Here is a 63779-nt window from a genome sequence, read left to right as displayed (position 1 = left end):
TATTTTGACTCAACAGTTAGGGCACGTTTGGCTGCATCCATGTCCTCTCCTTATTGGTCCCTAATGTTAATTTTAAAATCACCCCCTCTTAAACAACTAGCGGCGTGTCATCATTGGAGCTTAATTTTTGGGTGCCATCACTTAACTTACAGGTTGTCCTTCATGCCTGGATGGATGCCCTTGCATTGCAAACCTGGATCCTTGCCAAAATAAAAGATTTCATCAGTAGCAATTTCGTTTAATTGTAGTTTTCTTCCAAACTAATGTCACTCTTGCTTTTCTCTTTTCTCCCATTAGGCCTTTAACAATACATATTTTTTCAACCATGTCACGGGGACATGCCATTTTTGGGTGTGCCCCTCTGATGACATGAGCGGACACGCCTGGACACAATGACACAAATGGCTATTATTTAATATTTTTAATAATATTTTAATACTTATTAATAGAAAACATTTTTACTATTAAATACAAAAGGAATAGTATTTTATTAAATAAAAAAAATCATGTCCTATTGACCTAGTTTTTTGAAAAGATTTCGAACTTGTGGGTCGACCCTGCGTCGTCACGTGTCCTACTGATCTTTGTGGCATAGTTTTCAGGTAGATCAGAATGGTTAGAGTTCAGCAGTCATCACACTCATGCATGTTTGGCCAAATTTTCTTTCTAAATTTTAGCCAATAATGGGTTGGATATATGGGCTGCTAGGATTAAGATTTGCTACAGTCGTTTGTATGTGCAAACCCCTTAGCAAATGGGCTCAAACCCATTATTTGGGGGTTTTCTCTAACACATGTGATCTATAGGAACGGGCTTTTGGATCCGACCCGTACATGGGTTTTTGCAAGATCTAAAAAGCAATGGCTATGAAGTCATCCATTTTTTCTTACTCATAAAAACATGTTTTTCATAAAAAAAAAAACATTATCCAAGAGTCTATTTCTATTAAATTGACCATGTTGAACACATCTATGCGATTAGCGATTAGATTGTGTTAAAAAACTCACATCATGAGATTCAAACTAGATTGCAGGTACAATCATTTATACCAAATATAAATACATACATACACATATTTGAATGTTACAAAACTATCAATCTATTTTGTTAGTCAAGTTGAACAATGAGAATATCATGATATTCTTCAAATATTATGAAATTTTTGTTTAAATGAAAACATCACATGTTATGAAATGCTTACATTTTTTACTTCTCACGTCAAATGAACAGCCATTGGGTCGTTGTTTATATTTGTTTCACTATGGTTGTGCCAATGCATTGTGTTAGACAAGTTCCAATTCAAATAATGAAAAATCCTTTTGTAAAGCCAACCGGGTTTGGACCGGCTTGAATCCAAACTCGATTTTGGCTTGAGGTCAAACCAACCGATAAGTTCTTGAATAAATCGTGTTAATTTGTAAGCAATAAACATGAGAGTCTTAAATTTAAATGAGGAAAAAATAGCAAGAATTACACACTGGTTTCTTAATAACCTGTATACTTCAATCTAGGGTTGTCAATGAATTGGGTGCCTGACCCTATCCAAATAACTACTTGCTGGGTTCGGGTTTGGCTGAGTCACAAAAATAAAATCTGAAAACCAGATCTGTATAATTTCATAAGTTTACATAGTTACCAGGAAGCGAAATGGATACGGGAAGCGATATATGAAGTGGAAGTGGTTAAGCGGGTGTTAAAAAGTAGCACGAAGTGTTAAGCGAAATTTGTTTTTAAAGTGATTGTGGAAGCGTGTGAGAAGCGGAAAAGGAAACATGAAGAAAATAAAGGGAAAACGAGTGAGAAGCAAGTAGAAAGCAAAAATAAATAATAACATAAAAAACAAGGGAGAAGCGATGAAGAAACACACAGGAAACAAAATGAAAGCGAGTGGGAGCGATTTGGAAAGCAAGAGTATGCTCCCCCAAATGGGAAGCGGGTTTCCCCCACGTTTCCAGAGACAGGCTTCCAGCAAAGCACACTTGCCTCTTTAGGTAGGCACTTTCGGTGCAATATGATTGCACAAATATTTGCGCATCAGCACCTGATCACTCTAGATCTTGGGAACAGATTTTGTGCAATCATATTGCACCCGATCCTCTCTCTCTCTCTCCGAAAAAGTCCATGCTGGAATTGTGGGCCCTAAAATTTCCCTCTTTTCATTGGAAAATCCCTTCACATTTCCTCCACGTGGAAGGTTTTTTATGGGAAAATCACACTTGTATCATTTCTTAAGAGATATTTGTTTCATTCCCATTCAAGGGAATGGGCTTTCATGAGAAAGGGCATGGATTTGTAAAAAGTTCTAGCTAGGGGAGAGGTAGGTAACGATTTGCACATGAAAAAAGACGGTGGGAAAAACTAGGGCTCACTTTACGCCAGCATGCTGTGGTGATGAGAAAGGGTGGGAATAAGGTGCCAAATCAGCATTTTCTTATGAAAATTGCATGAAATAAACATGCCTTTAAAAATCTATTCCCTTCCCTGAGAATAAAAGAAAAAGCCTGCCCAAGCATAATATTAGATAATCATAAAACACTTGATAATAAGTTCTGACATTTTCTCTTGGTCCAAAAGAATAAACTTTCTTTGAACTATTCTATAATATAACCAATTTTCCTCCTTTCTTAGATGCAAGACAAAAGAGTGCGTGTCAAAATACCTTGGCTCTGTTTGGGAACTGGGAATTGGAGGTAGCTTATGAAATTAGAAAACGAGATCCCTCCCATTCTTATAATCACAAGAATGGCTACTAGAGGCCTATTGTCGATGCTTCTTTTTGAGTGCAAACACAAAAGATGTTGCAACTATAGCCCAAACTCTTTTTTTTGTTTTGGTGGGCTTGGTTAGAATGCCCTTTCATAGGAAAGGCACGAGGTTTGAAAAACAACTTTCCTTTTTTTCAGCAGAAAAGGGCTTCCCCACCTTCCCCTAGTGGGAAAAAAGGACTTTCATGGAAAACATGTGTGTCACGTTAGCAAACGGGAGGCGCACCGCCTTTTCCACAAGTAGAGCTGGTAAACGATACGAATGAAGCGAACATATAGTGTTTTAGTTTGGCAAGCTTCGTGTTCGAGTCGAGCCGAATTTGAGCTTATGAAAGTGTTGAGCTAAACGAGTTGAACACGAGCTAGCTTGCTTACACTAAAATATTTTTTGGAGTTAAAAAGTATATAAAGCTGAGCTCAAAATAGTTTATTTATAAAATAAAAAATTATTTCAAACTTGTAAACTTATTCCTTGCAATCGTCTTCGCTCTATGATATAAAATATATGTTAAATATTTTTAATATTAATTAAGGAGCCTATATGAGCCGAGCCGAGCTGAACATTGGTTGTTCAAGCTCAAGTTTGCCGAGTCTATTTCAGAGAACATGAGCCGAGACATCAGCGGCTCAACTTGTTTTCCATCCCTACCCAGTTGTTTCATGTCTCGTGGGAATGTGGCGTATGGTGTTTGCGAGACAAGCTTCCCCAAATGTCTTGTCAATTTTAGCCTCTTCCACAACCATCCGGAGAGTAATTTGACCAAACCCTAACCTCAATTCCCAGCTTCTCAACTACCATTTTCCTAAGAAGAAATCAAATCCTTTCAACTATGAATGCCTGTAATCTGGGCATGTGGGGCCCATGCGACATTAGATCCCTCCAAACGAATGAAACTTGGATCAAGCATGTTCTGGACCGTATCCGATCCGTTCTCGGCCTTTGGAGCACATTTGAAAGAAGAAAAGAAGTAGGAAAAGTAATGCAAAATGAAAATTTTGTATAAAATTTTCAACTCTTCCAAACAAGAGACTTTTTCCCAATGAGAGTTTTTTTCTAAAAAGTACACTTTTTTTTATAGAAAACATTATTTGACAAGGAAGTGAAGAAAAAAAAAATATATTTTTACACTCACCACTTAGCTCACATCTCACCATCACCCACCATCTCACCACCATCCACCGCCCTCCTCTATCTCAAAATTTTCACATTTTGTCAGTCTATTTTTCTCATATTATAAGAGATTTTTTTAAAAAAAAAAAACTTTTTATATCAAAAACTCTCATAAGCAAAACTTTCCTATAAGAGTTTTTATCTCTTCCAAACATGATCTTAGAGTCAACTCAAGAGACCAAGAAATTCGGACGATCCAAAACTATCGGAACCCAGGCCAATCCAAAGCCAGATTTCACCAAAATTGGAATCCGCCAATCCTTCCATCACTCCCCCAGTGAGAGAAGAAAGGAAACTTTCTAAAAAAATAAAGCAAGCGAAAAAAAAAGGATCACCGTCCGACGAGAGATAAACCGTTTTCCGTCGAGGGCTTCACCTTAATATATAACACCGAACCCTAGCAATCCCTCTCTTATCTCTCCCCTCCCACCCTCTCTCTCTCTGTCTCTCTGGAGAGCGATGGCGTCGCGTAGGGTTCTTGCCTCCCTCCTCCGCTCCGGCCTCCGCCGCCACCCCTCGAAGCCCTCCTCCGGTACCTTCCTCCTCCCCTCCGCCGGCCGCTCTGGCACTCTCCGCCGCCCGTCCCCCGCCGGATACCTCCTCAACCGCGTGGTAAACTATGCCACCTCCGCCGCCGCTGCCGCCCCACCAATCCCTCCCTCTCCGGCCAAGGACGGCCGCTCCGGCAAGATCACCGATGAGTTCACCGGCGCCGGCGCGGTCGGCAAAGTCTGCCAGGTGATCGGTGCCGTCGTCGACGTCCGCTTCGATGAGGGCGGCCTCCCGCCGATCCTGACGGCGCTTGAGGTTCTCGACCACTCCATCCGGCTCGTCCTCGAGGTCGCGCAGCATCTCGGCGGAAACATGGTGCGGACCATCGCTATGGATGGTACGGAGGGGCTCGTCCGCGGGCAGCAGGTCCTCAACACCGGGTCCCCGATCACGGTAGGTGCCGAGTTTCTGAGTTTTAGCTCGTCTCCGATCGGTTCGTTTCTATGGATCTGTGGGAGGGTTTTGTTGATTCGTGTGTTTCTTTGTTTTGCAATGTTTTCGATTTTGAAATTTGGCTTTCCGTATGCAAATATCGTGAATTTTGCAGTTGAAATTTTAGTTTTGAAATGGAAATATTGTGTTAGTGTTGTTTTTGGTAGATCTGGGGGTGGATTGAGTGTATTAGGAGAATGTAGATGGAGGTGCGAATTGCATAGTCATCATCACCGTTATCATCTTCATTATCATCACTGCTACAAGCATTACTGCTCACGATAGCGTTTTCGATATACAGGTGCCTGTGGGTAGGGCAACTCTTGGTCGGATTATTAATGTGATTGGGGAACCCATTGACGAGAAGGGTGATTTAAGTAAGGATCGTTTTTTTTTCTTCTGTTAAGTTGCTTAGATTGTATATTTTCGGATTTAAGTTTTCTTCTTCTGTTTAGTTGGTCAATTGAATCTTTGTGGATATAATTTCTCTTTTGTACACAAAAACCTTTTTGATGATATTGATTTTATTGTTTCAACAGAGACCGATCACTTCCTGCCAATCCATCGTGAAGCTCCTGCTTTTGTAGAACAGGCCACCGAACAACAGATCCTTGTTACTGGCATCAAGGTTTTTGATCTGTTTCTCGATTGCGCTTGTTAGAATTGTTATTTGCACTATTTTTTTTATTGTTTTGATTGCTGCTGATCTGGTTGTTAGTATGCGTTCATTGAGTTATTGAATGAAGCCTTTTTTTTATTGTTTCCTAAATATTAGGTTGTTGATCTGTCTTGATCTATTTAAAATTGGTGTTACCTGTGTTTCCCAGGTTGTCGACTTACTTGCGCCATACCAGAGAGGTGGAAAGATTGGTCTTTTTGGTGGAGCTGGTGTCGGCAAAACTGTGCTGATTATGGAACTTATTAACAATGTCGCCAAGGCTCATGGTCAGTTATCAGGAAGAATATTTGCTTGGCATCAATCATATTGCTATTTTTCTCGTTTTGGAGATTGACTCTATTTTTGTGTCAGGTGGTTTCTCTGTGTTTGCTGGAGTCGGTGAACGTACACGTGAGGGCAATGACCTTTACAGGGAGATGATTGAGAGTGGTGTCATCAAGCTTGGAGATAAGCAGGTTCCCTTTTTTCATTTTGGGAGTTTGACTATTGACATTTCAGGAGATGTTAAGTTGTTGAATTCTTCCTCTTTTGGAGAATCGAAGAAGAGAAAGTTTAGGTTCTAATATAACCTTTATGTAATTCTGAATCACAGAGTGAGAGTAAATGCGCTCTTGTTTACGGACAAATGAATGAGCCACCTGGTGCTCGTGCCCGTGTTGGGCTTACTGGCCTGACTGTTGCTGAGCACTTCCGAGATGCTGAAGGACAAGATGTGCTTCTTTTCATTGACAACATTTTCCGTTTTACTCAAGTAAGTTTCTCCTTTGATTTTTTTTTGTGTTCATTTTGTGTGCACATGCATGTGTACAGTTATTCATGAATTGTTTTTTGAGCAACCTTCTTTCATGACTTCCCTTTAGGCTTTCCTATTGTTAAGTCTTCCTTTTGATGTTTAGAAATCATCATGGAACATGAAGGTGGAGATGTTATTGATGTCTTAACTCTTTAAGTGTGTTTGTGAGAAGTTGATTAATATGAGTTGAAACCTTACAGGCAAACTCTGAAGTGTCTGCTCTGCTCGGTCGAATTCCTTCTGCTGTCGGTTATCAGCCAACTTTGGCTACTGACTTGGGAGGACTGCAAGAGCGTATTACCACAACAAAGAAAGGTTCTATCACATCGGTGCAAGCTATTTATGTGCCTGCTGACGACTTGACTGATCCAGCTCCTGCTACCACCTTTGCCCATCTTGATGCCACCACTGTGTTGTCAAGACAGGTTTGTCCTTCTTGACTTGAAGGTTGCTGGGGGTTTTATTCACCTGCAAGAAGCTTGATTTGAAATGTTTCTAACCTTAGATTTTGAACAGATTTCTGAACTAGGTATTTATCCTGCCGTGGATCCACTTGATTCTACATCCCGTATGCTGTCTCCTCACATTTTGGGAGTGGATCACTACAACACTGCTAGAGGTGTACAGAAGGTTCTTCAGAACTACAAGAATCTTCAGGATATTATTGCTATTTTGGGAATGGATGAACTTAGTGAAGATGACAAGTTGACCGTAGCTCGTGCGAGGAAGATTCAACGGTTCCTAAGCCAACCTTTCCATGTTGCTGAGGTCTTCACGGGTGCTCCTGGAAAATATGTGGAATTGAAAGAGAGTATAAAAAGCTTCCAGGTTAGATATGCACTTCATAAATTTACTGAATTGGTTAGAGAATTTTATTTGTTGAGTACTTTTATCTGAAATCCTTGTTTTAGATGAATGGATGTCAAATGGTATTAGTTGTTGTAGACCCCCCCACCCCACCCCACGGTACCTTTTTGTTTTTCTTTATTGAAACAGCTTTTGTGCCCAATACCGTATACCTTGCTTGTTGGACCTGTAAGCTGGTTCCGTCAGGGCCCTAGACCTCAATTGTAGCTTGTTGGATGTTTAGATTAGTTTAATGATTAACTCTCAACTTATTCCCTGGGAGAACATGCGAGAGAGATTTTGTGGCAGTACATCTTATGAGTTTCATATACCTAAAGTTCTCTGAGTTGTGACATTCTCTGATCACTTCTATTAAGTAAAAGCTGAACGTGATATCGTGGGCCATAAATCTCCACCATACTGTCTGATCCCAATTGGTATTAGTGAGTTAATCAAGTAATTCACATTTCTAAAGTGAGATTAGTTGTGGAAAAAATAAAGCATAAGTATCCAATAAGAAACATCTTAACTTTGTGTGAGATTATATTGAATAACTTAGTCTATAATGTGGTATGCCGACAAGGACTGCACTCATCTGGTAGGGGTGATTCATGAAACTCACTGAGTTGAAGGGACACCATGAGTTCGTCCATCCGTTGCTAGAAGGCTGAAACTGGGTGTACTCCCTGGTGGACAAGGGGGACCTGGGTGAGTAAGGTGGTTTTTGCAAAAAAAAAGTCCCTTCAATAAAATAAAATAGTTTAAAGGCTGACTGCCATATTTTGGGCATGCATGCATTTTTTAAGTTTGATAGCGATTAAGCTTTAACCAGCTATCTGACAGCATGAGTTTATTTTAGTATGGTTCTCACTCATTTGATAGCATGTGATTGACTTATAACTTCAGCTGCTATATTTATATTTCGCTATGTCAGCATTATATTTCAAACAACTCTTAGCTATCATTAATTCATCCATGTTCTATCTCCTGTGTCACATAAACAATGGCAGGATTGGTACCTAGAACTTTGCAGAACTAGGACATGATCCCTATATATATATATGTATATATATAGATAGATAGATATATATAGAGAGAGAGGCGTAATAGTGGTTGCTCATGTTGGACAAAGGAGCACTGCTGATCACACTTACAATCAGCAAGGCAAAAAAAATTGCACAAGGCCCCTTTTTTTGACACAGCGCACACGATCAAGGGCATTCATGCGTCCGACGGAAGCACGTCCACTGTTATGCCCTTCCCTATATATATGATTATACATGTTAAGAATTCTTTATCTAGCAGTAAGAGCATGAATATCATCCTAAGTGCAAAGTGTTGGACAACAATTCTGAGCCATTATATTTAAAGAACATTATATAATAAATCCAACTTGAAAAGTATAGTGCAACATAGTCAACAAGAAAGTGAGTACACAATAAACAACCATATCCACAAAAGTACATGAAATTAGATACTTGATGCTGACTTAGGTTTGATTGAGTCCATGAAGTGTCGTGTCTGGTGTCATGTTGTGTCGACAAGGGAAACACATGCTAAGTGTCCTCATGATATAGTTTGTTTCTGTCTTTGAATTGTTTTAGTGTTGCTTTTCATCTTATAGTTCTTTAGACATAAAATTTATTAGTGTCCTTTTAGCATATGTCCTTGCCTTCAGATATTTATGCTCTCTATCTCTCTCTTGTGCATATTGCTATTCATAAAATGCCTTGTTTGTGTCCGTTATCCATATAGTATCTGTGCCATGAACCTGTGTTTGTGTGAAATTGCAGCTACTAAAATTAGGAAGTACAGGTAGTGTGTGAAAGTAAAAGATTTTGAAAATTGTGGTAGTTTTTATGTTTTTCTTCTTGTCTATGCTGATGACTATATTTACATTCTTAACATTGATTTGTTTTCTAGATAACAGTCCTTGACTCTTCTGTGCAGCTTCTGTTGTCACATCTCGGCATTATTTGATTTGTGCTGTTTCTTTTTTCTTTTCAATAGTTTGCACTATCTCCAAGGCTTTGTCTTTTCCATTTCTTTTTCTTAATAGAAGATCATCATCCATTTGGATAAGTTGAAGATGTGTTTGAGCAATCCTATGCTTTATGGATAGGGTGGGCTGCCTGTGGGCCACCTATGGCTTGGACCATGGGGATAGGCCTTGGCGGGCTTTCTTGTACCCAGCCCAGCCTTTCCTGGTTTGTGGGTGACCATTTGAAATAGCTGGACAGCCTACGATTTTGAGCCGATAGTGCCATATGCATGATCATCTAAGAATGATGTTTAGCTTCTGTTCACTAAGTTTGCAATTTTTCTGATGGTAAATCATAGTTCATAACAGCATGTGTTGGTGTGCATGGATGATATCCATTGTTGTACATTTGATCACTCGTAAAACTTGTTTTTTATTGAGAATGCTGTTAACATGATTTATAGCATAAAAATATTCGAGTTCTAGATTATAGATCTGTAGTTGTTTAATTAGTGAAGTGGTAATCTTAATGTTGCTGAACTTGGATTTGTCATATCCAAATCCCTGCTCATGCTAGTTAGGCTTTTCATTTTATTATTTCTTTTTTCCAAATTTCAGTTTTAATGATACTTTGTTGGACCCCCAAAACTGAAACTATGTTCAGGAAGATGTAAATATGACTAGTTATTTGTTCTTCATCATGGTATAGTGTCCCATGTTTTTGTTTACACTAGTAATTTTTTATTAAAGTTTCTGGTGCTAATTACTGTTGAATGTCTACATCTTGCCTGATTATCTGTGCAACCAATAAAAATGTTGGTGTTGATCCAAGTTTCTTGCAAGCAATAGATTTTGATGCATGAGTTGGACTATTAAGAGTTTATATTCATGGTTGATTTAATCAAAACAAGTCACAAAGAAAAAGAGAAATCTGCTGTTTTGATCTTTAAAATTTCACGAATTTATGCCTTGTCCTGCTTTTAGTTTTATATGGAATTGTTCCAGCTAATGTGGTGTTGGATTCTGTTGTTGGTAGGGTGTTTTGGATGGTAAATACGATGATCTTCCGGAACAATCATTCTACATGGTTGGTGGGATAGATGAGGTGATTGCAAAGGCTGAGAAGATTTCCAAGGAATCTGCTGCTTAATCTGTGGTCTCTTTTCTCAGTGCCGTTAATAATTTGTTCAGCCCGGGGGCATTGCCTGTGGGCAAAGTTTACATTTTTTGATGATGACGGCCAGCATTGGTTTTCCATTTTTAGTTTATTTGAACAGGCTTGTGTTAGATAGAGTAAATGAGCAAGCGTCTCTATATGGCAAAGGCGCACCATTTTCCCTTTTTTAAAATAAGGGTGCAAAACTAAATGCTCGGAACTGTCTTTACTGCTTTTTTTTTTTGGCATTCTCACTGTAAAATTCTGTTTTATGTTCTCTGACTAGTTCATCTTGATATTTATTATCAAGAATCTGTGGATTCAATCTTTAAATTTAATGGAAGAACCTTCGCATGTTTGCTGCACTGAAACTCTGAGGTTACATTGCTGGGGGATTTGGTCTTAAGGTTTTTGGATTAATATGCATAATTGCGAGATGCTTTGCCGTTGCTCAATCTACAATTTTGCTGATGGATGATCATTATCAGAAGTGTTGTCTTGATTGATTCACTTTCTTCTCTATTGTTCGCAATCAGTTTGGTAGAGCATGAAATGGAACCACAATAAGAGTAAGCATGTTAAATCTTATAGTTGCAGAAGACAACTAAATATCCCTGAGACTATTACAATGATCCTTTTAGAGCTAAAGATCTGAGTTGAGTACGCTTTTAAAATACTGTGATCTAAGGATGAGGTAGTTTCACATCTGATTTGACTAGCAGCCAATCTGTCGGTTGGTTGAGATGACATTTCAGTGATTCCAGTCAACCAACTTCTGTTGGTCTTCTTTGTTAGTAGGGAAAGAGAATCTTCCAACGCATACTGTGATATTGCATTTTTTATTTTCTAAGTGAATGAAAAGCCGTTTCCTGATCAGGCCCTTGCCGCAGTGGGGTTGTAGATGAGTAACATCTTGGGCTACCTTTCTTTTTTGAGATTTTTTGCTGAGGGTAATGTCATAAACTTCAGTACGACTATTTTGGCCTTGTAGCAGGAGGGTGAAGGTCTAAGCTCTTAGCAGTATATGAGTGTCTTTTAACCAAGAACATTGCATAAAATTCTGGGGTTCATCGTAATCGATTTGGAGTTTGCAATAAAAGAAAAGGTTGACCTTGATCCAATAAAAATTCAACTATATATTTTGGATCTGGTTCTTAAAACAAATCAGAAATTAAACTCATTTCGGCTTTCGTTCCATATCATCAGAGACTTCCAAGGTTCAGATGTGAATTTGGATGAATAACTTGTGTTGGGTCTATATCTGGATCAAGATGATATGCAAACTGCTTGCATATTTCACATGTTAATCCTTGTTCCAAACTTTTATATTTTTACATCTTAATTGGTTTTATAAGCAGATTTGATTCAGTCTGTAAACTCGTCTGCTTCCACGTAACACTTTGTTCTTATATATCTGATCTAATTAGCTAATCGGACCTATCTTTTGGGTTGAATCAAGTTAGGTTTAGGTCTTTTCAAAATCACTGACAACCCTAACTGCGATACAAAAGTTGGAGATGAATTCATCTCTACTACTTCAGATCTAGTTCGGATCCGAACCGTAACCCACCCGCCCAGTCACCCCAAGAGGGCCCACCACATCGGCTACCCTCATTAGTTCATCGAATCACAAACCCTGAGCTGCATACCGGTGGGTCCCACACGACCCGTCTCGGTCTAAATCCGAGTCTTTCCCGTTCTTCCCAAACCCTCGGAGCGACGACCGACCGAGTTTGCCCTCGTCCCCTCGCGCTTTATCAGCAAAAAGCACGATGGCCACCGCCTCGACCTCCTTCGCTCTGCCACCGCGCCACCTTTTCCGCCACCGCTTCCATGCCTCTCCCGGCCGGTCCACCACCATGCCCCTCCCCCGACTCCTCCTGACACGCCACCACCTCCACCACCGCCGCCGCGTCGCCTCCGTCGCGGCGTCCCTCAAGCAGGAGGAGGTCCTCTGGACGCGCGCGTCGGTGTCCCTGGTGGAGCTCGCCGCTGAGTCGCTCTTCCACGTCTCGGTGGACGTGAGCGACAGCCCCGGCCTCGCCGCTTCCTACGTCTCCCCCGGGCAGTACCTCCAGGTCAGGGTTCCCGAGGGCCGCCCGGCCTTCCTCGCCATCGCCTCCCCTCCGGCGCCCTCCGGCGGGGAGATGGAGTTCCTCATCAAGGACATCGAGGGATCCGCCGCCTCGCTCATCTGCAACCTCCGGCGCGGCGACGCCGTCGAGCTCGGCCCCGTCATGGGCAAGGGCTTCGATGTCTCCGAGATCTCGCCGCCGGAGTCCTTCTCCTCGGTCCTCATCTTCGCCACCGGCTCCGGGATCAGGTCGGGTCCTTCGCTATTTTGCTTCCCTTTCTTCTCCATCTTTCGGAAAGTTCGTTCCTTTCTTCTCTATAAAGAATTTTGTGATGATCTCTTTCGGAAATTTGCGGATCCTGAGTAACTTCATTTCTTTTTAATTTCGAAAAATTAGCGCTTTTTCTTCTTCATGTTGGGATGGTTTCTCCGAGTTCTAGGCAGAATTTATCGATTAATGCAACCAAATCTTATCTTTCTTCCTTTTTCTTTCTTCTTTGCATATAGTGTAAATTGTAGTTTGCACTTTGATGGTTGCCGATTTTCCTCCAACAATTCTCTAATTATCGCCCGGAGAAGATATGTAAACTCTATGTCATTATACTCTTGAGGGTAAAGAACACGTAAAAAGTTGAACCAGTTCAGTTGATGGGTAGCTAAGGAAGATGCGTAAACAAAGTAGGAAGATGGAACTAGTGCTTTTGTTGCCAGCGTAAACGAGGGTTAGCTTACATTGGTGCACTTGGTGTCTTCATGGTGATGGTTGTGTTTGTCTTTCTCGGAGTATTGGCTAGTTTACGATAGGGTGTGGATTCCATACTGAGGGCTTCCAAGGGTTTTGTAGTCGTATGTGATGTTGTTTGATCACCTAAAAACTGGGAATTCCTATGCACTTCTTGCTAAAATAGTTCTTAGTGGTTTCATTTTGAGTTTTCCGGTGCTCAGGGATGGCTACAATTTTAGTTGAATTTATATACCGTGAATCTTCAATATTGGCTTGTGTCTTTTCATGGGGTGGAATGCAGTGTCTTACCATGCTATAAACTAATTTGCAGTACTTACTTTCCTTTTCTTTAATACTATTTCTCTTGAAGTTTGAACTTCGGGACATAGAATTACATACATACACATTTTCTTGCAATGTTCTTTTGCCATGCTACAAACTAAATTTTCCTGTTCTTTGGTACTGTTTATTTGGAAGTTTGAAGTTTGGAACAAATAATTACAATATTCAACTTTTTAACTAATTTTGTTTCCACTTTTAAACTTTAAAAGATCTTCGTTTTTCTGATGAAATTTACATTTTTCGTTTTTACCTTCTTTTTTCATGTGCTTCCCTCTTATCTTGTTCTGATAATTCTTGAACAGTCCTATTCGAGCACTTATAGAATCAGGTTTTGATGTTAAGAAGCGATCAGATGTTCGCCTTTATTATGGAGCAAGAAACCTTCAAAGGATGGCCTACCAGGTCTGACAGTGGCCTTCTCTTCGATGTGGTTTGATTTCTGTTGCTTCTCTTAAATGGACACTGTGGCTGAAGTTTAGATTTTCATTGTTCCCGTTACACAGGATAGATTCAAGGATTGGGAGTCTTCTGGAGTTAAAGTAATTCCTGTGTTGTCACAACCAGATGATAGATGGCAAGGAGAACAGGGTTTTGTACAGGTATCCTTTGGAAATATCAAATATATTGGTTGTGCAAGTGCTTTTACACTGGGATGTAAATCTTAATTTTTCCAAAAAATAAAATTGCAGGCTGCATTTGCTAGAGCAAAACAAATTTTGGACCCACTGTCTACTGGTGCAGTCCTCTGTGGTCACAAGCAAATGGCTGAGGTGTGCCTCTTCCCTTTGTTTCCTAATTGAAAATAAAAGCATAAATGTATCACTATTCTGCAAAAGTGTTATCCTCTATATTTCAATATATGGCAGATGTTTTCCAAAATTCTCCTCCATCTTAATTTAACTGATGCCCTGGTTATGCACGCATGGCAGCACTGCCACTTTATCTTGACTTTAGGTTTTATCAGCATTCACCATATCATTACTCTTTATTTATCAGAAACTTGTTTTTGCTACATTTGTTATGAGCAGTTCAGGTTGTGCTTCGTTCTCCCTTGGTGGTTTCTTTGGGGTTCAGAGGTTGTTCAAGTTTATATGCTCAGTTTGAATTAGAAAACTTGCGACAGGCACTTGAGTTTTTCTTTTGGTTGTGAGGAATCTTGTTGACATGATCTGTTGTTGACATGATCTGTTGTTGACTATTGTAAAATCAGTGTTAGTATTATTTTGAAATGGCATTCTTGGAATATTACTACGTAGAAACTTTATGATAGAACTTCATGAAAAGCCGTTACGACTGGGCCTGGATCTTAGGATCCAGACCCAATTCATTTTATTTAAACACATGCTCATTAATGACATGTAATTTTAACACATTATGTAATGGGTATTTTTGTACCCTAATTATTGTACCTGTATATAGTTAATGAGAAGCAAAACCGCAGACCCTAATTGGGTTTTCTGCAGCCACAGATGTCTCTCTCTCCTATCTGCTTCTCTCCTTGTGATTGAATGGTAGAATACCATTCTCTAACATGGTATCAGAGCCCTAGATCCACCCTTGAAGATCACGGTAATCTTATGAGCATCCAGTCAAGCCTCCTTGTTCTCTTCTAAGGTATTTTCCTATCAGTTCATCTCATTACTTCTCTTTTTACAATCCAAAAACTTGGATTTGCTTATTAATCACACATTCTTCCCTTCTCTGGATTGTTTCTTCTCTTATTGTTCTTTCTTTCATATTGCTGCACACGATTTCACCCAAACAATAACCTTACATGATCACGCAATATTGGATTTCATATATGCATGATTTCAAAGGTTGAAATCACGTCAAACTTGTTTCTTCTGTTTGACGTTAGAACATATTTTGATCTGGATATGATCTCAGTTCTGTCCTTAATTTATTGACATCCCTTTGAACCTATGTCACATGAGTGCGGGTGCGACACGGGTGCGGCGCAATTTTAAAAATTTTGGACACGGGGACTCGGCTATATATATATTGTTTATTTATTAAAAAAAAGTGCATGATTGTGCATACAGCACAGTCTGTGCATAACACAGTCACGCACTTTTTTTTAAATAAATAAATAAATTATATATATATATATAGCTGAGTCCCCGTGTCCAAAATTTTTAAAATTGCGCCGCACCTGTGTCGCACCCGCACCCGCACCCATGTGACTGTACACAGTCACTGTGACTGTGCATTGTGCATAGCAGTCTCTTTATATATATATATATAGTTTTTTCACCATAAAATAGACGAATATAGACTCGGTCAACATTGACCGAGTCCAAAACAAGGACGGACTCGGCCTCGATTCGTTGACCGAGTTCGACTCGTCGTTGACCAAGTTCGGGCCGTGTCCTAAGCCGCACCTATGTCGGGGCGTGTCGACTCGGGTGCGGTGCCTCCCTAGCCGAGTCCGTGTGACATAGCTTTGAACCTATTTCCCTCTTTGCTTTGGATTTTTTTTCTCATTTGGAAAAGAATACACGTTATTCTCATAGTAATGTGCTTCGAACTGATAGGATTCTTATTTTTCTCCAGAACAGTTTTTCTTTGTTGCACAGTCTGGTTTTCTGCCTCGGGTCTACAGGTTAAAAAAAAGGCAGCCGAGTTCTTTGAAATTTAAATATTTGTTCTGACATCTTGGAAAACAAATCACCCTATTTTTCTTTGCATGGTGTGCATCCAAATTATCATGATTTGCGTGTATTCGGGTGTGCATGTTATGTTTATATTGACAGTTTAATGCGGCACAAGTTTTAGGATAAGGCCTTAAAGTGCAGATTTGTGGGGGTACGCTGATGATTATAAAGGATACATATGCTATGATCCCGTGAGCAAGCGCATCAAAATATCCAGAAATGTTGTATTTGATGAATCAAATTTTGGTCATAATGCTAACACTCCTTCTGAGATTGAAGTTTATCACCCTTGGTTGAACTCATATTTCTTTTCTAGTATTGATGATGTTTGTTCTTCAGAATGTAATCAAAGAGATGAGGAAAACATGTCTACTGTTGCGCAAAGGATTAAGGAGAGTGTGATTTCTGAACCACTATTGGCCCCTGACAGGTATAAAGGCATTGTTTACTCTCGACATGAGAATGTGATACTCTCCAACTCTAATCAAAATTCTCCTTCTGTTTCCATTCAACCACCTGCTCACAGAAGGTCTACCCGACCTCGACATCCTATTAATAGGTGGGTTGGTTATGAGAACTTCACTATGAATTTTCAACTCTTCTTAACCTCTTTGGGCAAGGAAGATCAACCAACGACATTTTATCAAGCAATAAATTTTAAGAGATGGATTGAAGCTATGAACGAAGAAATTGAGTCTCTTCATGAATGTGGTGTAAATTTTACCTATGAACAGTCGTGTTCTCCAGCGAGAGAGAGAGAGAGAGAGAGAGAGAGAGAGAGAGAGAGAGAGAGAGAGAGAGAGAGAGAGAGAGAGAGAGAGACTTTTGCAATCGGCAGCCACAATTAACTTGTTAGCTGCAGTAATACTTCATTAGGTTTAATAGGGTTACAATCATTTTACAATGACGAAGGTGCCCTTCATTAGTTGCACATGTTACATTAAAATACAAAACAGAACTCGTGAATGGATATGGATCCTTTATGGGATCCATATCCAATCCATATTCTAATATGGTATCAGAGCAAGAAACAGACATGCTTTTCAGTGTCATCTCATACTGAAAGAGTTTGGCGCGTAATTCCTCAAAACTGAGCAACGTAGGCAAGCACAATAAGGATGTAACAAGAACATGATATTCTGAACCTAGTGCATTTAGTGTCTGCTGCACCTTTTCTTTATCTGACACTGGATACCCAACCATAGCTAATTGATCTGTGATGCTTTTGACTTGATTCAAGAATTCAATAATGCTCATTGTACCCTTTTTTAACATTTGAAATTCGCGTTTAATAAACAACACTTTAGCCTCTGATATCTGAGAGTAGGTCTGAGCTAAAGCCTCCCACAAAACTTTAGATGTGCAATCATCAGGAATGGAAATCAAGACTTCTTGTGACAATGTGGAAGTGATGTACGCGACGAGGGCCTGATCGCGCTTCATCCAAGCAACAAATGCAGGGTTGCGAATAATCTTCGACAATCCTCCATCATCTTTGTCTTCAGTTGTGAAAAATTCTAGAGGCATTGGAGTGGATCCATCCAAGTGGCCTGAAAGATCTTGGCTCCGAATAAAAGGAGTGATCTGCCTTTTCCAAGTCAGATAGTTGTTGGTGGTTAGCTTTTCTGAAACTAATTGCCCCAGGAAACTGGAAGAGAGACCCAAATTGGCGAAAGAGTCCATTTGAAGATTTGTTGACAGGAATGGAAACGAAAAACACTAGTGGCTGAAGCTGGCCTGTTTTATCATAAACTGACAGTTATGACAGAATATGTTGGGACAGGCGTGACAGAATATGATAAGGCAGCAGTAACGACAATCTGGTCTATGGCAAGTGAGAGTGAAATCAGATCACTAACGTGACATATAGAAGCAATAGAAATTTTAGGGCAAGAAACAGAAATGAAAGAATGTTTTAGAATAGGCGTGACAGGCAAAATCCAGATTAACACTAATGTGAAGTTGGTCTTTCGTAGGAAAGAGTGGAACCAGATTCACTCAGGCAGGGACTTGGGTTTATGAAACTAAAGGTGAACTCGACTTTTGCAGGAAAGGAAAGAAGCAACAAAGAATATGTCTCAGGTCTGAATATATATTTCAAATCTGCGACAGAGAGGTTCAGCAAAGAGAAAGAAAGGCAGTATAAGAACAAACCAAGATGAAATAGATAGCAGATTCAAAAAAAAAAAGTTTCAGATCTGTGACAGAATTCCAAAGCAGCTGAAGATAAAGAGTAAGAAGAATCCAGCAAAAAAAAATTGGGGACAGGAAGAAAATAAAAGACAGCAAAGATATTTTCAGATCTGTGACAGAATTCCAAAGCAGCTGAAGATAAAGAATAAGAAGAATACCAGAAAATGGGGACAGGATGGAAGTAAAAGCAGCAAAGAGACCTGTTGGCAGCAAGGAGAAGTCGACTTTTACATCGACTGGGCAAGTCTGTCACGCAGCAGAAGTTTCGTGGCTTGTTGACGGTAAGGAGAACTCGATCTTCACGTCGACTGAGCAGAACCCTTCACGCCCAGAGGATCCTCTGCTCTGATACCATGTAAATTTACTTGTTAGCTGCAGTAATACTTCATTAGGTTTAATAGGGTTACAATCATTTTACAATGACGAAGGTGCCTTTCATTAGTTGCACATGTTACATTAAAATACAAAACAGAACTCGTGAATGGATATGGATCCTTTATGGGATCCATATCCAATACATATTCTAATATGTGGCACTTGGAATATTGTTCCCAGACTACACAATCGAAATGTGGTTGGGTCAAAGTGGGTGTATAAGATAAAGTGTAAGCCGGATGGTACTATCGAGCGATACAAGGCTAGACTGGTTGCCAAAGGCTTCACACAGAAGCAAGGACAAGACTATGATGAAACCTTCAGTCCGATCATGAAAATGGGTATTATCCAAATCATATTATCATTGGTTGTTGAGCATAAGTAAACTCTCAATCAACTGGATGTAAAAAATGCATTTCTACATGAAACTCTGAAGGAGGAAGTATACATGGAGCAACCCACTGGGTATGCCGAAGGGAACTCCAAAGAATATGTGTGCAGGTTAAAGAGAGCTATATATGGTCTGAAGCAGACATCTCAATCTTGGTTTAACAGTTTCTTTCTTGAAGTAGAAAAATATGGCTTTAGTCGGTCTCTTCTTGACCATTCTCTTTTCATATTCAAATGCAAAAATATAGTTACCCTGTTATTGATATATGTTGATGACATTATCATTAGAGGTAACTCTAATGAACATATTGAATAGGTCAAAGAACTTTTGAACCATAGATTCAAGATGAAGGATTTTGGTAAACTGTGATACTTTCTTTGAGTAGAAGTTGAGAGGACTCCTGAAGGCATGACACTTACTCAACATAAGTATATTGTTGATGTTCTTAGCAAGGCAGGTATGACAGATTGCAAGCCTCTAAGCACACCCATTGTACTTCATCAGAAACTCAGTTTCTAAGATGGATATTTGTACGAAGACTCTACAGGATATCGCCTGATAGTAGGAATGCTTCAGTATCTTACCTTTACTCGGCCTGACATTGTCTATTCTGTCAATCAGGTATCTCAGTTCATGCATGAACCGCATATTGGACATATGGAAGCTGTTAAACGCATTCTTCGATATCTGAAGAGAACTATTGGATATGGTCTTCTGTACATAAAGAGTATGCATGGCCATCACATGCATGAACTTCTTACTTACACAAATGCAGATTGGGCAGGACATCCAGATGAGCGTAGATCTGTCTCAGGATACTGTGTTTTCATTGTCCTAAATCTTGTCTCCTGGAGCACTAGGAAATAAAAGACTATAGTCAGGTCGAGCACAAAAGCTGAATATAGATCAATGGCAGCTGCTACAGCCGAAGTAACATGGATCAGACACCTGTTGGCAGAAGTAGGAGAATCGATTTTTAAAAGCATTCTCTTTTGTGACAATCAAAGTGCTATCAACATGTCATTTAATCCTATCTACCACAATTGTGCCAAGGATATTGAAATTGATCAACATTTTGTAAGACAGAAGGTTGAAGAGAAGGAAATTGAACCAGAATACGTTTGGACTACTGATCAAGTTGCTGACTTGTTTACAAAGGGACTTATCAAGGACAAATTTTGGATGTTAAAAAGGCAAGTTGTTAATGGTTCAAAACCATGTACAACTTGAGGGAGGGTGAAAAGACATCACGACTGGGCCTGGATCTCAGGATCCATACCCAATTCGTTTTATTTAAACACATGCTCATTAATGGCATGTTGTAATTTTAACACATTATGTAATGGGTATTTTTGTACCCTAATTACTGTACCTGTATATAGTTAATGAGAAGCAAAACCGCAAACCCTAATTGGGTTTTCTGCAACTACAGACGTCTCTCTCTCCTCTCTGCTTCTCTCCTTGTGATTGAATGGTGGAATACCATTCTCTAACACTTCAGAAGCATGATGATAAATGAAAAGAAAGGAACATAACTGCTATTCAAAATAAAGTGCATTTTCTTGTTCATGTTTGTTGATTATAGATTCACAACTTTAACTCCTCTCTCCAATGTTGTCAGAATCAAATCAAATTGGCCTAAATTGGCCAATTTGAATCAAATAGACACTTCACTGATTTTCTTGAAAATCAGCTGAATCTCTTTTATTTGTATTTTTTAATGTTTATGAAAATTATGATATTTATTGGGCATTATGTTGTTGAGGCATTAAATTCATATTTTAAAGTTTTTTTTTATCCTATAACTATAAGTCACCAATTTACACTCTTTTTCTGTATTTTCCTTTTAGATAAATTTTCTGATTTTTTTATGATTTTATGAATTCGCTTTAGAAAATCAAAGTTTCAAAAAGGCCGGTTCAGAACAATTGGATTTGATTTGATTCAATGGTTGATTTGCCAAATCAATTTGAAAATCGATTCTGAAAACATATCTTGTCTCTTTTATGACATGACATGAATTATATTGATGCAATTATCACTGAATTTGAATGTGAAAAATATGAGACCAAAAAAAAAGGGAGGGGCTAAAGTAACACGATTGATGCTATTGGGATTAACTTAATGATAATCATTGGGTGAATCCTTTTGTTTGATAATGAATATAGTGAAGCCATGTAAGATAGGAGGAGCAATCTGATGAGAATGACACAACCGAATTTTCTTTTTATTGAAGATTGTAAGGATCACAATCTTTTATTCATATCCACCGGAGTTTCATGTAGTCGTTGGAAGTGTGCTTTTCTGGAAGCATGCTTTGGAAGTGGAGGGCACCTCGGTTCTGGAACATAACAGGAATTGTGCTTCCCCTGCACTTCTCTCTTGTTTCCTTATACTTTCATGCATTCTCACGCTTCCCGCTGCACTTGAGTTGTGAATGATATTCTTAGATTTGAGAATCTTACACACAAAAAAAGACAATTTCCGGGAATAGAACTTTTTTACAATCATCCCCCTTGCCTTCTTTGAGAAACTAATGATTTTTGGGTTCATCCTTTCATGTAAAACTCTATGAAATGAATGCTTTACTTAATATGATGTGTAAGTATTTTAGGATTGACAATGCACTCAAGAAGAGAACAATGGAGCAGAAAGCATAGTTGGCAAACTTGCCGGTTTGAACCGGTCAACTCGGTGACTCAGTCTGAGTGGGTTCCCAACCAAGTGACGGTTCAAGTTTAACTTGTTTTGAACCAAGCCTCAATTAGGACTCGGTCATAACCATTGTGGACCACTCCACTCGGGCCGAGTTTCCGAGTTATCATTAACTATGACATGCACACACAGTAATAGTAATGACCATTTAATTCCTTTTTGAATCCCATTTAATTTAAATGGGATTATGCGCTGCCATTTAATTCCTTCTCTCATCGGTTTTTTTAATCCAATTTAATTCCTTTTGGCAAAATTGCCTTTTTGGAATTTAAAATTTTAAATGCCAATGGAATATGTGCTCGTGCCAGAGATTGTGGGTCCAAGTACCATACGTAGATATAGGGAAAAGTGGCATGGCCCTATGGCCCAATGGTAACTTTTCTTTAATTTTCTTTTTTTTAGGAAACTCATGGGTAACTCATGGGTTGAGTTTGGTTGACATGAGCTTGTGGTATGCATGAAATCTGGATCCGGGTCTCCACCATATTACCTTGGAAACTGAGATTATTGTGTTATTGACTTAAATTGGATCTACAATACAAAAACTTAAGTAGCAAAAATTCATGTAAATTATATTTTCTATGTTTTATTTTTTATTTTTCACTAATTTAAATGTATTTTTGAAGAAAATTTATTTAAATTATATGAAAAAATAAAAATTTTGAGTCGTCCAAGTTGGCTTGCCGAGTCACGAGTCAGATCAGTTTTTTTTGAGTCACCGAGTGGGCCAACTATTGTAACGACCCCAACTCATATCTCTTAAAAATGCAGATTTTTTTTAAACATTGCGGAAATCTTCCCAGAGACCCGAGCCCTTTACAGTTCCACTCCCAATTGGATAAAACAACCACACCACAAGAGATCTTACATTTATCACATAAAACCATGACAACTCATTATTCATTTATTTGAAAAAAAGAATGCTTAATCAATAATTGCAATGGACATATTAAAGTTATTTAAATGACATAAAAGTAAATAAGTAAAAAATAAGTCACGATATCTCTCTGTGAACTGTCCAGCGAAAGTGTGACACTCGCAGTTCTACCTAGTCGCTTCACTGATCCTCTACGGCTGCGAAAACTAAAAAAATAAGGGTGTCAGAAATTCGAAGAATTCTGCGTACGAATCCTTCTAATGAAATAAATGAGCATAAAGAATACAAATAAGATTTGATGAAATAATTTAGAGGAATACAATCATGACAGTTACATAATTCAATTTAAGCATTCATGCAGTAGGAAATAATTACTAAGCATGAGAGAATATTAATAAATAACATAGATCACAATTTAAGTAACCAGGACATTTATCATGCATTAGGAATCAAACAACATGCATCCACCAACATGTAACAATTAAGGGAACAAGTAAACATGCATGTTCTAATGCATAGCAGGAATATGCATGACTTCAGTGAAATACATGAGTAAATTATTATCTTTTATTATAGTTTCCTTTATATGCATGTCCTTATTAAATGCACACAATTTAAGTTTCTTTTTTTAATTACCGTTGCCCGCGGATACACCAAACATGTACAATTTTTCGAGGTTAAGTAGGGTTTTCAGGGTAACTTAGCACACAAGTTGTATTTTATTACTGGGTTTTAAACTTAGCCCTCGACCGAATCACATTCGGAACATTAGACCTCCATATTTAATGTCGGGACACTAAGGATCTTCACATCCAATAGTGTCACTTTCTTGGTATACCAAAACAACAGTTGTATCAGACCACCTCTAGGTAAAGTGACAAACTCTCCCTAAAACCGTGGCCAGGAAAAAAAACCTCAATATCGGGTTCAGGGATAAACATTAGTGCACACTGAGTTTTTTGTATCCTCGTGGTCTACCAAAACGGAATCTTTAAGATGCTCATTCTTTCGATGAGAGATCTCAGAATATATATTACACTGTTCTTATTTATTATCTTTTTATTAAAAGTCACTTATTAAGTTTTGTAATTCAGCATGCAAAAGCAAAGTAAAAAACTCGCATCTACCCCTGCGAGAGTCATCACGGGACTCTCGCCCGTGGAAACACATGAAACAGTGCAATAAAAATAAATATGATTTTTGCGATGCCTTTAAAAGTAAATAATGACCGAGCAAACCATAGCTCGAAGCCCACCAGGCCCACGATGATTCATCTTGATTCATCGATGCACCATATGTCAAAAACCATGACAACATGCCATACACGAAATCGATCACATGCTTTCTAAATGCACAGTCATAGATGCAGATTTCAACTATGCACATGGAACAAGAATGTTTCGAAGCATGTTTATATTCAATTCATATAATAGTGACATGTGCAAGCTTTCATGTAATGCACCTATTCAAGGCAAATATAAGCTCCCATTCATTTTGCATAGTCATGTCAATTGCATGTATTCATCGTATGCGTATTTAAGTCAATGCATGTTTTCTTCGAGTATGCATATTCATGTAAATTCATCTTTCCATTAAGTGTGCATGTTCTCATCAAATTGCTCTCGCATCAAGTGCCCATACTACTAATGAACTGTTTCTCATAGAAATGAACATCAATGCATATTCTTAGTGCATTCGTAACAACATTTGCCTTATATATATATATATATATATATATATATATATATATATATATATATATATATATATATATATATATATATATATATATATATACACAAACTGTTGCTCATGTGAATACTCAACCCAACGGATGCACATAAAATCTTAACCTTTTGAATATATCTGTCCCATACAATTCAAATGCAACATCTGGAATTTTAACTTTATAGGTAACCCATGTGTAGAAACCCCCATTTTTTTTGACAGCTTACACTCAGCTGACCTAGTCGGCTGGGGTCCCAAACACGCCCAGCCGACCAGGGTCGGCTGGGTCTGGTCTGGGCAGACTCTGGCCGGGCCTGGCAATGGACTGCCAGGCCTATCCCAGTCCGTCCCAAGGGCTGGACTGGGTCCGGCCAGTCCCTGTCAGCTCGGGTTAGTTGAGCCAGCCCAGCCGAATCCATCAGCTCGGCCTGACAGCTCGTGGATTGAAGATACTTTTGCAATGATGCACATATATATTTAATGTTTTCAGCAAGCATACCACTGTACACACTTTTTATGCAAAATACATGCATACTATGTGATTCAACTTATTCTAATCATTCACAACCCAGTCCATATCAAGATCCAAACTTAGAAATCGATTATTCACCGACTAGGGTTCAAAAAGGACCACTCTTTCCTCAATAAAAATTCTGTTATAATAGGTACAGAATTTTTTTTTCATGAAAAAGATGAGAGAACCACTGGAAATCAGCCATGGAGGAAGATTCATGGATCATCCTCCATGCGTTTTGAGGAAGCAACCATACAAACGTTTTTCCATGGATTTTCATCCAAGGGATCACATAAAATCGAATCGGCATTCGATTTCTCACCTATATTCAAAAGAAGAGACCCGTGCCTTGCGTGGATTGGAAGAAACGAGAAAAACAAAGAAATCGACGATGGAAAGAGGTTGATGACCGGAGATCTTCTTCTTCCTTCTCCCTTCTTCCTCTCTTTTCTCTCCTCTCTCTTTCCTTTTTCCCTATTTCCTTCTCTTTCCCTTCTTTCTCCTTTTTCTCTCTTTCTTTTTTTTCTACATAAATAGTGGGAGAGCGGGTGACGTCCCCCCCTTCTCCAGCCCTTTCTAAAAGGGCTGGAGAGAGTTTCCAAAAAGAGAACCCTCTCTCCCTCTTGTTTCCAAAATTTTTGAAACTCTTTTTAAAGTTGACTTTTCTAAAAAAAACTTTCAATCCTTTTAAAATTCTTTCTTAACCTCTCTTAAGCTAGAATAAGGACTCTTTTAAAGAGTCCTACTCAGTCCCAAAAATAAAATTCGGAATTAGTATTAATTAATTAATTAATTAAAATTATCTAAAAACTTTCAAAAATAGACAAATTAACCCAGAAGGCTCCTTAACCTTATTAAACTCCAAAATAAAGCTTTATATTAAATTTAAAACTGAAAAAACATGGGGCTTGGATCTGGATCTGGATCCACAAATCCAAACCCATACCCAAAATGAAAATGAATCAAGATATGGATTAAATCCAGATTAAAGTAAGTCATAACTAAGATCCAAATCCATAAAAATTCGGATCATAGGCATTGGATCCAACCCGATCCAACTTCGGATCCAGTTCGATAAACTGCTCAATTTTTTTAAAAACTTGATTTTTGGGCCAACCGAAACTTGAAATCAAGAAAGTAAAATATTGTTGCGCTCAGAATTCCAAGACGCATCCGACGACATATTACACGAATATCAAATTCCGAATTTTGCCTAAAAATAACCCGATTTTTGCTCGAATTTCGCTTGAATTTAAAGGTCGAAATTAAAACTTTTTCTCACGCTTCGATTGGCTCGCCTCGACTTTGTCGATAAGACCTAGGTCAAACCCAGACTCAAGGACATCGGTCTAAAAGCCGAGCCTCAAACGATTTTTCTCCCAGACTTAGCCAAAATTTTGACAAGTTTGTAAAATGACTAAGTATAAAAAACGCGACATTACAACTATGGCAGAAAGGGCTCTTTTATCATTAAAAATTAAAGATAATCTTATACAATACTATAGTTTTATATATTTAATTTGTATTTGTATTCTTAAAATTATAATGCTTGTAATTTTATCTCAATAAGAACATGGATCATATACTTTAATTGTTTATATATACTCATATGTCTGTTATGGCCGATTATAGGTACAATAAACCATGTTTTTTTGGTAAATTTAACCCAACAGATGGGATCCAAGGGATTGGCATTTGGATCACAAAATTCCAATGTGCAAGCAGGTTTTTCCCATGATTCAAAAAATTATAGTTGTAAGCATAGTAAGTTTCTAGATTTAAAAACATATCTTTTCATCAAAAAAACACGATCAAAGTGTCGATCCCCCACAAAGCAACCATGTTGAACACATTTGTGGTGTTAGATTGAGTCAAAACTACTTGCACCCAAGAGATCCTTGTTCAATTGTACCTATATACCTACATTTGATTGTAGAAATTAGTGTGTGTGTTTTCCTTTTTTTCCTCCAATTACATTCTTCTTTTCCTTTTGGTTTGATTTTTGTTTCATTTTCATTTGGCTCGCTTTTTGCCTTTCATTTAATTCTTCCTTCGCTTTTGATTCGATTCACATTCTTGTTATGGTTCAATTCCCAGTCTACTTCCATGTGTTTCGTGTTTTTTGCTTACTATAAATTTTAAAAATACCTCTTTTTTCATCTCCACTTCAGATTCTAGCAACTTTGGTTTCAACTTATGCCCTTGATGGGAATTTGAATTAGATATTAACTGATTATTCAATTGTGACAAATATATTGCATAATTATGTTGTGGACCACAAATGGGCTCACAAGTTTATAGAAAACTCATTTAAGAATTTTATTTTTCTAAAATATCATCAATAGTTTAACTTTTTCTGATGACTTCGCTTTCAAGGAAACAACAACAACAACAACAACAACAACAACAACTACGCCTTCATCCCAAAACAATTGGGGTCGGCGATATAAACCAAAAAAGAAAATCATTCTGGGTCTTCCACATGAATCCTTCTCCTCCAATCATTTCCATCCAATGCCATGTCCTCGGTGAGGTTCAAAGCATTCATATCCTTTCTTATCATCTCCATCCATGTCTTCCTAGGCCTATCCCGACCTCTTTTAACTAATATATTTTCCCATTTCTCCATCCTTCTAACTGGAGCATCATTAGGCCTTCGCCGAATATGTCCAAGCCACCGTAAACGATTCTCTCTCATCTTATTTTCAATGGGTGCAACGCCTACCTTCTTACGTATCTCCTCGTTTCGAATCTTAGCTTTTATTGTATTTTCACACATCCATCTCAACATACACATCTCAGCTACACTCATTTTTTGAATATGATGTCTCTTGGTAGCCCAACATTCCGTACCATATAGTAAAGAGGGCCTAATAGTCGTCCTATAAAACTTTCTCTTCAACCGCAATGGCATTCTACGATTGCACAACACTCCAGTTGCACTTTTCCATTTCATCCTCCCAACCTTTATCCTATGATTTACATCTCCATCAATTTCTCCATACTTTTGAATGATAGATCTCAAACATTTGAAACAATCATCCACCGGTATTTCTTGCTCACCAAGCTTCACTACACTCCCATCACTACTTCGTTGCTTACTAAACCGACATTCCATATATTCGGTCTTACTCTTACTCAACTTAAAACCTCTTGCTTCCAATGTCTGTCTCTATAATTCTAACTTAGCATTAACCACAACTCTAGACTCATCAATCAAAACAATATCATCAACAAACAACATACACCACATCACATTTTCTTGAATTGATCTCATAAGCTCATCCATCACTATAGCAAATAGGAAAGGGCTTAAAGCAAATCCTTGATGTAACCCAACCCTTATAGAAAAATTAGTTGTCACCCCTCCACAAGTGCGGACATTGATTACTACTCCTTCGTACATATCTTTAATTATACTAATGTACTTGAGAGAAACACCTTTCTTCGTCATTGTCCACCAGAGAACATCCCTAGGTACTTTATCATATGCCTTCTCTAAATCAATAAAAACCATATGCAAATCTTTGTTCCTCTATATCTCTCAATAAGTTGTCTAAGAAGATGTATAGCTTTCATAGTTGATCTTACAGGTATAAAACCAAATTGATTCTCCGATATCATGACAACCTTCCTCAACCTAGACTCAATCACCCTCTCCCAAAGTTTCATAGTATGACTCATGAGTTTTATACCACGATAGTTTGTGCAATCTTGTATATCACCCTTATTCTTATATAGAGGCACCAAAGTACTCTTCCTCCACTCATTAGGCATCTTATTTGTTCGTCAAATCTTGTTAAAAAGATTTGTCAACCATTCTAAACCTTTTTCTCCCAAGCATTTTCAAGCCTCGATAGGTATACCATCTGGGCCAACTGCCCTTTTTGATTTCATTTTCTTCAAAGCCTCTACAATTTCTTTCTTTTAAATCTTGCGCATGAAGTCACGATTCATCTCATGAAAAGGAATGGAGAAGTCTCCAAGATCATGAGCATGACTTTCATAGCTTATCAAAATAATCTTTCATCTCTCCTTAATCTCCTCATCTTTGACTAAAACCCTTTGCGTTTCATCTTTGATACATCTAACCATACCCAGATCCCTCGATTTCCTATCTCTTATCTTTGCAAGCCTATAAATATCCTTCTCGCTCTCTTTGGTATCCAACTTGTCATAAACTTCCTTATATACCTTATCCCTCGCGTTTCGAACTACTTTTTTAGCTTCCTTCTTTGCTATCATATACTTTCTAAATTCTCATTATCACGACTCTTAGATTTCTATAACACTCTCTTTTAACCTTAATAGCTAATTTGACATCCTCGTTCTACCATGATGTATCCTTACCTAGTGGTGTACCGCCTTTAGACTCACCCAATACCTCCTTAGCCACCTTTCTCATGCCACCCGCTATCTTATTCCACATTGATTCTGAATCCTCCTCGATACACCAATCAGCTTCCTTAACTACCTGCTGTACAACACTAAATGTTACATAAAGTAGGATGGGAGAATCTCAACAAAAAAAGGCTCATTGAGAAAAGATAGCGCTTATGCTAAAGTACAATTAGTATAATTTGAGATGTGCCAAGTTCATAAAGTGCAATGTTTTTGGCTTACAGAAAACATGCATTAGGTTAGGTATTTTTCATGTTTCAGATTTTTTTTTGAAGAGGTAAAAAAAGCGGCAACCTGATACTGCACTGAAACTTGATCAAATATTAAAGCTATTTTGTCAAATTAATTTGATCCAGAGCATATTATTTAGAAAATATACATTGATAAATTACTGGTTCAAATCAAGTGAGAAAAAGACCTGCAACAGTGATCTAAATGAAAATGGGATCCTAAGGAGCACACTTCTCACGTATATATACGTATATCTGTGTGCTCTCTAGCACAGTGTGTGTATGTGTGGAGGCAGGATCAGGTTTCGTCACATGGCACACTTTGAGTGTGCCACTGCACCTGGTGCCCTCCATCTTTGGCTGACAGTCTGTCAGTTGTGGGGCCCAAAAGCAGATGGAGGGCAGCCAGGTGCAGAGGCACACTTTTAGTGTGCCATGTGATGGCACCCGATCTTTTTTCATGTGTGTGGGTGGGGGGTGATTTCTTACTTGCACCGGTTAAGGTTTCATGATTACAAGAGTCATAAGTCTATCTGAAACCGACACTACCATGCCTCAAATGAACAGAAGTTTGACAAAGAGCTAAAGTTTAGTAGAAAAAGAATTGGACCTACTGTTTTTTCCAAATAATAATGAAACTAGTCAAATCCTACAGCAGTTAAGAGTGTGGTATAGACTAAACATTGCATAAAATGTAGGTGTTTGAGGGTTTTAAATAAGTAATAGATGATTCTGAAAGAAACAAGTACCCTTGTAAATATACACCTATGTTTTTTCTAGAAAAAACACTAAAATAAGTATTACTTTCACAGGAGGCAGGCTACAAGTTGTTGGTCAACTATTTACAGGGTATCTAATTCATTAGGTGTTGCGGGCCTCTCATTTGATACAAAATGATGTATATATTTATAATCATAGTATAGGCTAGGTCCTAATCTAGGATCCAGATACTAGATCCTACGCCTAAATCTCTAGCTTCTACATGTTTAGGTACCAAGAAGACCCAGAGTAGATGCGAAGATTCAGCTCAAAACAATAATGGAAACCTACCGTAATTTGGATTCATTTCTGATGCTGGTGTGGTCAACTTGGGCTGAAACTTAGTAGATTGCTTGTGTGTATCATTTCTAATGGATGATGGTCTTTTTGGCACTGAAAACCAGCTAGAAGATGGACTTTTAGGCTGGGGTTTAGAATTTGACTCCACTGGTGTCTATCCTATAATTTTCTCATATATTATATTTTATACTTTGTTATTAATATGGTTTTGTTGTGATTTTGTCCTAATATTGAAAGAAGCATTTGAACTATAGTCTAAAATGTGACAATAATTTAAAAATATTGCATGATATTATATTATAGAAAAAATTTATAAAATGGGACAACTTGTGTTGCTATATTATCATGGTACTTTTTTTGGTTGCTTTTGATACTTCAATGATGGTTTTTTCTTATTTTTCAATAGTTTACAAATTTTGCTAGCCCTTCTTTATGCTTTTGGAGAAAACCTTCCCATAAGCTTATTTTTCTTATCTTTTGTTTGTCCTATATTTTTCTTTTTTTAGTCTCCCAATATTTTCTTGAAATTTATATTATCCCAAGAAATTGTCTTTTTCAAGATCTTGTCAAGGCTGATATTGTTGACTATGTTTTGAACATGTTGCCAAATATTTACATTTGATATAAAAATAATAAATTATTTGGTCTTTATTTTTTTTCCTCTTTTTTCATAGATGGGATGATTTTTTTTCTAACTTCTCCATGGATATTGTCTTGCTGAGAAAGTTGAGGATATTGGTGGGAAATTTGGGCTAACATATCAGGTCACCATCAACATAAACACTGGCCTCATCTTTTAATCTCACGTACCAGCGTAGGCTTGTTACCTAGGTGGTTCCCTTGATTCAAATTAATAGCTTAGCGTTAGTCCAACGCCTGTTGCATTTCAACCTAGGAAACCTGAGTGGATGCTTTGCATGACATGGATCAATGAGATCAATGACGGATTTGTTCAGTTGTCTCTTAAAGTCAAGAAGTGGAAATACGACACAGAGAAAGTCACACTTTTAGTGAAACGGTGCCCCTTTTGGTGGGCCCCACTTATGCTAGGTAGAACATGGGGGCAATTTTCCTTGATGGAATCAATGAGATACCCTCTTTTCTACATAATCATTTCTCAGAAAAGGAAGGGGGCATTGCACATAGGTGTCGGTATTTGTCATAGTAAGAGATATGAGTGATAATTTCAAAATATGTGATATTATCGCTGTAAAATAAAAAGCATTTTTTAAAGGGTAAATCTCGTTATATTTTTAAAATATCGGCAATTTATATATATCATGATAATATCACAATATTATCATGTTTGACGGAGGAAAGAAGGAAAGAAGAAAGGAAGGTGTCCTATTTTTTTTCAAAATTTTTATTTTATTTTTAAAATTTTGAGATGTTCTCTAGATTTATTGAAACATCTATAATATCCTACGATATTCCGTTGCCGAGATATAGCCAAGACCGATATTTGTGCCTGGTACTTTTCATGACTCAACTTTTAAAATGATGACCCTATTTTTAGAACGTGGCTCCTCACCAACCTAAAGACATATGTGCTGCCTTTGAGTTTGTGACCAAGAATATTGAATAACTGCTGCAACTTGACTGAGGGATTGTGTTATTGCCCTACGTTTTGCTTAGTATTCATCCATGGAGCAGCAAGGATTAAATTCTCAGAGAAAGTATGGCATGCTTGGATAGCATTTAGAGAATCAGAGTTTCCAACTAGTCAGGATTCTCTCTAAGCTTGGCCACGCTTGCACTAAATGCACCCGTGCGAGAAAGAGTGAAGGGGTGCAACGTTGTTTTCATATGAAACCATGAGTTTTTGAAAATGCGGGTCCTGTATTATGGGGTGAAACAAATGCCTCCTAAAGGAAAGATAGACAGAAGAGATCCTGTTAAACTAATATTTGTTTAATATTCTAATTCCATAATACTTGCATTGTTTTCTTCTTCAGTAATTTATGCTTCCTTTTTGTCTCATTCTCAGGGGATTGCATTTTTATGTTGAATGCAATGCCCCCCTGATCCTTTGTGTAGATTAGAAAGGATTAATCTAGGTGATTTTCTATTGTTTTCAGGATGTTACATCAATTCTTGTCGCTGATGGAGTCTCAAGAAAAAAGATCTTGAAGAACTTCTAACTGCAACCAGTATGAATTCCATGTTGTAACAGTTGGCAAATAAATTGGCCATAATTTTTTATCCCCTTTTTCTAATGTTTCAAGTATCTATTTAATATTGAATTTTTTTTCCAAAAATGTGACACTATAATTCACCTCTGAAATGATGGTTCATCAAGATAGTCAATAAGAGATGCCTTTGATGTTACACATGCTCTGAAAAGATGCACAGATACGAATATGTTTTTGCAGACATCAGGCAGAAATAATGTGCACGGTGCATGCATTCGTACCTGAACAGATAAATTCAGCATCATTTACATGACGTGTTCATGCATATGTACATGGAGCTATTGCTCTAGTAACTCTGGAATTGTTTTTACTTTTTCTAGTTGATGAAATTAACAGGTGATGAACTGTAATGCTTGTTTCAGTGGGAAGGTAAAGACAGTGAAGTTTCTGAATGTGGCCCGACTGTTTGTTTGTACGTCTCCTTTTCTCTGTCCCCAGCAGTCGAAGTATAGAGTGATGATTCTCCCCATTGCCCATATCTGTCTTAGACAATTCATGAATTTGTGGTCCCACCATGAGAATGTGACAATTATGTCCTGCACGAGTCACTGCTGAATCTCGTGTATCCATGAATAGGATGACTGTTGGTCTTAGCATTCGCCTGGGATAATAGATGTACAACCATTTTTTCCAACGTGTGGGACACCAGTGAGCTGGCCATGGCACATGAACATGAAATCCTCAGTCAAGTATTGGAAAGTTTCCAAGTTGCAGCTTTAACCTTCAGATGACTTGGAAAGCAATTCTCTCTTTGAGGTGCATTGCTAATTACCGTAATGGACTCAATAGTCCCAATGATGGACCCGGGTGTATCTTTTCATCCAACTCTGCTTTCTTGAGAGCCTCTTATCACTGGGAGGGCGGGTGCATATTGCTGCAGATTGCAGATTAAAGGCAAAATGAATCTAAAGTGGCATCAAGCAACCTTTAAGCCACTTGGTTTAACAAGCCTCTTGAACGATAAGCTGAAAATGGTTAATTTGATATTACTTTTATCCCTCTTAATGTTAAGCTCATTGGTTTCGAACACGCACACACCCCTATTTGTGATAGTCAACAATGTTACTTTTATTGTGGTATACTTTATTCACATAGATCTAACTGTTCCCTTGCGACTTACATTGTACAATTGCGCTTAAAGTCTGTTTTGCACAATTGCGCTTAGAGTCTGTTTTGCTTTTGTTGAGTCTGATGTAAGCTGCCTAGTTCAAGTGAATCAATACCCCGAAGAGGCAGCCCGTATACTTGAACTGTAATAACCTGCGGGCAAAATTGTGAATGAAGTAAATGCATTGAACTTTCTTTTGTTCACCCTCGTTGTGATTGTTTTTGTGATTGCAATTTCTCTTATTCTATTCTCTCTTGCTCTCTTGCACTCTGATTACGAGCTTTCGCGATCGGCAAACGAGCTGACAAGTAGGCTTGCGACGGTGAGGAGAGACCGTCGTGCCGCGTTAACCCATTAAAGGAAATAGGCCCGTGATAAGTGGTACCAGAACCCGTTCTCGTGCTGGGGAAGAGACTCCGGAGTCGGTGTCGACAGACACGCCGACAGACTGTGATTTATGAGCAAGACATCGTGGCACCTTATCAAAACTTGCGCAACAACAAAGGCAAGGCAGTTGTCGAAGCTGAGGAGATGTGTTCACCTCGGGGCCACGAAGAGTTGGTTGCAACTGTTAACAAGCTGATGGAAGATGTGACTTCGCACGAGGAAGCGATTTCACGCGCATGTGAATCATTCAGTGGACTGAATGATGCAGTGGCGAGCCTGCAAGAACATGTAAACTTACTAATGAGGCAGGTCACTTCGTTGACGACTATAGTGGCCGACTTGTAGACTGAAGTAGGGGAGCTTCAGTTGAAGAACCGTACGTTGCAGCGGACAGTGACCATAAATGGAGAAAATGGTGAGAGGCCATCAATGATTGATGTGCCAAGATCAACAAAATTCAATGGTTCTCGTGATAGCAAGGCCATTGAGAACTTTTTGTTCCAAGTAAAAGACTACTTGGATATCCAGAATGTGATCATTAAGGATCTGAGGATTAAGGCCGCAACAACCTTACTTGATAGAGATATCATCGCTTAGTGGAGGTAGAAGCGCAGCGACATGGAGAGGGGTCAATGCATGATAGACACATTTGACGACTTCAAAATGGAGTTGTGCAACTATTTCATGCCAAGAAACGCGCAGAGGTAGGCGTATCGGATGGTTCGTGAGCTCAAACACTCTGGTTCGTTGCAAGACTATGTCAAAACGTTCCAGAAGCTTATATTGGAGATACCTAACATGCCAGAAAATGACAGGCTCAATTGGTTCATTGTGGGACTTCAGCCATTGGCACAATTTGAAGTGAAAAGGCGCAACCCTCGTATTTTGAAAGATGCATATGTGGCGGTCGAGCGCTTAGTTGACACTCAACGCAAGCCTTTCACTCCATCCACCAAAGTCGAGAAGAAGCCTGACCACGGAGGCAAGAAGGATGAGCGACGCGATGATAAAGGTGAGGCATCGACATGCCATCAATCCGAAAAGAAACAGAACTACACAAAGCATAACAATAGCAACAAGGGTGTGGTTGTGACATGCTGGTTCTGTGGCGATAGACACATCGCCAGGCAGTGCCCAAAGCGCTTCATGAAGGACAATGAGCAAGTCAATGCTGTACAGAAAAAATGCAGCGATACTGAATATAGTGACACTAAGACGATGCAACCAAGGATGGGGGTCATGTGATCGATTAACGCAGCTAGAAGTTGTGCGGCTAAGAACATGCAGGTCAGTAATGAACTTATATACTTGGAAGTTATTATGAATGAAAAGTCTAGTTCATCAATGATAGACTCAGGGACCACACACAACTTTGTCTCGCGGAAAGAGGCAGAGCGGTTGGGCTTGAAGCCTGGGTCAAAGCAGAGGACCATCAAAATGGTAAACTCTATGGCCAAGCCCATCCTTGGTGAAGCAAAAGACGTGGTTATTCAAGTGGGGAGTTAGGTCGGCAAAGCCAACTTCTCTGTGGTGTCCCTAAACGATTTCAATGTGATTTTTGGTATGGAGTTTTTGCAAAGCCAGAATGTTATGATGCTGCCAAAGTTTAACACATTAACGATCATGGGGTCAGACCTGTCCTACACAGTGCAGTGCCTTGCGTACAAAGGCAAGTCTTCAGTGCTATCAACAATGCAATCGAAGAAGGGTGTCAAGCATGGGGAGAAGACATTTTTAGTTGCAATGCGCGCAGAAGAAGGGAAGGTAGAAGCAGCAGTGTCGCCGACCCTAGCCCCACTATTAAAGGAATTTTGAGACCCAAGATGTCTTTGATGTTTTGAAGAAAGCCTTAGTGAGGGAGCCAGTGTTGCGACTGCATGATCATCCGAGACCCTTTGAAGTCCACACGGATGCCTCAGACTTTGCCATTGGCAGAGTTATTATACAAGATGGTCATCCGATCGCATATGAGAGTCGCAAGATGAAAGATACAGAGAGGCGTTACACAATACATGAACATGAGATGATTGTCATTGTGTACTGCCTCAGCATCTGGTGGCACTACCTCTTGGGTGCTGAGTTTATCGTCAAGACGGACAATATGACCATGAGCTATTTTCAGACACAAAAGAAGTTGACGCCTAAACAAGCTCGATGGCATATATTTTTGGCTGAGTTTGACTTTGCCTTGGAGTACAAGGTTGGAAAGACCAATGTTGTGGCGGATGCCCTGAGCCGTAGGGCTGAACTGGCGGTTGCGCACGCGGAACCTTCTGAAGTGCATTTGAAGAGCGCATTGCTGAGCCGCATCTGCGAAGGTACGCAGCAGGATCCGACTGCACAACACCTTGTTTCTCTAGCGCGGGCAGGGAAGATTCGACGATTTTGGCTATAGGATGGCCTCCTTGTGAAAAAGGGGGATGCATCTTCGTGCCGCGGTAGGGAAGCCTCCGTCGAGAACTACTTAAGGAGTGTCATGATACATTATGGGCCGACCATCCTGGTCAGGAGCGGACCTTAGCACTCCTTGAGCGTGGCTACTATTGGCCGCAGATGAGAGACGACGTTGAGGGGTATGTGCGGACATGCCTCATCTGTCAGCAAGATAAGGGGACAAACCAGAAGGTTGCTAGTCTCCTTGAGCATGTACCAATTTCAGAACGTCCTTGGGATAGCATCTCCATGGACTTTATTGTTAATCTGCCAAAGGTAGAGGGCCTCAGTTCTATTTTGGTTGTGGTGGATCGTTTCTCAAAGTACCTTCATCCCAGCTTCCAAGGAGTGCCCTGCAGAGTTGTTTGCAAAGCATGTGGTGAAGCACTGATGCATACCAAAGAGCATTGTGAGTGATCGCAATGCTCGCTTCACAGACAAGTTCTGGCGTGAAGTATTTTGGCTACTTGGCTCTGATTTGTTGTTTTTAACAAGCTTCCATCCATAGATAGATGGGCAAACAGAGCGCATCAACGGGATACTTGAGCAGTACCTAAGACACTTTATTAGTGCCAATCAAAAAAATTGGGTGAAGCTCCTTGATATGGTACAGTTTTGTTACAATCTGCAAAAGAGCGAGTCTTCAGGCCACAACCCATTTGAGATAGCTACAGGGCAGCAGCCACTGACCCCGCACACTCTTGCCGCACAAGAAAAGAGAAGGTCATCCTTCGTCTATCAGTTTATCCACGATTGGCACAAGCAGAATGAGTTGGCGAAGACATTCTTACACAAGGCGGCAAAGAGATTGAAGAAGTGGGCGGGCAAGCATCGTCGACCTACGGGGTTCCAAGTTGGGGACCAAGTGTTGGTGAAGCTATATCCTGGTCATATAGGCATCTTCCGCGGCGGCACCACGGACTGCTCAGAAAGTATGAAGGACCCTTCACCATCACAAAGAAGGTGGGAAAACTGACATACAAGCTGGAGTTGCCCTCAGACTTCAAGGTGCATCTGGTGTTTCACGTGTGCAACCTCAAGCAGTTTCATCCGGATGATAAAGACCCAGAACACAGTGTGCCACAGCGCGCTCCCATCATGCAGAGGGCCCTGACAGCACAAGCCGAAAAACACCGCAGTCAGATCCTTCGCCACAAGGTCAACTACTTTGGGGGAGACGAAGAAATACTTGGTACAGTGGGAGAAAACAGCGAAACCGACGTGGGACCCTGCATTCCGAATGAATAGCCGCTACCCGACTAAAGTCAGAACTTACCACGAAACAGATGACGCATGATTTGAAAGAGGGAGCATGTTCCCTTGCGACTTACATTGTACAGTTGCGCTTAGAGTCTGTTTTGCTTTTGTTGAGTCTGATGTAAGCTGTCCAGTTCAGGTGAATCAATACCCTAAAGGGGCAACCCGTATATTTGAACTGTATTAGCCTGCGTGCAAAATTGTGAATGAAGTAAATGCGTTGAGCTTTCTTTTGTTCACCCTCGTTGTGATTACAATTTCTCTCCCTATATTCTCTCTTGCTCTTTTGCACTCTGATTACAAGCTTTCGCGATCGGCAAGCGAGCTGATAAGTAGGCTTACGGCAGTGAGGAGGGACCGTCGCGCCGCGCTAGCCCATTGAAGGAAACAGGCCCGTGACACTAACACCCTAAAGGAAAACTAACCTTTGGTCATGTTTACAATGTTCTATTTATTTTCATATGTTAAACTTGAATTCAATATTAGTGTTTTCGGCTATTTTTGAACTATGCTTCTTTTCAAGTGGAGGTTGTCGGCTATGTCGCATGGGTGGTTGTTGTGGAAATTCCAATCGGAGGTGAGGTGTTGACTTTTTACCACTTTCAGAAATGAATCTCATGATACATTTGACGGTGATATAAACTTACCAAATAGATCTCTATGGTTAACTTTAATACTCTCTCTCTCTCTCTCCTAGAAAGCCACCAGGGAAAATAATGGGCATTTTAGATGTCAGAAGACCCTGGTTAACTCACCAAACGGCCAAAGTTTAAGACAATAGAAATAGCACAGGAGATAGGAGCCAATAGCTGGGTTGGTAGGTCACCATAATATTAACCGAGGGGTCTTGATTCAAACCTCACTGGCTACCCCAGCTTGCCTATCAGAAAAAGGACCATATGAACGTCAGACTTGGGCCATGCATGGCAACAGAAGGTCTAGACATTGATCTTCATTGACCTAGACCTAGCACATGCACATACAATACCTTGGAATTGGATCTATTCCCCTTTTGTCTGCCCGAACATATGAACTTGGGAGCCTATCATGTGCTATGGTTAAATTACCATTTAGAAAGGAAAGGAAGGGAAAGAGAAAGGACTGAAGAAATAGTATAGCTGACTTTAAAAAAAAAAAAAATAGTATAGCTGCAAGCATCCACAAGGTGAGAAAGGAATTCATTTGGCAAAAGATAGAGATAACCTGTGGGATAACATTTTGGAGAGTTCTGTTACTGCCATAAGTTACTACTGACCAATTCAAGATCTAAGATTCTATTGCTTGGTGGCACATAAGTTTGATGATCCAAACTTTATTAAGGTAAAAGTTGGACGAGTTGCATCAACTTAGACAGCTCTAGGAATGATATCAACCGTCCATCATACTTAGCACGACCACCCTCTTTACAAAACCTCTTATAAAAACCAAAGCAGAGATCAGTGAGACTTTTATAAGTGTGGCCAACTCAGTCATTGTGGGAGTCATTAGATCCTCAAAAGTGGGCCAGTCTAATGACGCCATAAGAAAACGAAACAAATTAACCAAGCCTGTCACGAGAAGTGAAATCCTTATTAGTTCAAAGCATGAATACTTCCCTGAAACTAAAAGCTGACACGCAGGCACACACACACACACACACACACACACACAGAGAGAGAGAGAGAGAGAGAGAGAGAGAGAGAGAGAGAGCAATGGCAAGTGCAGAAGAGGTTGAGAATGATGTGGAGAAGAGTAGCTTCTATGGAAGAAGTGCTCTTATGGCCTTATTGAGATCGTTTCTTCCCACTAGAAGAAGGCTCCGTCTGGATCCCAGATCCAAACTGTACTTTCCATGTATGTATATTCATCATCACCATCACTGACAACAGCCACAACCAACTACAGATTTCTTTCAATCTAGAAATGGGTTCAGAAGCAACTGAAAAGATGTGATTGGTTTATTTAGTTGAAATGTTACTATTTACTAACTATTCATCATGGATCTACATTCCCCAACAATTTTCTTTTTCAAATTTCATGTTTTTTCAATTGATTTGAAAAAATGTTGCTGTGTTGTTGAAGATGAAACAGGAAAACAGGTAAGAAGTGCAGTGAAGATCGTCAATATCAGCCGTTCAAATGTAGCATTCAAGGTCCTGTTCTTTTCTTCACTCTTTTGCAGCAACAGTTATAATAATAATAGTAATAAATGTGCAACTATTAATATTGTTACAATTGGTGTTGTTGGTGTTCTTATTTTTTGTTTCTGTTGACATCACATTTCTTTATGACAATGTTCTAAACTTTTTGCCATGGTGTGGCTTGAGAGTTCTAGCCTTCTCCCTGAATTTCATAAAACGACCAGAGCTTCTGCGTCACGGAGATGCCATTTATGGTCCATGTCTACGGGACACGACACAAAACGTGAAAACGTGTTATATGACATGTTGGCATATGAACAATATTTTATGATTTTGAAAAACTTTAAATTAAATTTCCTTAAAAAAAAAGACTTTTATATACAAAAATATTTAAAATGTATCAATGAAATAATTAAAAAATCCATGTCTTCGTATCCTATGTTTCAAAAAATTGTGAATTGGTGTCTCATACAAATCCCAGTTGGCATTCGTGTCCTTGTGACATAGGGTACTGGACAGTGGCTGCTAGCAAGTTGCAGGGAAAGTTTAGTTATGATAATTGGCGAGGGTAAGTGTGCACATCTGCATAGTGTGGACGGTTTTAGTTTTCAACGTTACAGGTAGCGTCTATTTAATTTGAAACTGTAGATGTGTTTATAATTGCTAATTTATTAGGAAACATGGAACCTGCAGGTGCATTTATCATTGCTTATTCATTAGAAAGCATATTTTAGTTCGAATTATTTGAATGATAAACCTGGATTTTTTACATGGTTTTCACTAAATAAACTATAGAGATCACGTTTGTAAGGTCTGAATTGCAAAACATTCAATTAAGCATTCAAAACTAAAACCGTTGATGCCGGGCAAATGCACACACCTACCCTTATGGGTGCTGAGACTGCTAATTAGGGTATACTTCATACATACCCCCATGCTTAAATCACCCATCGAAATGTGCATTATTGATGCACAGAAAAGGGCATATAAATGGGTTTAGTTGATGTGCCTGTATTTCGCAGAGAACCAATCTTATCTTGAGCAAACATGACAGATGATGTATAAGGATCATCTGCAATGGGATGCTTGTACTCAGCAATAGCATAAGGATCCAGATTCCACACTAAGTAGACTAAATTTTCCCAAAGAAAGATCGGGCTAGAAGCCTTGAACTTGATCTAGACAGATTCTACATCCACTGAAAACTCCATTTTTCTGGGAATCAGTCAAATAAAATACAAATCCTATATAGCGATCTGACATCCAATGCAGCTCACTTCAAAGTCTGTTTAGTTTTAGCAGCAATTTAACCTTTGACCCTGTTTTTTGTATGTGTGTCTGTGTCTGTGCATGCGTGCGCACCCAGCGTGTGCCTGACCAGACTGTATTGGATGTGGTGGTTTGGTCCAATTTGTTCTGCACTTCTTTGAATCTGTCTATAAAACCAGTCTTTTGCTCACAAAGAAACAAAATCATGACAGTTCCAAACAACGGCACCCAAGAGCTGCTTTATGAGACCTCCCAGTGGCATGCTTGCTCCTGGAGAATCCATCATTGCTACAGGTACGCATTGGATTGTCCATTCTTATATCTGTTGGTGCTTTCTTGAAGCTTTTTCCTTTAGCTTCAGCCTTTCTAAGACCAACAAGAAGCTAATTGTAAGACTAACCAGAACACCTTCATTGCTCCATTATCACTGTTATCTCATATAATTATCCAAGAGATCTGAATGAATCTCTTTAATCCGTGAGCTTTCCTCTATTCTTTCTTCAGTATGTACATAATTACGCTAGACCTTGTACCAATGCCGCAGGAATACTCCAACTTAACCTCCCATGTTCTCCTGTCAAGGCAATATTAAATTGCAATTGGCCTCGATTTGACCATGCTAATCTTGCGCAATTACATGTGGGCCAGATCAAAATTCCTAAATTTTATTTTCCTTCTTTTAATTGTCAAACTGGTGGATAGCCTCCCCCTGAGATTCAACTCAAAGAAACCTAACTGTCCAACCATCTCACCGACCCCTATGCACTATTTGTTATGATCAGTCGCAAGCTGCATAATTTACTTTCGATCTGCATCTAAGCGCACAATCTAGGGCTTTACAACCGTATTAATGAATGAGATTAAGAAGGGGCCAACAAGCGCAGTACGCCTCATAAGAAAAAGAAGAAAAAGGGAACTAAAACATTGTTTGTTTGTTGCTCTTCACCACATTCAGTATTCAAGTTTGTGGAGCCTCCAGGAGAGACTGCGGAGGGATATGATGGCAGTAAGACCAAGGATAAGTTCAAAATTGTCAGCATCAAGGTTGAAAAAGGAAGCCAATTTTGTAAGGAGATGGTAATCATTCTGCCTGCTTTTTCAGTATTGCATGCACCAACTAATATTTTCCAAATTCATGTTCCTTTACATGTTCATTGTTTACACTGGAACATTGCAGTTTGAAGAGCAAAGGAATGTGGTTGCGGTGGAGCAGATCTTGAGAGTGATCTTCTTAGATCCAAATACACCCTCTTCGGTAATAACAATCGTAGAACACATAAGCCTCTCTCTCTCTCTCTCTCTCTCTCTCTCTCTCTCTCTCTCTCTCTCTCTCTCTCTCTCTCTCTCTCTCTCTCTCATGCATCAGAGTGAAAGCAGGCACTGGAAAAACTTAATAAGCGGCTCATAGAGGCAGAGGCAGAAGCACCAAAGAAACCAACTCCCACAGGAAAAGATAGCAATCCACAGAAGACCAACAATGAAGGCCTCGCCATTGATCAATGGGTAAAATTTCTGATATTCAGATTCTCCCTGTAAATTCATTTTCTAAGAGATCGGTCCCCCTGTCGATCAGCAGTGGGACCAGAGAACTGAATCAACCTGGGCTGGATCAGCATAGAAATGATGTTTGTTGGCAACTAACACCCAATTCCATGTTTGTGTTGCTAAGAGCAGAAAGAGCGCCGTGAACGCTACCTTGCAGAGCACCACGGAGAGCAGACTAATGCGAAGCAGCAGCCACCAGACAGCAAATCTCTCATCTCTAAGGCCCGCAGCGAAAGCATCGTCGCTCTTTCTTCTCAAGTTAGGCTTATCAGCTAGATCAAACATGAATTTGCTCAGAGGTTGACCCTCAAATGTGGCATTTCCTAGTTTTTTGAAGCCTGTAATCATGTTGTACAAGCAAATGAAATCCAAAACCTGCTTTCCTTTCATAAGAGACTACTAAAGTAGCAAGTTATGAATACTAAATGAAGATGCAATACAATAAAATCACATCACATCTCAGATTTTTGAAGCCTGCAAACATGCTGCATACAGTTTTTGGAGCCTGTAAACATGTATAAGCTATGAAGCCAAAAACCTCCTTGGACTTTAGAAGAGACCACCGACATTGCAAGTACTAATACTAACGTGACGATGAAATTAAATCGTTATCAAAAGTCAGAAAATGAGGCTAAAGAACTAGCATGAAACTAGTAATGATTCCTTGAGTTCAAATTGGCAATTGTTAACTTTCCTTGAATTCAATGACCGAAGACCCTTTAAACTCGCTATCGTTTTGCAAGTAACGGTAGAAGAAATTGAAGAGTTATGGAAACAAAGAAAGTCTACAAGTTCGCAAACTCTAAAAGAATGCAGTTTCACATCCCCTTCTTCAGCTTCTCACCCCATGGCCATGGACTGTCGATGGACAGGCTTCCCACTTGGCTCCACAGACTGTCGATGGACAGGCTTCCCATTTGGCTCAGCAGACTGTCGATGGACATGCTTCCCATTTGCCTCCACAGACTGTCCATGCCGATCCTCTCGATCTTCATGCAGGTGATTGTGGCGGTGATGGTGGTGGTTGCGATGACCATGGCTGTGATGCCTCCTATGCCCTTTTGGTCCATTAATGTTGTCATCAGATGACTTCCCAATTGAGTGACTTCTGCATTCTTGTTTATCATCATAAGAATCTACATCACTGTCACTGTTATGACCATGATGGTGCTGCTTGTGGAGTTTCCGAGCCTGGGCAGCATTGTGACCCTCAGAACTTGAATCAGATGAATCTGAATCAGATCTGGAGCCTCGGCGCCTCAAAGGCTTAACATGCTTCCGCGAATGCAACTTCCTCTGCCCCTTCTCCGACTCGCTTCCTGATCCATCACTACTGCTCTCATGGCTTGACGCTGGGGCGCTTTTTCTGGGCCTCTGTCGAGATTTCTTGTCACAGTCACCGGAGGAATCAGAATGGCCATGCTTCTTGTATCTCTTGTGTTCATCATCGCTGCTGTCATCATCAGATTCCAAGCTTCCCTTTTTTCTTGACCTGCGTCTAGATTTACTGGTACTGTCACCAGATGAATCAGAATGACTGTGTCTTTTGTGCCTCCTGTGTAACCTTTTTGTCGACTTTCTTCCAGCACTGCTGCTATCACCGTCATCATCAGATTCTGATGAAGATAAGCTATGGTCACGCTTTTTCTGTTTCTTGTGAGATTTCTTTGTGAGCTTTCTCCCACCACTCTCACCATCACTGTCATCATTGGATTCCGACAATGAGGCCTTCCTCTTACGCCTAGCAGCTTTCAACTTCCTGTCTTCCCTCGCCTTGGCCTCAGCAGCAGCTTTTGCCTTGGCAGCAGCTTCCAGTTTCTGTTCCCATTTCAAGGGGGCTTCCTGCTTCTCCAGGGCTTTCTTCTTCTTCTCTTCAACCAGTTGCAAGAACTTCTTGCTGTCCATTTAAAGATAAAAACCAGCTCAATACCTGCATTTTTGTAAGATGATACCAGGAAGTGCATCTCACAAAGAGAAAAGAAAATTGTTAGCTCTTCCATCATTTTATACAGAAGCATAACAACTTATTTCAAGATAGTCATGGAAACAAATTTAGAGGACATGATAATGCAGGCTAAAAGCATATATGCATACTAAAAATTCTCAAAACATCCCTTTCTTATAGGGACTGAGCGCAACAGCCTTCAACAATGGAAACGACAAACTCTTCAGCTCCCATGCATTCATTGGTTGTGTACTCAGAAAAAAAAATCCCAAACTTAAACCAACTAAAACAAAGAAGATTGAACATATCAAGATATAGGAGTCAAAGTAAGTTGTTGCTGAACACAGGAAATGTGAAGCTTTGACAATGCTAGCAAAGCCATTAATACCTGGATACCTGAAGGTAGCAAAGTGGACAGCTAAAATACAGAATTTGTATAATTGAATTTACTGTAGCCAATCCACTACCAAGTGGATGTTAAAAGACGAGACTCAGGATATTTAGCAGTTCTATATTCCATGATATGAGAGGAGGCCCGGCATATGGTTCAATATTATCTTCTTAACTCCGTTCACTACATGTTTTGAAGTTACTTTCATTCACCAGAGACCAGCTAAATGATATGGTGGCAGAACGCAGTAGAGACCAAGGCAGCATATAAGGGCCTAGGTTTAAAACACTCTCTCAGAAAAGGATCAAGTTATAAAACACATGACAGATTGAGACTTCAAGAAGTCAAATAAAGGTACATGAGCCATTTCATTCTCATGTGCCTAGAAATGCTTTGACTCTAACTCCAAAGCAAAACACAAGTTCCTCCTGGTTGTCAAATACAATGCTATCATTGACTGGAGATAGTAGAAATAACAAACTATATCAGAAATTTATGTATCAAAATGTTTTGTAGAATAAAAAGGATGGCTTGATTAAGGCAAGACAAGGAAGCATAATCAAGGACTAATGTGTAAGACAGTAAGAGGATAATCTTAGGTCCATGTCATGCAGGTCGTGATGAGCGACTAGAGTGAATTAGGAAATTTTCTATAAGTTAAAAAGGCAAAATAAGATTAGATACCTATTTTTGTTTCTAAAAAGTATATCCCTTTATTACGTAAGCAGACTAAAATAATTTACTAATGTATATTTCAGACAGTTTCTTGAATCATTTTCAAGAAATTTGTTGGTTTTCAACTTCAAACACTTGCAACAGTTGGACCATCATCACATAATCAATTTGTATTGAATCAACTAGTACCGAAGCAAGATTCCAAGAAGTTATATACAAAAAATATGTCAAGAATTTGGATAGGGACTATATTCCAATATCTATACCAACATATGAAAAGAATTTGGAAAGGGATAAGTCGTTTTTGCTCTCTGGTTTCCTTAATTGTGCACCAACAACTTATCTAGAGTTCAAAACTATAAACTAGATATTGAATAGGATTCACGTGCAAACCAACGTACTGTATCGGGCTTTTGGTTCTTGCAATACTATATCAAAACAGCAACCAGTCAACCATTCAATGAAGAATTTAGCTCCATCCAACCATAATGGACCTTCCAGTTCCTCTTATTCATAATTTAAATATCACAAAATTTTGTGGCTGTATCAGGATACTTTCATAAGAATGACGTTTGAACATCAGCATAACATTCAACAAGTCCGAACTTAGTCATACAGAAAATTAGTAACTGATTTTTGGGATGTCTTTTTGGAAAACCCCTGCGAAAATACTAAAGTTTAGCTTGAGATGAAAAGCAGGACTGTTTCCTACATGATTGAAGATGCAGTTCACAATTCATTGAGAAGGATGGACTATAATTGAGAAGCAGGCCAATGTGCCCAAAGGTAACAGTTTACACTGGATTGTGGAACATCACATTAAAGAGGGGAAGATAATGAAACTCTCAAAAACTGATAAAAGAATATCTTTGATCCAAGTAAATATGTCAACCCATATTGACGGACCATACAGCTTCAAAGCTCGCCAAGCCCTGTCATATCTACAGTTCACCACTTCACAACACATCAACGTGTGGTGGTAAAAATCTTGACAGGGATAGCCAGGCATGAAACAGTCTCCGCAAAGTCACACAACCACCACAAAGAAATGCAAATAAGCCAACAAAAGATCAACATGTAGAATTCAATTTCTGGATCAGATATGGGAGACCTCGCAGAAAAGGGGTAAAAGAGAAAAAAGAAAAGAAAGAAAAGAAAAGAAATAAAAAGAGATATAGAAGCACACCACAATCAAATATCTAGCAATTAGATGGAGATAAATCAGGATGAGACAAGACTAAAAAGCCATGCACATCAATGAAAAATCACAAAACAGAGACGAGAAACCCAAATCTACGAGAAATTCACATTGAGATAAATCAAGCTCAGGCTTCTTACCTTATGCAAACCGTCAGCAATTACACCACCACAGCCACCTAGCAGCCTCAGATCTCAGGGACGAACTCCGCACCTCTCTTTCCGGCACAACACCCTAACAGGCACCCAATCCAGGAGTCAAAATAAAACCTAACCCTAAAACCAAAAAGAAGAGAAAAAAAACTAAACAGAAAGAATAGCGAAAGAGGAAAGGAAAAACCAAACGTAGAAACGAAAAACCTGAAGGAAGAAGCTGCAGAGAGAGGAAGGAATGAAGGAAATTAGAAATTGAAAAGAAAGAATCGACGCCGCCGTCCAGAAAGAGAGACGAAAGAGGGAAGACGACTGAGGGGCTTCTCTCTCTCCCTCTCACGAAGGCGAAGACGAAGACGAAGACGAAGACGAGACGCGTTTGTCTTCTGGCATTTGTAGAGGAGACGACCACGGAAAGTGTTGGTTATTTGACTAAAATACCCCTTCAAATAGGGGTAGAAAAGCAGACCGGATCTGGGTAAAGCATATCTGATCCGGATCCGCATCTTTTCCCGGTTTATTGGCATGCCAAAAAATCTGGTTCTTGGGAAAATTCCTTTTTGGCAAATTTCACTGAAAATATATTAAAAGGAAACTGATTGATTGGCTTTTGCTAGAACTTATGGGAAATAGTAAAGCATAAATACACATACAATTGAAAAAAGGTATAAAATGTATTAAAATTGTTTTGATCGTATTAATATTTGATATAAAATTATGATATTTGAATTTTCAAAATAAAATTTCACGTTTTTTGAGATTTTTTCAAATGTCATGGAAATTTGTGATGAGTTTGTTGGACCTAATCAAGGATGTATCAATTTGGATCCTGGCTGGATCTTTGGTGTAGCAGTGACAAGACCACTAAAAATAACTGTCGACCGGTCGGGTTTGGTTTGGATTCAGGTAAAACCAGCACCAGGTTCGGTGACTTATCATAAGAGAAACCACCCAGAGTTTACAAGGATTACAGAGTTTACCTTATAGAGTTTGGTATGGTTCGGGTCCAAGTCAAACCCAACCCGTTTGACACCTTTAAAAGTGAGGCAGGTTCGGGGGGCACAACTTGGTGCTGTGGGTCCCACTCAAATGGTACCATACCCCTATGTGAAGGTGTATCCAATAAAAAAAAAACATTACAAAACAATATTAATTTTGGATTATTTACAAACACACGCTCCATTTTTTAGATATTACAGATACATACTTAGTTAAACCAATTCTCAAAAGTTAAGCGTGTATTTGTAATATTTTAAATGTTAGGCTCGTGTTTGTAGATAAGCCAAAAGTTAGGCATATTTTTGTAGGTCTTTCTAGAAAAAAAAAGCATGTAGTTACTGAGATTGATGGTGTTTGGATCCCATGTGAATATAGTTAGGGGTGTCAACAGGTCGGGTTTGGTTTGGACCCAGGTGAAACCAGATTTGGACTAGATTTTTTGGTATGATATCGGGTTCAGACTTGGGTCTAATCAGTCCACTATAAGAAAGACTATACTAGGACCCAATAAGAACTACATGAACCAAACCCGGACCATACCCAATAAAACCATATTTTTTATTATTTTTACATTGAAAATTACGGGTCTTAATCAGAACTCTGATCAGGTCCGGGTTTGGTGTAAAATTTCACAAACAATACCTAGATTCATGTATTAATTGGACCTTCTGATCCAGACCCGGGTCTTATTCAGGTCTTCTTATTTATCACCATGCTCGGACCCTATAGGGTTTGGTTCAGGTCGGGTCTGGATAAACCAGGCCCGTTGACACCCCTAACTATAGTGATAGATGCTTAAAATGGAAAAGTAACACCTTAAATAACAAGTAAAAATAAAAAATATTTGTTAACAACAATTAATGTATTCGCCCATTCTCTCTGAATTAAAGGGTCTAAAACTAGGTACTATGAAAATTTTAGGATCTTATTAGTTCCAAATTGAATTCAACCTAGTACTTGTTTAGCTTTGAATATGGACATTATGAGGTCAACATGATATCTAAAGAGATCCAAATATTTGGTCCAATGTTGTTAGAATTGTATCCAACCTTGAATCGATTTTCAAAACTATTTAGAGAATATGTCAATTCAAACTTTGATAAAAAACATAAACATATTGAAAATATTTTTAAAACTCTTTTTAAAAATATGAAAAAAAAAACAATACCATACCGGTTCCTGAATCGATCTTTCACCACAATGATCCTTACTACACTGATTTGGGTCCATATTTATAAGATGTAGGTCAACCCCTGAAAAATCTTCAACAAACGTTGGAACATAGTTGTCATAAATGGGTAGGTGGTATTGGTATGGATACATAGAGTTGAAACAATATTGAAATGGTCCGAAAAAATCCCTATAAGAGTTTCTAATATACATTAACGCGGGTTCTGAAAGAACTGGTACGAGTTTCTCAAAAGTTGATACAATGTATATATTTTTATAAAAAAATCATATAAATTAAAATGGTTAAACATAATATCAAATCAATCAGTAGAATAGCTTTTCACAAATTATAATATTTATTATTTTTAATAAAAATAGTGTCTTTATAGAATGAAATTATTGTTTTTATGAAAAAATGCTAATAGAAACAGACTTGATGATCATGTATAGTGTAATAAAAACGTGTTCCTACGTAAGATGATACACATTCTTGAAGTAATTGAGAAGAGTTTCTTAAAACATTTGGTACTTTGGTTTATGGTTTTAGTGATGAGTTTTGCACTGGTATTGGTGCGCCTGACACGATATGCTAGGGTGTATGAGTACCAATGCAACTATGGATTGGAATAACACAATCCAAACACTGATTTCTATCAATCCAAACATCTAGATCACATGTTGAGGTCAAATGTATAAATATATATATTGTCGTTATTTTTACTAAGAGGCTCCTTACCTACTACGATAGCAAATTGTAAGATTCATAATTTTTCAGCAAACTTCTAAAACAAATTCATGAAGCATCTTCAAGTGAAAATAACATTTGAACCTGAAATGCGAATCAAATCGATTTCTATGAATCAGTTATACTTTGGTTATTCGTATCTTCATGAATATATGCTCAAACAGTCAGTGAGCCATAACTTCATCCCTTAGTAAAATCAAGAGATTTTTATGAGCCAATTTTCTTAGTTGCGTCAATATGAAGAGAATGACATACTCAAAAAATTTTAGAAAAAAAATCATCAAAAACTCAAAATTTTTGCCGAACCCACATAAATGTTGGTAAAACCCACAAAAAATTTCCTTAGAAAATATCTTGTGGGACCCATAGAATATTCTATTTAGGCCCCACACAAAGAAACCTCTTGGAATTTTCAAAAAGGCAAAGGCAAGAAATGAAAAGCCTTTTCTGGAAAGTGCTAGAGAGGAGGTGGGCTTGGGCTATAAATAACCCTCCGCACTCTCCCTCTTCTTATAAAAATCAACCCCCCCTCTCTCCTCATCTCTCTCTTTCTCCTAAACCTCCCCTACCTAGCCTAACCTGCATGAGTGAGTTTGAGCCTGCTTGAGTGGGTCTGACCCTGTCTGACCTGGTCTGAACCTACCTAACCTGGTCTAAACTCACTTGACTTGACTTGAACCTAGTTGAGTTTAGTCAAAGTCAAAGTTCTTTTTTATCCTAAACCTAGGTTTGATTCACTTGACCTAGACTTAGCCTAGTTGGGTTAAGTCTGAACCTGCCTGACCCAGTTGACTTTGACTAAACCCAGTTTGGTTCAAACCCCTTGGGTTTAGCAGCTTGACCTGCTCTACCTCTTTCTCAACTAGGTCGACCTCATCTGACCTAGTTCAGCATTTCAAAAAGAGGTTCGAATCCAGTTCAAAGCAGTTAGAGCCGTTCTTCACTGATCGAAGGGTAAGTTTGCTTCACCAATCCATTTTTCCCAAGTATTTGCTTGTTTTATGTTGTGATATATATCGTATACGTTTTGAAGTAGTATCTTACCCTAGCCATTGGTTTATACCCTCTAGAACACCTCGGTGTTCATGAGCATGTCTTACGACTATCATCAGATATATATGTTGAATATACAATATATGTGTCCTTAAAAATAGTATCTAGCCCTAGTCTTTGATTTATGCCCTCTAAGATACTTCGGTGTTCACGCGCATGCCTTGCAACTATCGTTAGATATTGTTTCTTGTGTATATATGTATTTGAGATTATCGTTGCGTTAAACGATATCAAAGCTCATGCTTTCTATAATTTAAATTATGCATTTAAGATTGGCATCGCATCGAATGATGCCAAGGCTTCTACTTTCTGCAAATATATATGTAAGATATTTAGTTCGGTTTTCTTCACCGAACAATAAATATGCATTCATTTATGCTATCACATTATAAAGCACAGCCTTCTCCTTATATTACATATAGTGCGCATAAATGAGCATTTAAATAGAGATCAAACTCTAAATCGTCAATGCGATTCCATTACCGTTCATCGATCAAGATTCTGCTTGGCGAATGAAGTTTCTATTAGAAAGCCTTCGCCTTTGTGCAAAATCATTTTTTTGTAAAAACCCAAGTCACTTGCGTATAGCATGGATATGGTCCAAGGTTCCAATGAACCTCCATAGATGCGAAGTATGCATAATGATGTGCATCCATCCTCAAGTTAAGTGTAGCGATTTCTCCATTAAAAGAGAAAAAATGCTGCCAAAATTCTAAAAAGATACTTATCGAGCTTAAAAGAAATGCATGCTTTCTCTGCCAAAGAGAAAAAGTGCTGCAAAATTTTTTGAAGAAGCTCAACAGAGCTGAGAAAGAATGTTGCATGTTACTCCGTCATACAGAGAAGGTGCTACCCAAGTTCTGTCAAATACTTTATACAACGTTGAAAGGGTCATCACACTTCTGTCGTCAAAGTTGGAAAAGTGTCACCGAAATGATTAGCAAAAGAATTGCCTGAACTGGTTGAATGGCACGATGATGCCCTGTTGTCGAAACACTGCCAGAATGGCTTATTCCCATATTCGCATGTAAGGGCACTTTACTCATAATGTCCGAAGAGCCAGATTAGTTGTTGCGTCTTTACTAGGTCAGGTGCTCGTTACAATGATATACACTAAGCAATCAATCCGTTAAGATCATGTCATATGTATGCTCATTGAGATACTGTTATACAATTAGACTTGTAAGGGTCGAAGAGTCAAAGTACATTATCGACCCGAAAGATGTGAGATGCTCGTGATTGTCGTAGTTGTCGAGAGCAGAGTCAAGCATGCATATAAATAAGACTTAAGGTCTCAGAACCCTGCGGTTAATGACCGTGTTAGGGAAATACTAAATGGGGTCGGGTACATATGGCCTTAGTGCGAGATGCACTGGTTTGCTCAAGTGGCATGTGAATATCTGACAAGTAATCGTAAGACCGTCAGATCCCTTCAGGACTATTTGCTAATCATGAAAGAGGATGATGGTACAACCGTGAGTGACATGTATTTAATTATGAACCTGATAGAGTTCAAGGGACCTCCCGTCACTCAAGAGGTATAGTGGTTGTGGTTATTCTTAAATATCTAAGGATTGAACCAGACTACTACAGTAGAGGATGCATCTGAACCGACCTGTTAGGGTTATCCCGGTATAAGTTCTACCGCCCTAACATGGATGGGGTCAACAGACCTCTCGGGTATCTAAAATACATGCAATAATTAACTCCCAGAATGTCGCGTTGATGTCTGGACAAAACTTCTCTCGTGTACCAAAGGGTGAAATGCTAATATCGAAACAATGCATTAGCTCTAAGTTCAGCGATGTATGAATGTATAAGTGAATGGACATTGTTATGCCAAGTCCTGCATAACCTTAAGAAATATATCATAATCGGTATACTACTGGATTGATATGGCAAAGACCCATATTGTATCTGAACGACAAGCTAAGCTCGAGGAGCTCGTGCTTGGATTCGTGGGATACGGATGTACGAAGTCACGCCGACTTGAGTTTGACATCCCAAATGAGGTCTTAAAAAGGTCTATGCTAAGTCGTGGAGACTTGAGTAAGATATTCAAATTATAGCCCTGAAGAGGCTCACGCTAAGTCATGAAGACTTGAGCGAAGTACTCAACTCGTAGCCCGATGGAGGCTCTCATGATATATGCTAAGTCGTGGAGACTTGAGCATCGTTGTTGCGAATTGTGACTCTGAGTGATTTTTGCATGAGTTGATGATCGATTGAATGTACAGATGAATGCTTGCTTACCAGACCAGCAGTGGTTCTAACCTCGTTTAATGGAGATTTCAGGTGTTGAACCTGTGTTGTGATATGTAGAGCAAGGCAACATCGAGTTTGAGAGTTTCTCTAGACAGTGTTGTATTGCTTCCTTTATTAAAATTAAATGTTACTTTTCCAAGCAGTGATGTTTGTAATAAATAAGTTATTTTGATAAATGAAACACTTTGGTGGTCAAGAAGAGCTTAGTCATATACCTGTAACTTGCCCAGAGTTTTCTAAAATCGAAGACTCATTATTGTCTATTTCCGTTGTTAAAACCTTTTCTAAGTTCCGCTGCAAAGAAAAAAAAAGAAAATCATGAAATTTTCAACTTAGCTTTGTTTTGGAAATCTGGGGCATTACAGAATTGATATCAAATCCTATGTCTAAACTTGGATTGAGATCTGTCATGTTCCCGGTATCGCACTATAAGTATGTTTTAACTTACTAATTGGATGCATCTTTGTATAGATGACAACTCATGACTCACGAGGCTATTGTTATCATTGCAAGTTCATGCACGATGAGTGAATATGCCCGTATGAGATACAAGACTGTTAGTATTGTGGCAAAGATGAACATTCCACCAATAAATGCCAAAAAAAGTATACCACCGATATGGGTCGGCGGGCATTGCTTGGTCTTAAATATGAGACCTCGTGCATCAACAGACCACATCACTTAAGTGTTGGGAGTAGCAGTACCTCATCGACTTCATATGAATTACCACATTTGGTAGACTTTGACTTGAATTTCCTTGCAAAATTCAATCGCTCGCAAAGCTACCACCCAACATCATTTACGCCTATCTTGCACAACCTTAATGAATGATACAACTCCTTTTATTCACCTATAATGATTTCGGACTCCCCGAGTCCTGATGCTACATCACTAGTTTATCCACAAGATTCGCTTTAGAGTGCAGAAGTGTCACCCGAGCCAACTCCAACTGCGCCTAAGTCAATGCGATATGACAATTGACGGGCCTATTTTAGGTTATTTATATTGAAAAAGAAACTCAGTTCCTAAGAAACTGGTTATGTTTGGAGTCAATAAACTCATATGTATGGTTTCTCGTCGTCAGTGTGGCGTGACACTTGTATGTAAATGGCGATGTATGTGTGATAGAATGCATATAAAGTAAATAAAATTATACTCCTTATATACATCGAGAAACTGAACCACATTGCTTGTGTATGAATAGATGAATGACTCTTACGATGAGGAGAACCATGTTGAGTGAGGAGTTCTATACGCAATGGTTCCTGCTATAAACACTAAGCAACCGGGTAACTACCATTCATGAAACAAGGTTAGAACCGGACCCACCTCGCAATGAGAATATTTGAGGGATAACTTATGAGAAGTTTCTCAAACTTGATCCACTGGTCTTCGCCGATAGAGTCATTCCAGAGCTTGCAGAAAACTGGATCGAGGAAACAGAATCTGCATTCCTGGTATTGGGAGTACTAGAGGATAAAAAGACCAACTTTGGCACGTATAGGCTGAAGGATAATGCACGAAAGTGGTGGGATACTAATAAGATCATCCAGTTCTCACAGCACGAAGTCATCCCTTGGGATGATTTTTTGAGCGCTTTTATAGATAACTACTTCTCGTTGCACTTCAAAAACAAGAAAAAAATGAAGTTTCTAGAATTGAAGCAAGGTGGTATAAGTTTGATTGACTATACCACCAAATTTTAAAATCTTGAGTGGTACGACTCCCGATTGTTCAAGATAGACTAGGAGAGTACCGACAAGTATATTAATGGATTACGGGAAGGGTTGTAGTCTTGTTTTATAACCAGCATGCCCCAAACTTTTCAAGTTGCTGTGGCGGCAACTTCAAAAATTCAGATTAACTGAGAATGATCTAAAGTGATCATAGCAAAGAGGTCGATGGTGGAGAGTGGGAACCGTAAGAGGATGTTCCCAGTTGGGTAGGGATCACAACTACCCTTTCGTAAGAGAGAGTTCTAGAGGAGGAATTCTGATTAACAGGTTGTGAAGTTGCCACCAAGGCAAGATACAGTTCAAAATAGCTGACAACTTAACTCCAACTGCCAGAAGTGTCATCTAAACCACCCAAAAAGATCGTGTCCTCGCGACACAGGTAGTTGCCTTTATTGTGGCAAAATAGGCCACTTTATGAGGGAGTGCGCCAAGAAAGCTGTAGATGAACAGAAAAGGAACATCGGACTAGCCAGACCCTCTTGACAGGTACCACAATGCCCTCAATTTCAACGACTGCCACCTAGAGTAGAACAAAGACCTACAGTAGGTCGTGTATATGATATAATGACTGAACAAGTAAAAAATGGTGACCTGATTGAAGGCACCATACATGTGAATGAACATGTTGCTTACGTCTTGTTTGATTATGGTGCTACTCATACCTTTATCTTCGATGATTTCATCGAACAACTCCACGTTTCGGTGCAACCGATTGATAAAATGATTAAAGTATATAATCTGTTGGGTTCACGCACCAAATGTATCAGGTGTGTAAAGAGCATGGATATAGATATAGTAGGGCAACATTTGCCTACTAATGCCATCCTAATTGATATAGTGCAGTATGATGTCATTCTGGGAACAAACTGGTTAGCCCAGAACCATGCGAGAATTTTATACCACTAGGACAATGTTATCTTATCTCGACTAGTATTGCCTAAGGTGGAATATCGGTTGTCCAAACTTATCTTATAGAAACAACTCATATCTGCTTTAAAGGCACAAAAATACCTTAAGAAGGGTTGTGCAGCCTTCCTACTGAGTCTCTTGACAGAAAGCTCAACTGCCAAAACCCTTGAAAGTTAAGAAGTGGTGCTGGAGTTTCCCGAAGTGTTTCCTAATGAATTATCAGAACTTCTGCCACTTTGTGAGATTGAATTTGGAATTCAATCCTTACCTAGAACAATGCCAATATCAAAAGCCCCTTATTGTATGGCGCCAGCAGAGCTCAGTGAGCTGAAATGTCAGTTGGAAGAATTGATGGAACAAGGGTTCATTCATCTGAGTGTATTATCATGGGAGCACCAGTGTTGTTTTTAAAGAAAGATGATGGATCCTTATGTTTATGCATCAATTATCGGATGCTTAACTAGGCAACTATTAAGAATAAATATTAGTTGCCTCGAATTGATGATTTATTCGATCAACAAAGAAAATTAGAGTATTCTCCAAGATCAACCTCAGGTCTGGGTATCATCAACTCAGAGTTAGGGAGGAGGATATACCCAAGATGACCTTCCGAATGGGATATGACCATTATGAGTTCGTAGTAATGTCATTCAGATTCATGAATGTGTTAGCTGCCTTTATGGACCTGATGAATTGGGTGTTCAGGTCATATTTAGACACATTTGTTATCATCTTCATTTATGACATTCTCGTTTATTCAGAGAATAAGGAACAACACAGGGAACAGTTGAGAATTGTCTTAAACACTCTTTAGGATAATCAACTCTATACCAAGTTTTTAAAATGTGAATTCTGGCTAGATAAAGTGATATTCATTAGCCATGTAATTTCAAAAGAGAGAATCACAGTGGATCATGCGAAGGTGAAAGTTGTGATATACTAGAAACAGCCAGAGAATATCACTAATGTCCGCAACTTCCTTGGACTTGCCGGATACTACTGAAAGTTCATACAAGACTTCTCCTGAATTGCCTTACCTATGACAAAATTGTTGAAAAAGTGAGTCAAGTTCGAATGGAGTGACTAGTGTAAAGAGTGTTTCAAGGTTTTAAAATAGAGGCATACTACGACCTCTATTCTTACATTACCTTCTGGTCAAAGAGGCTTTGTGGCTTATATTGATGCCTTAGGAATGTGTCTGAGTTGCATGTTGATGTAACACGGCAAAGTGATCACATACACATCATGACAATTAATGATCCATGAGAAAAACTATCCAACTCATGACCTTGAGCTTGCCATGGTGGTGTTCGCACTTAAAATTTGGCGACACTACCTGTATAGAGAAAAATTTGAGGTCATGTCGGACCATAAGAGCTTAAAATACCTTTTTTCTTCAAATGAACTGAATATGCGAAAACGACGATGGCTGAAATTCCTCAAAGACTACAAATTTATGCTTTCCTATCACCCTAAAAGGTGAATATCATAGCGGATGCCCTTAGTTGCAAGACTGTTGGCACTCTTGCCAGCCTCACGGGTCAATGAAAGTTGATGGAGGATTTTGTCAACTGAAAGCCATTTCTGGTTGATTTAGGTAGAATTTGATTGTCAAGTCTGACAATACAGCCTGAGATCATGGATCGTATTGTAGCCGAACAATTCAACGACACCCAATACTTAGAACTGAAAGCTAGGGCCAATAAGGATGATACTTTCTTCCACTTAAAAGAAGATGAAAGCATATGGATAAAAGAAAGGATCTAGGTTCCAAATAATCTTAAGCTAAGAAAAGAGATACTCCAAGAAGTGCATAGTAGCAAGTACATGATCTGCCCTAGAAGTACAAGAATATTTCAAGATTTATAGAGAAAGTAATGATGGAGGGGTATGAAGAGAGATGTAGCTACCTTTGTCTCGAAGTGTTTGACCTGCCAGCAAGTCAAGATTGAACATCAGCGACCTGACGGTAGAATGAAATAGATCAAAATTCTATAATAAAAATGAGAGGGTATTATGATGGATTTTATCGTAAGATTACCTCAATCCAAGAGACAACACGATTCAATATGGATGATTGTGGACCAACTTACTAAGTCTGCTCACTTCCTGCCAATCAACACCAGATACTCAACAAAACGATTAGTAAAACTCTACGTTCGAGAAATCGTCAGACTTCATAGAGTTCTGATATCGATCATATCTGATTGTAACTCGAAGTCCACCTCTCACTTTTGGGAGCAGCTATAGAGAACCCTAGGGACGAAACTCAAGTTCAGTATCGTATTTCATTCTCAAACTAATGGGAAATATGAGTGAACCATACAGACTCTTGAAGATATGTTAAGAGCTTGTATGTTGGAATGGAAAGGGGATTGAGATTTCAACTTAGCGTCGGCTTAATTTGCTTACAATAATAGTCACTACATGTTATCGTCGCAAAAATTTTCCCGTCTTCCCTTCCTTGCGGAAGAGAGATGGAAAATGCTTTCGCAATTCAAACTTGACCGGATTTTGTAAATTGTTTTGAAATACTCGCCTCCGTTTTGAAAATTGCGGGAAAATCCATGGGATGGGGCTCGACCTGTCGGTACGAGGTTCGACCGTTCCTGCCGCCTTTAACAGGGGTAATCGAACCAAGGACCAAAATTATGCTTGACTTAGTAAAATCATTGAAATTGTGTTCTATCCTAAATGCACAGGTAATTCAGGCATGTGCTATGAGGTTTTATAAAATGCAAGTTGGAAAATATGATGTATGCTTAGAAAATATTTGAAGTTGAAAGGCATTTCTCAGGAAAAAGATGAAAATCAATCTCTCAAGAATCTCAGACGAAGAAGGTTTGAAATCTCGAGAAAGTTTATAAAGATTTAGAAAATCTTGAAGAAGTGAGAATCTCGAGAAAATCTTGAGAAAGTTTATAAAAACTTGGAAAACCATGAAGAAATGAGAATCTCGGGAAAATCTTGAGAAAGTTTATAAAGACTTGGAAAACTATGAAGAAATGAGAATCTCGGGAAAAATGAAGGAATTCTTGAGAAAAGATGAACATTTGAAAAGGAAAGCACTTGTCAGAAAAACTCGGACTTTGAGAATTTTCTTAAAAAAATGATAGAAAATTTATAGAAAAAATCTTTGGAGAAGGAAATTCAAAACTTAGGAAATTGAATTCTTGAGAATCTTATCTTTTGAAATGTCTGAAAATCAACTTGGATTCTTAAGAAAGATGAAAAATTCCTTTTGAAAGTGTCTTAAGAAAATAATATTTTCAGGGAAAATCACGGGAAAACTTTATCTTGAGAAATCCAACTTCGAAAATCTTCATAGTTTCTTGAGAAATCGATTCCATGAAGTGAAAATCTCTTAAGAAAATCATGAGAAAAACAGATGATGCAGATGATTTGAATGAATGAATGCACTTTGAAAAGATTTCTGAAAATTTTGTTGGAAAAATGTGGATTAAGCCAAAGTAAATCCTTCACATATTCTGACTGTGGCCATGAATATGTTCAGAATTTACTTGAGTTAATTCACAATATTTTAAAATTTTAGAAATATGATGTGCATTTTTAAGATAGCCTAAGAGTGTAGGCTCAAGGTGACTGGTAGAGAGATGATGGATCTGGGTCTCGTCCATATTCTGACTAGGGCCATAAATATGGATTCCACCGAGTTCATCAACTCTCTAAGAGTTGGTGCACATGCCATTCGTGTTCATCCACGGTGAATTTTTAAAATTGAGATATATGTATCATAGAATCAGGATATTACTGAAATCAAACTATATGAGATGCAGCCTAATCTAAACAGTAAAAGTAAATATTATTCCAAACTTGAATTGTTACATCTCTGACATAAAGTAAAAAAAAATGAAACGGAGCCAAGGAATCATCATCTTCTAGATTTTCTTTTTAATATCAAGTTCATCATTAAATAATAAGATAATGTCCACTCCTGTGCGATCCTGCATAAATCAAAAAGAACACGAGATAGGAATAGAACTCATATTAAACTAGCTAAATGCTAAAAACACTAAAAGATATCATCAAAAGAATCTAATGACAATTAAAATTATACTAACTAACGACTAATGATAATACTAATCTTTAACAAATTGATAACTAGCAACTAAGTAACTTCACTTAACCACTAACATCTAGTTAACACAGGAAATGACTTGCTTAAAAGAAACAGGAATAGCAATGAATGAGTGTACAGGAAATCAACAACTAAAAAGAAAACAAGAAACCTACTAAATGAAGAAACATGAAGAGTTACTGAATGACGAAAACAGGAAATTAAATCAGAAACAGTAATTCAAAAAATGAACTAAAACAACAAAGAAAAATTGTAAGAAAATCAAGAAAACTGAATGTAAAAGAAAAAAAACAGGAAATTGAATGTATTGAAAAACAGAGTCAGCATGTAAAAGAATATGGATAGTAAACAAAGGAAATTAACAAACTCAGATCTAATGAAAAACAGTTTCAGTATGTAAAAAAAAAAAGTTAGGAAATTAAGGATTTGAAAAACAGAGAAATAGGAAATGACTGACTGAGAACACTAGAAAATAGAGAAGTGATTTGAAAGGAAACAAGAAATTATTTGCACATTACTGGAATTACAAGGAATGAAAAACACTTGAAAAACAGAAATTCACGGAATTGAAAACAACATATATAAAACATAAATGCAAGAAATTACAAAACAGGAAATACAGGTAATCATTTAACAAACAGGAAATTGGAAAACTGAGGAAAAGCAGGAAATTAAAACTAAGATCAGATCTAAACTAAAGATGAAAACAAAAACATGCAAGAAATCAAGAATCAGGAAACAAGCATTTAATGTGATGAATGGAAACGTGATGCAAAAGAACTACTGAATGAATGTAAATGAAATGAGGTGCAGGAACAAAAAGGTGTGCTGTGTTAAAATTTTGAACATGGTGAGAAATATAACATCCTGATGGGTAGAAAATTAATAAGATACAGGATCAATCAAGAAGAAATGAGGTTCGAACATTTTGAAAACAGAGATATTATCTCATTATCATGGATACCTTTACCTAAAGAGATGAGATTTCTGCAATGAATAAGATATATCAGAGTATCGAGTAGCAAAAAAATGAAAAAAAAAACAGAAAGTAGGGATATTGTAATCTTCAAAATATACCTTATAAATCTCTGGCTCCAAACGACCTGTAAGCTGCAGGAGAAGGGCGATTGCTGGGCTGAAGGAAAGGCGAGTAGCAGTAAGATGGGTAGTATCCTGCTGGATTCCCTCACGTTGTGGAGCTCTTCAATCTGGATGCTCACGACGGAATTTCCTAATGGGGTCCCCTCCACGGCAGAGAAGCACTTGGTGGTTGGCAGGAAGAAATCGTTTTTCTTCCTTTTTTTTTGTTGGGGTTGAAGAAGGATGGACAGCGGCAGGCCTTCTGCTGGATCTGCTATATCCTCTGCGGCTGGGCTTAGCTGGGTAGAAGGTGAATAGGCAATGCTCGTGAATAGGGGAGAGCTGGAATCGCCCTTGGGGTCAGCCCCCTGCTGATCGAGAGGGAAAGAGATGAAGAAAAGGAGTGAAGAGATAGCTTTCTCAAAAAAAAATGAAGACCCCCTTTCTTTGTTGGCCCTTCCCCCTTCTTAATAGCCAGCTCCCTCTCTTTCCTCCAAATCCGCCCTTTTCCATCGGCTTTTGAAAACTAATTTTTGAAATCTGTTTTTTTTTTTGAAAATTTTTAAAAGAACTCGCCGTTTTGAGGGGGGGACGGCTCCCTTTTTCTCCAGCAAATTTTTTTTTGAAAAGTTAGGTAAAGATAAAAAAAAAAATTGGGTTTGAAAAGTAATAGTAATAAATGAAAAACAAAACAAAATGATAAAATGAATGTTGTTGTTTTAAGGTGGTGCCACCTAAGCTAGATTTGAAAACTTTTTGAAAAATTGTTTTTCTTGGCAAAGAGATTTAGTGAGGTGCCACCTATGTGGGCCCACTAACTATTTTATTAAAATTGAGGTAAAAAAAAAAGGTTTTATAAATCGGTGCCACTTCCGCATGGGCACTATTTTGAAAATAAGGGAAATTTTTTAGAATTTGAGTGTGGCACCACCTCGAGGCGGGTCCCACGTCACTTATTTGAGATACGAGCCAAATGAGATATTTTGGAATTTTCACAATAATAGGCTAGTTTAGAAAACACGAAGTGAATTTTTGGTTTGATTTCAAAACTTGGAAAAAAATGGTTTTTCAGGGCAAAATTTAGAAAGATGCGGAGAAATTCGGAGCCTTTTTGTAAAAGTTTGAAATAAGGTCTTATGAATTTTGAAATTGTGTCCCCCTCTTTTCAACTGACGAAATTTTAAAAATCAATGTCAAAGACTATCCAGATCGTTTTCTTGAGAAAACTTTTGTAACTCGAGGTCCTGGGGGTAAAATGGGAAGAATTGGTAATTTTGAAGGCCCAGGGTTTTGAAAATCAATTTTGAAAAGTTTAAAAATCAAATCTGGATTGACAATTTTGAAAATCAGGAGTTCTGGATCTCAAAATGACATGTTGTGCAGTGAAATGATGCAATGCTATGCAAAGACATGTTCTATGAAATATCACTCTCAGCTCGGACTTGGAAATTCTAGCTTTTTGTCCAGAAAAGGATTTTGAAGATTTGCAGTTTGAAGATGTCTCTGAACCTAAATATAGAAATTTTGAGGCTCAAGAATGAAATTTTAGATTTTCTGCAAGGTTCAATCTTGGAAAATGACCATTTTGCCCTTCATTGCTTCTGGAGAACCGAAATGTGATGATTGGTGAAAATGTCAAGAAGGTGAGTGAAAATTTGGGGTGTTTACAGATGCCCCTCTTTGCTACTAAGCTGGCTTGTGGCCGAGCTTAGTGGCAAAGAAAAACACACCAACTTTGGGCTATATATATAAAAAAATGCCCCAGTTAGAAGGATCTGACTGGGTATGAAGAAATTAGCTCGAGAAAGATGGTAGATATGAAATGGAAAATGAAGAGGAAAGATTTGCTCTATGAGAGCGAAGTTCAGGTTTTTGCCCTTAACCTGGATGGGACAGAAATACCTCGCATGGAACGAAGCTCAGGTTTGAACCCTTGACCTGATTGGGGAATGGAATATCTCATCGAAATGAGACTCAGGTTTGTACCCTTAACCTGATCGGGCGGAAAATGAAATACCTCTTTAAATGAGGCTCAGGTTTATACCCTTATCCTGATCGGGTGGAAAATGGAATACCTCATCAAATGAGGCTCAGGTTTATACCCTTATCCTGATCGGGTGAGAAATGGAATACCTCTTTGAATGAGGTTCAGGTTTATACCCTTATCCTGATCGGGTGGAAAATGGAATACCTCTTTGAATGAGGCTCAGGTTTGTACCCTTATCCTGATCGGACGGAAAATGAAATACCTCTTTGAATGAGGCTCAGGTTTGTACCCTTATCCTGATCGGGCGGAAAATGAAATACCTCTTTGAATGAGGCTCAGGTTTATACCCTTATCCTGATCGGGCGGAAAATGGAATATTGGAAGGTGAATAAGGCAACTTTTCTTGAAGATG

At 38.7% G+C, this 63779-nt stretch overlaps 4 protein-coding genes across 5 annotated transcripts; 3 read left to right on the top strand and 1 right to left on the bottom strand.

The window, feature by feature from the left end:
- Positions 1-4285: 4285 nt before the first annotated feature.
- Positions 4286-10746, top strand: LOC149832079 (ATP synthase subunit beta, mitochondrial-like). The gene is made up of 9 exons (XM_090014316.1): positions 4286-4881; positions 5222-5297; positions 5460-5548; positions 5748-5865; positions 5951-6054; positions 6192-6350; positions 6593-6817; positions 6909-7220; positions 10256-10746. Exons 1-9 carry the CDS (start codon positions 4396-4398, stop codon positions 10367-10369), a joined length of 1683 nt encoding a protein of 560 aa, XP_089870442.1. The 5' UTR covers positions 4286-4395; the 3' UTR covers positions 10370-10746.
- Positions 10747-12090: 1344 nt separating this feature from the next.
- Positions 12091-32962, top strand: LOC149832078 (fruit protein pKIWI502-like). Its single transcript, XM_090012348.1, has 5 exons — positions 12091-12698; positions 13818-13917; positions 14019-14114; positions 14205-14285; positions 32731-32962. The coding sequence occupies exons 1-5, from the start codon at positions 12148-12150 to the stop codon at positions 32791-32793; spliced, it is 891 nt and encodes a 296-aa protein (XP_089868474.1). The 5' UTR covers positions 12091-12147; the 3' UTR covers positions 32794-32962.
- A 6758-nt stretch (positions 32963-39720) lies between these two features.
- Positions 39721-43294, top strand: LOC149832077 (vesicle-associated protein 4-1-like). The gene is made up of 7 exons (XM_090013150.1): positions 39721-39862; positions 40091-40161; positions 41631-41712; positions 42374-42495; positions 42596-42673; positions 42796-42921; positions 43093-43294. The coding sequence occupies exons 1-7, from the start codon at positions 39721-39723 to the stop codon at positions 43237-43239; spliced, it is 768 nt and encodes a 255-aa protein (XP_089869276.1). The 3' UTR covers positions 43240-43294.
- Positions 43295-43608: 314 nt separating this feature from the next.
- On the bottom strand, positions 43609-47568 carry LOC149832076 (uncharacterized). Of its 2 annotated transcripts, none has more exons than XM_090014313.1 (2): positions 47313-47568; positions 43609-44927 (listed from the first exon to the last, which is right to left on the bottom strand). In XM_090014313.1, the coding sequence occupies exon 2, from the start codon at positions 44866-44868 to the stop codon at positions 43804-43806; it is 1065 nt and encodes a 354-aa protein (XP_089870439.1). In that variant the 5' UTR covers positions 44869-44927; positions 47313-47568; the 3' UTR covers positions 43609-43803. The 2 variants fall into 2 exon arrangements, with proteins under 2 accessions (XP_089870439.1, XP_089870440.1); XM_090014314.1 differs by having other exon boundaries at positions 43609-44893.
- Between the last annotated feature and the right edge of the window lie 16211 nt (positions 47569-63779).

The sequence above is a fragment of the Nuphar pumila genome, chromosome 7 (genome assembly GCF_984573655.1).
Source record: "Nuphar pumila chromosome 7, dmNupPumi1.hap1.1, whole genome shotgun sequence".
Taxonomy (NCBI): domain Eukaryota; kingdom Viridiplantae; phylum Streptophyta; class Magnoliopsida; order Nymphaeales; family Nymphaeaceae; genus Nuphar; species Nuphar pumila.
This window is presented reverse-complemented; position numbering and strand designations above follow the sequence as displayed.

Excerpts from the sequence above, each read along its gene's own strand:
- LOC149832078 (XM_090012348.1), top strand. The coding sequence starts at position 12,148 with ATGGCCACCGCCTCGACCTCCTTCGCTCTGCCACCGCGCCACCTTTTC. Across the intron at positions 13,918-14,018 it reads TTCAAAGGATGGCCTACCAG|GATAGATTCAAGGATTGGGA; the intron begins GTCTGACAGTGG and ends CCCGTTACACAG. Across the intron at positions 14,115-14,204 it reads GAGAACAGGGTTTTGTACAG|GCTGCATTTGCTAGAGCAAA; the intron begins GTATCCTTTGGA and ends ATAAAATTGCAG.
- LOC149832079 (XM_090014316.1), top strand. The coding sequence starts at position 4,396 with ATGGCGTCGCGTAGGGTTCTTGCCTCCCTCCTCCGCTCCGGCCTCCGC. Across the intron at positions 4,882-5,221 it reads ACACCGGGTCCCCGATCACG|GTGCCTGTGGGTAGGGCAAC; the intron begins GTAGGTGCCGAG and ends TTCGATATACAG. Across the intron at positions 5,549-5,747 it reads TCCTTGTTACTGGCATCAAG|GTTGTCGACTTACTTGCGCC; the intron begins GTTTTTGATCTG and ends TGTGTTTCCCAG.
- LOC149832076 (XM_090014313.1), bottom strand. The coding sequence starts at position 44,868 with ATGGACAGCAAGAAGTTCTTGCAACTGGTTGAAGAGAAGAAGAAGAAA.
- LOC149832077 (XM_090013150.1), top strand. The coding sequence starts at position 39,721 with ATGGCAAGTGCAGAAGAGGTTGAGAATGATGTGGAGAAGAGTAGCTTC. Across the intron at positions 41,713-42,373 it reads AGAATCCATCATTGCTACAG|TATTCAAGTTTGTGGAGCCT; the intron begins GTACGCATTGGA and ends CACCACATTCAG. Across the intron at positions 42,674-42,795 it reads ATCCAAATACACCCTCTTCG|GCACTGGAAAAACTTAATAA; the intron begins GTAATAACAATC and ends GAGTGAAAGCAG.